Source organism: Silurus meridionalis, chromosome 15 (genome assembly GCF_014805685.1).
Source record: "Silurus meridionalis isolate SWU-2019-XX chromosome 15, ASM1480568v1, whole genome shotgun sequence".
Classification (NCBI taxonomy): domain Eukaryota; kingdom Metazoa; phylum Chordata; class Actinopteri; order Siluriformes; family Siluridae; genus Silurus; species Silurus meridionalis.
The window spans coordinates 2981271-3053359 of NC_060898.1; the positions used below are offsets into that span (position 1 = coordinate 2981271).

General features: G+C 38.1%; 2 protein-coding genes across 4 annotated transcripts; one reads left to right on the top strand and one right to left on the bottom strand.

The window, feature by feature from the left end:
- Window positions 1-16579: 16579 nt before the first annotated feature.
- On the top strand, window positions 16580-30420 carry stom (stomatin). 3 transcript variants are annotated; one of them, XM_046867336.1, is made up of 9 exons: window positions 16580-16737; window positions 18594-18626; window positions 19796-19905; window positions 20490-20562; window positions 23845-23927; window positions 25758-25961; window positions 26462-26596; window positions 28247-28481; window positions 28559-30420. In XM_046867336.1, the coding sequence occupies exons 1-8, from the start codon at window positions 16677-16679 to the stop codon at window positions 28433-28435; spliced, it is 888 nt and encodes a 295-aa protein (XP_046723292.1). In that variant the 5' UTR covers window positions 16580-16676; the 3' UTR covers window positions 28436-28481; window positions 28559-30420. The 3 variants fall into 3 exon arrangements, with proteins under 3 accessions (XP_046723292.1, XP_046723291.1, XP_046723293.1); XM_046867335.1 differs by having other exon boundaries at window positions 28247-30420; XM_046867337.1 differs by lacking the exon at window positions 18594-18626 and having other exon boundaries at window positions 28247-30420.
- Window positions 30421-30466: 46 nt separating this feature from the next.
- Window positions 30467-41782, bottom strand: gsna (gelsolin a). The gene is made up of 15 exons (XM_046867334.1): window positions 41566-41782; window positions 41171-41325; window positions 39627-39788; window positions 39274-39423; window positions 39101-39190; window positions 38893-39025; window positions 38014-38318; window positions 37765-37898; window positions 36832-36922; window positions 34210-34380; window positions 33725-33899; window positions 33372-33493; window positions 32495-32572; window positions 32332-32392; window positions 30467-32013 (listed from the first exon to the last, which is right to left on the bottom strand). The coding sequence occupies exons 1-15, from the start codon at window positions 41780-41782 to the stop codon at window positions 31844-31846; spliced, it is 2214 nt and encodes a 737-aa protein (XP_046723290.1). The 3' UTR covers window positions 30467-31843.
- Between the last annotated feature and the right edge of the window lie 30307 nt (window positions 41783-72089).

Consider the following 72089-nt stretch of genomic DNA (forward strand, 5'->3'; position numbering starts at 1 on the left):
TACTTTATAGTCATACTTTAGATTTAAATTTTTATTAATTTTTATTATATATTCTATTTCTATTATATATTTTCATATACTTTTATATATATATATATATATATATATATATATATATATATATATATATATATATATATTTGTATTATTTTTATTTTATATATATATATATATATATATATATATATATATATATATATATATATATATAGATATAGATATAGATATAGATATAGATATATACATTTTTTTTAAATATATATTCTATTTCTATTTACATGTTGGACTGTCATAAAAAGCATTTCACTACATATCATACTCTCTATGAATGTGTATGCGCCAAATCTTAATTTGATTTGATTTGAATATATACCAGAAATGCTTTAAAAATATAGTCATTAAGTCATATGTAAGAACATTTGACCATAAGTCCAAAATAATATGTTCTGGCTTGGGTTTTCCAGATCTCAACAATAAACCTGAATTCATATATTATCCAATTTGCGTTTGCACAATACTTATAGACTTTAGAGCTTGAAATATTCAGCCACGATATCAGCCTCTTTGTCAAAAAAAAATATGCCAAGTATTTCTCAGGGATTACAAAACCATTCACAAATGGTATGATGAAAGATAAGGTCAAGTTGGATTAATAATGGATGTCCAAGGATGTGTCTGGTTATTCTGACGCTCACTAAGTAATAGTCAGTAAAACATATTACTTAGGAAAGGAAAAGGAGGGTAAAACTAAGAGCTTAATATGCTGCCCTACATGTAGAAAATGTTTTTCCAAATGCCATTTAATTCATAGGGCATGTCTTTCCCATGCCCTAAAATTGACTAGTGGCAGCATTTCTACCTTTTTCAGAGTTTTCCAAAGATAGATTCCAGATTTACCACGATCCATGAGTATATATGGAGTCCGATCAGTCCATCCTCTCTGGTATAACACACTTATACACACAATCTGACAGTTCTAGGCACAACACTGACAAGTGCACAGAAGCATGACCATTAGATAAAACCTGAAGATATCTTCTCACCTACCAAACTAACAAACAAGAACTGCCCTATGCAAAGTATAATTCAGCTTGAGGTTCTGGTTCCACTGCATTTTCCACCAACTTGAGAGACATCTGAAATTCACAGTAATGTGATTATATCATCATTTTGACATCTGTTTCTAGACCTCGACTGCAAGGTTGCATTAGAACCTAAATCCAGCAGACCTGTTTGTAAAGTTCTGATTTACTACAAGTACAGTTTTGCAGAGTTCTGATTCACATTTACAAATAAGCTTAATTCTAGTTGCTCCTATTTACCTGATACACCTGCATGTCTCAAAGTAAAAATAAAAAGTTTTCAAAATGAGTAAAAATTATATTAAATATTGCATTTTTCACAGATAATATATAAAATATTGCCCAACACTACACTATGCATATTTGAATTTTCTCTTACAGATATTTCACAAACTACAAATCTGAAATTTATATGTCTGGTTCTTAGGCACCTCATATGTCGCTTTTTATACGTTTTTATACAAATGAAGTGCATGCATTCGTTTTTTCATGCTATTTGTTCTATGTGAGTGATTTAATTTATGGTTTATTTATTTTCTCATGTTTTTTACATGAATCATTATTTTCAGATTTGAGGTTTGATACATGATTCATATACAGGTAAATGATTTCATATGTGATTTTCAATGAAGAGAAAGGTTTTATGGTAACATTAGATTTTTTTTCTTCTAAAATTATGTATTAATCATTATGTTTTTTTTCCCCAAATGTTAATAGATAGTTTTTAAATTTTTCATGTTGTATTTTTCAACATGATTTTTCCCCAATATATATTTTCAATGTTGTTTTTTCCTTCCACTCAATATCTGACAGGAATATTTCACTTGATTTATTAATTTTCTGTGCAATTTTCGTTGTGTAGGCAAAGTAAAAAAAAAAGTAGCAATAGTATAATGCATGCTATTTTTATTTTTATATAAAATGGACGAATCAGTTTTTTTTTTTTTTTTACAAGTCTGGTATGTTTTTTTGCATGATTTTTTTAATGATTCATTTATATTCACCTGATCATACATTGCTCACAGGATGCCACACGTTCTCCTAACAAATCTTTTTCTATGCAAATCTGGCAGGTTGAAATGCAGGTATACGTGTTTCTTTGCTTGTATAATGTCTATTACGATTATCTGTAAAATCTACAGTATGCCTTGGTATGATCATGTGATCTTCTTGCATCATGTACCCAATCAATCATGTGTAAATGTTCTGTCCTTGGGCATATTTCCTCTTGGCTGTTCTGCAAAAAATTCTGCCTTGGCATGCCTGCACTTCAGCACACCCACCAACAATAACTTCACAATCTGTGTGGATAAACCTACAAATGGCTCCTGGAGATGACAGTGTTCTGTTTATTAATTTTTTTCCCCCTCCTTCCTGAAGAAACTGTTTTTGAAGACTTTGTCATAGTCTAGCCTGCTGCGTCTCAGACAGCTGCAGAGGCCGATGGGTATTAATATGCACAAACCGGAGGGCACGGAACAAAGTGCTGATAATGAAGTGCGGAGGTTTGGAGGCGTGCGGAGCTTAAGAGCAGCCACGGGGGAGTCAGCACATGGTTAGCCATATGCCTCTGAAAAGAGAGCAGCCTCCTTTGGGAGAGTAAGAAAAAGCATGTACACACTCGCTTGTACACTCTGGCAATTCCTATCCTTTAGCTCTCTTGTTCCTTCTTCCCTTTCTCTTGCTTTCCCTCTGTCTGACCCCTGCAGTAGCACCCGTCTCAGAGATGTTCCACCCGCACCTGTCTATGTGCCTTTTTTCCAGGTGAGTGGAGTTGATTCTACGTTAGGGTTGCCTAACATAGCCTCGAGCATTGCAGGGCTATACCCTTATGGTGTGTGCAGAAATGTGGAGGCACAGGCCGTGATCCAGAGAATGTAATCTTACAGATAGAGAAATCTAAGGTTCAGGAAAAAAGAGGGAATGTAAGAGACAGAGAGAGATAGAGAGATAGAGAGAGAGAGGTTTAGACAAGATACGGTGGTAGTCTGTGGTACAGCAGACCGAATTCAGGAGAAAAGATAAGGGAGGGATTGTTCTCTTTTAGATCTCATCCTAGCCCACCAGCCCGCTGAATCCCTGCAGTCCCCTGGAGACAGCGCGTGAGTAATCCAGGCTGCGCCTTCCTCTTACACAAACGCCAGGATCAGCCCTCCTCACACAAGTAATTAGAAGATAATGGGGAGTAATGCGGCCCGATCTGTCCCCATTACCTCCTGGTGCTGCTATCACAGCGCCATCTGATGCCTGATCCAGGCACGGCAGATCTCAATTAATCTAGCTTTCCCCTTTGCTTAATCCATCAGCCTTGTGAGTGTTGGGAAAGAGAGCAAAAGTTAGTACGTGCAGCACTTGTTGTTGCACAGATTTGCATCAATGAGGAAGCACGGCCATGTAGCAGTTCTTTGTGAGTGTGAATTTGCACACGGATGGCTTGATCTCTCCGTGTTCATGTCTAAAAGTCTACCATTATAGCAGATAATGCGCATTCTCCAGCTGTCCTTATCCAGCGCCAGTCTGCCTTTGTGTGCCAAGGATAACTGTGAGTTATAACCGTCTCGGCTTCAGTCTGTGCTTGTTGATGTATAACGAGCCTTTACCATAATCATATTAGCATACCTTGAGGCAACATTCATCGCAAATATCCATACAAAACTGTGTTTGCATGGATGATTTTGAAATAAACTATAAGATGAATTATGGAGAGTCAGATCATATCCATAAAACATCACTAGTTTTGGTTTTTGGTTACCCACCAGGTCATATGACCAATTTCTTGGTGCATAAATAGTAGCTCACATAAATTGCACCACAGAATCCATAAAGCAGCCTGCCTTTTACCTTCTTTCTTTTTTCTTCTTTTCTGGAAAAGTATAGTTAAGCAAGTTAGCAGAAGATATTTATAGTAAGATGTTAGGAAATTCACACCACAAACTACTACAGCTGTAGCTGTAGCTTAGTATTTTTTTTCAGGCTTTACTCAGACTCCACATAAACAAGTTGTTTCTTCTGATCAGATTTTATAGATCCACCAGCACTAAGGTCTAGCAGGTCTACTGGTCTAAGGAGAACTGGTCTGACCCCAACTTTATCTATAAAATTTTTAGCAATGCTGTAGTCTAGAACATCTCAGTAGGGACCCAGATAACTTTTTACCAGTCAAACCCAAGACAGGACCCAGACTTGAGAACAACAAAAGCATTTTATTAGCAGGAAATTAAAACACTGAGAATATCCCTTGCTATATCTATGCTCATTCAGAAGTGGCCATTCATATTCTGTCCACATCCTGCCCTCCTCATTCTCATCACTAGCCATTTACTCACTCCCAATGCACAAGTAAAACAATGTCAACCTCTGTCCAAACACACCGATGCACTACTTCTCCTCCCCGCCTCCTCGCTCTATTGGGCTAATTTACTCTAGCTGTAAACCTGGCTCTTTATTGAGATGCTAACTCCCTTTATGAGCCTCTAATCCTGTAGCACGGGGGATAATTTATAGGGCATTTACATGAGGAACGCTGGCTAATTGGGGCATGTGTCTGAATAAGCTTGCACCACGCCTCTGTACTACTGATGAGCTTTTGCTAGGAGTGACATCACCCCCCTTCCCCATCTTACCTCTTCCTTCCCTACCTATCTTTACAACATTCCATTTAATAGATATTACTTTAAACTGTGTTCACAGCCATCCAGGCTCGATTAATAGGTCTGGTGTTTTCCCACTGACTTTGTGCTGTGATCAAATAAATGCTTGACCTAGTTGTGAGCTCTGCATGCGCCCACTTGGTGTGACCAAAATCGACACCCAAGCTGCTGGAGACACTGGTAAATAAAACAGACAACTCAAAGAGTTTATCCTAAAGCTTAAATATTGTTCACTTTTGCTGTAGCCAGTGACTGTCTGTGATACAGAGACACTCGAGTTGAATGAGGCTCCGAAGGCCCCCTTTAGTTTGATTGAACACATCTCCAGTCCTCATACAGCTGTCATCTTTGGCTAACTGCCACACACTGCGCTGGAAAAGGTTGGACTGAGAGTTGGGTAGATGCACCTCTCAAGCGCTGACCTCTCAACCTGTCGTGGCTTCTGGCTTGTTCTCCAGCGGCTAAGTGGCCCTCCATGTCAGCTGACCTGTAGCTCTTTTCTTTAGGTCTCAATAGGAGAACCCATGAGCTCAGCTCCACTCAGAGGACCCAAAAGCACCCCATTCCTTTTTGCCATCTCTGCTCTCTCCATTTCCATTCGCTCGTTTTTAATGGCTTCACGGTTATAGATTGGGCTTTGTCTGCCTGTGCGTGTACCTGTGCCGATCCCAGCTGCTCCTCATTAATAACCTGGCCTGCTGGAGCCACAAATACATACACCAGCATGCTCCTTTAATGCGCTGAAGTGCACGGCCGAAAAAGGCAAAACATCAGAGAACTCAGAGTCTCACCACCATATTGGGTGTACGTGCTAAACATAGTGCTTTTACTCTGTGCTTAGTGGAGTTAGCATGCTAATAATGCTCGAGTGGCATTATCTGGTGGCTGGAGCGAGTGCAGACGGGCTCTATTGTAAGACACGGTAACCAGAACAGAAGCCCTGAAATCTGCTGCCCTGATCTTCCTTTTAGGAGCCAGAGGGGAATAAAAGCGTGGAAATAGGATTTATTTAGCACGCCTCATCAAAAGGTAATTAGCATGCTTTAGGAATGGAGAGAGGAGAGAAGAACACAATAAGGGGATAATGCAGGGAATGGTGAGATGAGCTGCTGTTGCTCCTCCTCGGATATGGGTTTGTCTAAGCAGGATTGGTGAGGGTTCCTCAAGTGTAGATGAAGACGAACTTTGGTTTTATAGTGGGCAGGATTTTCTGGCAACATCTCAGCTATATAACTAACAAGCAATATAAAAGTAACTCAATTCATAGTTAAAATGGGGCATGCTGTTCTAGTCAAATAACAAACAACAGGTTGTTGTGATACAGCTGTTTTTCAAATGAGAATACGTCTTGCATTGCTTTATTAATAGAAAAAAATTTCATTCATTATTAAAAACGTATGTTTTATCTGTTTATATCTACAAATATCGTTCTGCTTGCCTGTGAAACTGAAAAATAATTGGTGGTTTGTTTCTGTTGTTTTAGAAAACATGAAACCTAAAGGTTACAATTTAATCTCTGACTGTTATAAAGCTCTTATGGAGACTCCCCCGACAAAAGATTCATGTTTCATCAATGTTGAATCAAGAATTCACCATATCAGTGATGATGTTTTCTCACAATCCAATAATCTCTTATCATTTTTCTTCATGTATATTGTTATTACAGAACCAACACTATATTAGTCTAAGCCTAGCAGCTGGATCCTCTATCAGAGCAGTTTTATAAAAGATTTATCAGCACAATCTGACCAATCAGAATCGAGCATTTAGCAACTCTTTGAATGTATCCAAAATCCTACCTATCTGTCTATAAACGGTTAGTGAGCAGTACCTCTTTACGTATGACCTTTCTAATCCAGATGTTTTACACTGCTTTCTTAGTCTCTGTTATATTCTCAAGCCACATCATGTTCAATAAAATGCTCAGTTACTGAATCATGCCTTTCACTTTTTTATCACTTTTTTCTACACAGGGTTGAAATTCTGTTTGTCTTATCTATCTATCTTTTACATTAAAATCCCCTCTGACAAAATCAGTTTCAGCTCAGAATAGGGAACTCAACTCTGCCCTATTATTTCACCTCAAGTTTGCTCTGGTGTTTATTTGATGCAATTCTTTATTAATAAAAGCTGCTGTTTATGTACAACAGCATCCACTTAATCCCCTTACACTCCTTCTTTCACTCTGGGATTTGTCATCCAGGTTTACTTCACCTAGAAGATCATTTTCAACGAGGGATCAGAAATTAGCCAGTAATTCATGACTCATAAATGCTTTTGTTAATGACTAGTTATGGACTTGTGTATGTTGTTACAAACTATTTATAAGACTTTTTTTTTTGGTCTTATAGCGACTTTACACATGTTTCTGTCATAACGATGATCTTGTTAGCTAGGAACAAAAGGTTGTAGTAGCTTGTATGGGGCAAAATACACACTTTATAAGACCACAGTGTGAATGTGTAGTTTATAAGTATGAAATAAATATAAAACGTGTGTTCCCTGTGCATAGTTATTCAAATTTCCTGAAGGAGTACTTTAATTATGAATTAATGTTCAACATTTTTACATTTAAACATATGTAAATTGTTTGCAAATTAACTGTGATTATTCCAGATGTCTGTTGCCTTGTTGAACTATAAAACAATAAAGTTCGAGTGTTTAATGTCTCTTTTCTTATTACATTTGCAGCATTTGTTTATTATTGGAAAACAACAAATCTTTACTTTAGAACAGGTAACATTTATATTTATTTCATACTTATAAACTACACATTCATTCCTAGGAACTTGTGTATTTTGCCGTCTACAAGCTGCTAGTATCTTTTATTCCTATGACAGAAACAAGTGTAAAGGAGCTATAAGACAAAAATAAGAGAATAACCAATAAAGTCCTTATAAATAGTTTGAAATAGCATCCACATCCATAACTAATCATCAACAAAAGCAGTTATTATTCATGAATTACTGGCTAATTTTTGATTCCTAAAATTAGCTAGAAAGGGTTTCTTCTTCTTAAGTCTTCCTTTGCATTGTGATTTTACAATTCTGTTAAATTTTTGGATTATTTGATATTTCTATATGTATATATAGGAAACATCTACAGACTTCAGCAGACCTTCAGCAAACCCTCAACAAGACCTCAGAAAAGGCTATAGTCATGAAGAAAATCCTACAAAAAAACAAAATATCTCATTTCACTGACACTGACAAGAAAATATCTCGGCTACTGTTAATGGATTTGTTTGGTTCTTCTGTGCTATATGTATGTAATGTGTTTTATATGCTAATATTGTGTACTCGTGGGAAGAAGGGCGATGTGAAGTGCCTTGCATAGGTATTTACCCCCTGTGAACACTCTGTAGTGTAACAACCTGAACAGGAAGAAGGCTTAATTGGGATTCGATGTCATAAATCTATACGTAACAGCCCATAATATTGACCTAGGGTAGGGAATGTCAATGTAGGTTTTTTAAAGCTGGTATGTAGGTGATTGCATAAGTATTTATGCCTGTTGCATGGAAACTTCTGTTCACAACCAGTTTCCTGAGAACACTTTTCCCAAGGTGAAGCATGGTGATGGAAGCATCATTATGAGTATTGCATGTTTTTAAATTGTTATTATTGTAAATATACAAATGAAGGATTAATATATGATGCTGTTTCATGAAATGTATCTGTAGAACTTCCATATATTATATTGTATTATTCATATATTATATCTAAGAACAATATGAGAAGATGTAAAGCCAAGTGCTTTCTTTGAAGAAGAATAGAGAGCCTAATTCTATACACCCCCCAAAAAAGTTTTCTCTTGTATTCTTCAGACTATCTGCCAGAATAGGAGAGTGAACTGAAAATACAGAGGACTGAAAGATGTGTAAGATATTTCTGCCTCAGGCAGCTCAACCTGACCTGAAGAGTTACATCTTCTGCAAAACCTTCGATTTCTCCCTCTTTGCTCTTTCACTCATCCACTCTCTTTTGTCTCTCTGTCGAATTCAGTGGAAATGGCTTTGAGGCATCCGACTCAAGTCGTGCAACAAGCAACTGAAAGAGTGCAAACAAAAGTAAACAAAAGCTTTAAGTAGTGTTGAGCTTCCCACCTGCTGGAGCACTTAGACACTGATGAAATGCACTGAAACTGCACCAGACAAACAAGTTTCGATATCACATTATATATCCCAGGGTCAATCCATATAGTTATGCAGCACCTCCGATTCCTCATGGCCAATGGATTGCGTCCAAAAGACATCATAAAATGGACAATAAAGTAACATGAATTTTCAAAAATTCGGAATTGTTTTTCAATTAAATTTTATTATTGATTCTTTTGGTTACCATTTGGTTATTTTTTCCAATTGTACATCGGTTTAAATAAAACACATAGGCTTGTGCTATTATGTGAGAATAACCAACAAAAAATATTATAGTATTTTGTAACATTTCTGCTTGTGATTCTTTCAATTGCTGTAAAACCTTAGTCCTTAGTCCTTCGCTAACCAACTTCTTTCTCTCTTTTAAGCTTAATAAAGACAACACAACTTGTGATCATCCTGAAAAACCTTTCGGGATCTCAATAGAAAACTCTTGACACTGGAGACTCCTTCTTAAAATGTTGGTTTCTTTTTTTTCTGGTACATTTTTAGGTTTTCTACATACATACAGTGTCATGCAATACTCTAATTCTACCTACTACTGTATTAGATGCTATGCTAAGAAACATGTAAAGAAGGCACAGCTGGTTTACTTCCAGCTAACAAAACTGCATCATCAAGACCTCCACATCCAAAAGACCAATTTATATTATTTTTCTGTGTAACTGAAGGCTGAATTAAATCGTTTGCTCGATCAAGCTATTTATTATTGGTTATACTGGACAGTTTTAAACCTCATTTTAAGATAAAGGCAGTCAGCTGACAGGAGATCTACCAACCTACAATTATACTTAGACATTTAAAACACTCAAAGTTAATTAGAGTATCCTTAATGTACTGCACTCAATGTATACATTAGACATAGGCATCATATCAGAAGTAGACTGCAAGCATCCGTGTATTACAGGCGTGTTCTTTCTTCTTTCCATAATAGTATAAAGTCATGATGGTGTCACTGGAGGTATTTCTACCCAAGTAGACTTGCATATGCTGGTGTGGCAAAAGGAAATTTAATGTATATTTCTTCAATTGTATATATATATATATATATATATATATATATATATATATATATATATATATATATATATATATATATATATATATATATATATAGTTAGACAGGAGTGCATGCAGTGTCTTATTAAGTGTGTGAACTAACAAAGTGGGAAAAGGACAGTTTTGATTTCAGGTCAACACCAAATTATTTGTTTTGTCTCCTTATTTCTTTTTATTATGTCTCTCGGAAATATGTTTCTATTAACATCTTTTTTCTCACAGACTTGCTCATGATCACAGAACTAATTTCTTTGCCTTTTAAACTCTTATTTTTACTGTTACCGCTTTCCTTTCTCCACACAGTCTCCTCTGGGGCTAGATTTCGTCTGTTGGAGTAAATTGGAGTCTAATTGCTTAGTCATTAATGCTGTGTTACATATGAATTTTCTTTTTGCTATTTATTCCAAAGTGGCTCTTATTATTCTTTCTCATAGTCATAAATCTTAAACATTCTAAATCATATTCTCGTGCTTTCTAATTCTGACCCGCCTATGTCGCGTCTCCGGACACCTTCTGTAGCACCGGGAGTGTGAACTCGCACCGCGACACACAAACTCCATCAGTAAGCAGCTTGTCGCAGGCGCCCACTCCTACAGATCCATCTCGCCTGCAGTACAGATCATGGTCGGGTGCATTATGGTGATTTATCGCTCCCAGTGCAGCAGAACAGCGATAGATCAGGAGAGCAGCGGGGGACCTGGGGAGCCAGAGCGGGGGACAGGGGACACTCAGGCCCCGCCGAAAAAACCCACCAATGATGAAGTGTCTCTGACACACTGGTGATTTCATTGCCACAGCGGCCATTCCGCACAAACAAATGTTATCATGCCCTCCTACACGTATATATATATATATATATATATATATATATATATATATATATATATATATATATATATATATATATATATATATTTATGTCCATATGCAACTATTTTCTGCTGCCCTACAATGGGTTAATGTATACAGTAGCTGGAGTTTTATGAGGTGATGTGTCTTTCGTTTGCTTTCTACTTCCACCCTCTCCTTTTGCGTGTGTTGTTTTCTGCAATGCAGAAACACAGTGCAACTGGAATACGAGTGTTGCATATAAAAGCTTGCTCGGAGTAGAATGAAGTAAATGAATACCTCCTCCAGGTATCTTCACTGAGAATAGGTTTGGGACGAATGTGTACAGGGCTGTCTCTGGTGTATATATTTTAAAAATACATTTTAAAAGCACTCCGTATTCAGTCACTAGACACGGACACCTGTTCAGTTGTGACCAGTAAAAGGACCTCCACCAAACTCTGATTAGCGATGGGATTATGTCATTAAAAATGCAGTAAGCGCCCGCTATCAAGACGCTTCACGAAAAAACATTCATCCACCTTGCGTTTAGGGGGTCCATACAAAGGGAACCCCTACATCTGTGCCTCCATAAGGGGGACAGACAGGGACAGAAGCAAACAGGGTGAAGACGAAAGACTGTGTCTTCACGTCCCTATTACGCGCACACGCAGACGAGGCCTTTCAGCTAAACTGCTAACAATGGGCATTGGTGAAATCCCTTTTTTCCTACAGGAGGCCAGAGGCATGGACTCTATTATCATAGTCATTTAAATACAGTAATCTCATTTTCTGCATCAGCCACAAGGGCATGCCAAATTTTCGGTGTGTATGTGTGTTGGGGGGTTTTGCAGGATTAGTGTCCTTTTTTTCTTCCCCCATTCTGTCAAGATCGCCAACTTGTGCAATGTGCACATGTGCGTGTTTGTAAGCGTGACAGCCTGGTGTTGATGTGTGAAGGTATAATATCAGATCTGACAACAAAACTAGGGTCGAGGTTTAAAAAAAACAAAAAAAAAAACCCAAGCTGTTTCCATTCTTCTCGTCTTCCGGTCCAGTGGAAGAGTTGATGAGGTTTAAATGAAGCAGAATTAGGAGATCAAGCAGACAGCGAGCGGAGATGCTATCTCCCAGCCTTCTCCCACAGGACACCAGCTGACCTGGATGAAATGGAGAGAATAGTGGAGTGATAGAGAGATAGAGTAAGGAGAGCACAAGGGCTGTGTGGATATCCTCTAAATGTGATAATCTCCAATCACCTCTAACATCAGTTCAAGTCAAGGCCTCGGTTAATGAGCTCATAGTCAACCAGGCGTAATGCTGCGTCTCTGTCTTTCGCTCTTTCTCTCATCATTGTTGTTCTTTTGATTTAATCCTCTCTCTTCAGCTGACGGGGAAAAGCCTATTACCCCGGCCTTGCTGCTCTCGCCTATCTAAATGCTAACGACATGAGGGAGAGATACGATGCTTCCGCGAGGACGGAGCTTAATCTGATGGAGTCTCGAGCCGTGATCTGTTGTGCCTTACCTTTGTTGGATGAACTGCTAGGAAGAGGGGGGGGGTACTAGCTTAGCCAAGATGCCCCTTTCTTGTGTACTGACCCAGCCTGTGTAAGGTCAGCGCCCCTCATCAGCGCTCGCTTCCCTACTCCACAGCCCCTGCTGCCCTTTCACAGTCCAACCTCCATCATGTTTAGCTCGCATTAATTTCAGCCACTCAGATATTGATGGAAAAATTGGAAGTGCCTTTGGAAGTGTCAGTACTCGGTTCCCTGATAATATCGGTTTGATTGGAAATGGATGGCGAATGGGCTGGAAAAGTCTGGGGTAAAAGCCCCGGGTCACCTTGTAAAACAACGCTGCGTCCAGTTAGATCTGGCTCACGGTGATGTCTGTATCACTAAGGTCTCTACGGCTACATTATGGCATTACCTTCCCTCAAACACATGATATAAATTATCACCTTTAATTGCTCCCAAGCCATTTCAGCAATGAGGCCACGGGTTTGCTGAAGACGCCTGTCCTTGCTGTCCTTTACGCTTTATTGCCAGCTTGCCTGTCCCCCCCCCACCCCCCCATGCTTCCCAAGTCCCTCCCTTTTTCAGATTTTCCCGTTTCAAACCTGTGTTTGATTTCGCGCTGGCCAATGAAACAGCAGTAGGTGAGATTGGGAGTGAACAATCAATCTTTGTAATGCGATCGGAAGATGGTGCACTGTGGGTAAATGTTTGCACAGGCGCTCATCCAGGCCTGCCATCAAACCCATTCTAGTGGAAGAGGAAATCAATTCAGGGCAGGTCTCTCTAACTCTCCCTCTCTCTCTTTCTCTGCTTCTCATTCACTCCATCTCTCTCTCTCTCTCTTTTACTCTTTCTCTCTCACTCTCCCCTTCTGTCTTCTCAACAACAGGAGGATATCAAGCGCATTATAATCCACGGCTTTGTGCATTTTTCATATAGACTTGCCTTTTTATGTTTTATGTACGCCTGCTCAGGGAAGAGCAGCTGTGTGGGCCCTCGATCCTCTGCGACAGAGAACTCATTTCACAGAGGAACATGGGGCAGAATGCAAAACATCCTTTCGAGTTTTTCACCGTTTCAGCACAACCAGACGAAGCAAAATCCATCAGCAAAATATCCGTTTAATGCAACTAATACTTTAGTTATCTTTAGTGAATTTTCTTGTAAGCGTCTAAAGTTAAGTTCATCCTACACTAAATGAGATTGCTCAGTGGAATACTTGTTTTTTTTTATATTTAGGATTGATTTCTGTGCTTGTGTGGGATTATAAAGTTTTAAATATTCCTTTAATATTGTTATTTCAAAGTGTCAGTATTTACATGGATTAAGTACGTTCTCAATCCAAGTTCTGAATCCAATATATGCATAAAATAATACAAACTTTTATGCACTAAATGTCTACATACATTAGTTGTTAATGGATACTTTCATTCCTATTTACATTTTATATTTATACATCTTTATAATATTTTAGTTTCAAGGCATCATTTCTAGCAAGTGGCTATTATTTTTTGGTCGGTAATCAAAATCAAATTAAAATCAAATTACGGTAATTCACACTCTTATTTTTCATTGCTCCTGTAAGATATTTGTGTAAAAATGCTTGTGCTTGAAATGATCAACAATTAAAATTAGCATTTAATGGTACAATTTCCAATATGTTTTAAAACGAAAAAGGGTTTGTTTATAGGGGTGCTTCCAGAACTACTGGAGTTAGTGAGATAAAATGAATCCGGACAATGTTTAAATTAATTTGGCCGCCATATTTCAGTATCTGTGCTTTTAGAGGAGGAAACAGATGGCAGGAAGCTTCAGCATCTTTTCCCACGCTGAGGATGGCACCACTGAATGCCATCTATTAATTCTGTGCACATGAGCTGTTTGAAGAGCAATACTGCCGTCTTCTGGCCAAATACTGTTACTGCAGTCTGATTCAGGAGCAGGTTGTGTTGTTTATGCTAGCTTCATAGCTTATGCTGTATTCTACCACACCACTGTTTTGTGTTAGGGATATAGCTTATTGGGGTGGCATTTCATCTTATCATTATATAGCAGTCTATTTATTTATTTTATTATTTTTTTTAAATCTAATTGAATTATTATGCAAATTTGACTATGTTGCACCACCACCAGCATGGACACACAGTGTAATGAATTGTTATTGGTGACTTTTGAGCCTTTTTTTTAATCACTTGTTGCCAAAAAACAGATAATATGAAAGATAAGCATTCAGAGTTTTACTAGACTAAAAAAGATCTATCTATTTATAATGCTTTTTTTATCAACCACTGTTCATTTCTCAGTCACTGCGTGTCGTCTGAGGCTTTCCCCGGGTTTCTGAGATGCAATGATTCAAAGGAAGCTCACAAAAACGATCAATGTTTGGCGTCTTGGTAAAACAAGAGCATATTTTCATGCCTGAGAAGGTGGCATTAGGCCTTAACTGGCTGCTGCCGGACAGCGATATGCACTTGTCCCAGCTTGATGCTTTGTCAATGTGCTGTGACTAAGCCAAGGGGGGGGCCCATATCCCCATCTCCTTAGCCTAATTAAAAGAGGATTATCCAGCATGGAGTCCCAGCCCACTCCAGCATGCAGTACGTACTTTCCCCTTACTTTCTCAGGATAATCACACCTCTAGGAAATGGAAGGGAATGGGCTAAGGGGTGTTCTGGACGGCTGCCCAGAAAACGAAGGAAAAAGAGAGTTGAGCTTCTGAGCTTGAGCATTTTGAGTACCAGCTTACTAGGTCCATGTTCTCACACTTGCCAGTTTTGCTCCTTAAAATGAACGCCTCAGTACAAGAACAGCTTCATACTCAGTATTTAACCAGACAGGATTATTCATATGGAATCATTTTAACAGACGAATTCAAACCTCATATCAGATTATCTTTATTTATGTTTTATTGCTTTTATAAGCTCATATGTGTTCACCTGTAATTTAAAGTCTTGTTTGGTTTTACAATGGAGAAACACTAATAGCAGTATCAGTGTGAGATGTGAATATCCACCAGCCAACAGAAACACCAGTGATCTGTCCTGCTTACTAACTAAAGTTAATGGGGAAGTGAAGAAACATCAGACTCCACACACTCCATAGGTTTGGTTGGAAGAATGATTTAATTCATCCTATTGGATCTGTTGTTCATTTGTTTTGATAGTTATAAATATAACTTGAACTTGATTGCTGTTTAACTTTAACGTTGTTTGATAATGTTGCTGAAATCACAGCTCACTATTTTGCATGTACATTAATATTAATGATCATCTGTCATGATGTCTCCATAAATAGTTTTTTTAGTTTTTATATTTTTACTTTCTACCCCTTAAGGATATTTCTCTAACAGATAGATAGATAGATAGATAGATAGATAGATAGATAGATAGATAGATAGATAGATAGATAGATAGATAGATAGATCTAGTTTTGGAGACAAGGTGAGGGAGGTGAGATTGAGATGGTTTGGAGATGTGCAGAGGAGAGACATGGGGTATATCAGTAGGAGAATGCTGAGGATGGAGCCACCAGGAAGGAGGAAAAGAGGAAGACCAAGGAGGAGGTTTATGGATGTGGTGAGGGAAGACATGCAGGTAGTTGGTTTGAAAGAGGCAGATGTAGAGGACAGAGGGGTATGGAGACGAATGGTCCGCTGTGGCGCCCCCTAACGGGAGAAGCCGAAAGAAGAAAAGAAGAAAACCGTTGGATTCAATGCATTACAAACTAGAAAGTAGATTCTAGCATTTATTATTATTATTATTATTATTATTATTATTATTATTATTATTATTATCATTATTACTTTTATCATTGATTTACTAATAACGATTTAACAATTTTAATTTTTAATTTATATTTAAACTTGCATATGTTAAATGTACTTTATTATTATTATTATTATTATTATTATTATTATTATTATTATTATTATTATTATTATTATTATTATTATTATAACCCTTGAGCTTTTAATATCTGTCGCTAGATGGCAGCAGTGAGATTTAAGATGAAGACCCGCTTATTCTGTCTCATATTAAAAATAATGATATTTAGTCATGAGAAATGATTTATCACATTTATGGATCGTCATGGAGGAGCACAGAGTAACATATTAACGTTGAAAAATCCTATACATTTCTAAAAAAAAATTCCTCAAAAATCCTATTAGGTTTGTTTACAGATCAATCTGGACCTCCAAAACATGGCAGACGCAGTGAGTCATTATAAAAGCAATGGGGTGTGGCGTGAGGTCAGTAGTAGCCAATCAGAACGAGGGGCGGGGTTTTATCCCTGCTGTTGACCACCACTACAGCGGGTTTTAATCCGGGCTCCGTCACTGTTGCGATTTGTTTGTGTGTGTTGCGTCGCGCTAATTTTCCGATATGGAGGACACTAATGATTCGTTTACCGTGAGAGAGAATAAGAAGAAGGAGCGACAGTTAGGTAACGTACACCGACCCCGTTAATAAATCCCAGTCCCGGGCTGTTATTGAATGTCGGTGGTTGCGATGGGCGGAGCCTCGCTGGTTTTAATTTACCGCACAGGGTAGTGTAATGATGGCGAGTTCTGTATTTATTATATTTCTATAAAAACATATGTATGTTTACAATACTTTCATTAGTAACAAATCAAGTTATTTGTGAATTGTGATATAGTAGTGAAACCTCGATGTACGAGATGAATTCGTTTCTGAAACGGATTAAATAGAATGAATGTAAACGCAATTAATCCGCTTCCGAATCGCGATCGCTTATTTCAGCCCTTAAAAAACGTCTTATGCATAATACACACACGCATATACTTTTAACAAGGTATAAACGTATAAAGTAGTAAATTATTAACCAAAGAAATATATAACTTTGTTGTTTATGATTGTACTTGAACTAGACAAGCATTATATTTTGCAAAGATCTTGTTTTCATGATTTTTTTTTTTTTTACAATTTTTTTTTCTTCTTTCACATCCTTCTTTCCAGCATTATTACTACACGTCTTGGGACCCACAATGCTAAGTTTATAGTTAAAACAAAACACTATATTAATAAAATAAAAAAAACCAGACAATATTCACACAGGAGAACGACGAGACTGAGCATGAAGTGTATTTGTATTCCTACAAATATTTATTCTAGTAAAATCTCTCGTATATTGATCTTCTCGTACTACAAGGCCCTCGTGCACCGAGGTTTTACTATGTGTAGTATGTATAGTGTGTGTTTCTGCACAGTCCAGCACATGCTAGTGATTTTCTTTCATTCATGTAATTAAGCGAACCAGACATCCTTCCTGAGGTGAAGTGTGTTTGTGTGTGTGTGTGTGTGTTAGGCCTGGGAAAGCACTTAAATGTGCAGGAACATGTATAAAGCACTGTTATGAAATTGAGGTGTGGCCAAATGGTGACCCAGGAGACCCTGTCGCAGCTAAGATTTTTCCCCAGCCACTCTTAAAAACTTTCCTTACCACCCTTTAAATATCCCCTGCCACCCCTTTAATATCTCCATTGCCACCCCGTACAAATTTCTCTGCCCACTTCTAAAATATTTCCATTGCCACCCCTAAAGGATCTCCCCTGCCACCCCTCAAATATTTCCCCTGCCACCCCTTAAAGATTTCCCCTGCCACCTGTAAAATATCTCTCCTGCCACCCCTTATATTTCCCCCTGCCACCCCTTAAATATCCTCCTTACCACCCCATAAAATTTATTCTCCCACTCCTAAAATATTTCCAATGCCACCCTGTAAAATATTTCCATTGCCACCCCTAAAGGATCTCCCCTGCCACCCCTCAAATATTTCCCTTGCCACCCATAAAAGATCTCCCCTGCCACCCCAGAAAATATTTCTCCTGCCACCCCTCAAATATACACCACTGCCACCCCTTAAATATCCCCCTTACCACCCTGTAAAATATTTCTCCTCTTACTCCCAAAATATTTCCATTGCCACCTCTAAAAGATCTTCCCTGCCACCCCGAAAGCATTTCCCTGCCACCCCAACTCTGGGCTAAGATCACAGTGTTATTAACAAAGTGTATTCTGCAACGTCAGCTTTAAAGGAAAACTGCTTTGAAACTAAACATTTGAACTAAACAACAAAAACATTATTATGATAAATAAACAAATAAAAAGAAAAATACCAGGATTTTCTAATACACTTGTAGATGTATAGTTAGTGTTATTATTATTTGACTGCTTATTAAACATGTATTATTTGTATAGTAGGTTGGACTTGTTTTTGTTTTCAATAAGAACTGTGCGAGTATCGGGTGTAGTAAACACTGCACTGCTTATTGTTTTTAGATGATTGCGGTTACACAGCTGCTGACCTTAAAGGTAAAGAGTGGCTTGGAGGAAAGAAAATTGCTTGACTTGATTGATTTTTGTTTTGTTTTGTTTTTGCATGATTTGTTTCAAGCATTTTGAAATGCTTGATTTTATTCAACTTTTAATCCTGTAAAACATACAATAGACTATATAATAACATCAAAATGATTTTTTTTGTTTATTGTTTGTACGCGTTATGAAAAAGATAACTGAAAGACAATAAAGGATGAACATTGAGGCTGTTTGGAGGTGCTGCTTGATGAGCGAATCTCAGACTTGGTTGTGAAACAGTTTTTTGTTTGCACAAGTTTTGGCACTGATAAGGATGATTCAGTTTCCAGTGACGGGAAAAATATAACGGAATTTCCTCATAAGTCGCTGCAAAATCTCAATATATTAAATAGAGTTGAACGAATCACTAATGTAAGTAATCATTCGAAAGCTTCTTCATCTAGTGTTTGTCTGCAATTGTTTTTTTTTATTAACGCACTTTATTGTTATTACGAATAAATCTTATGGGACGAATAAAGGTTTATTATATCTTAACATTTGTGATCATCACAATTGAAAAATTTACAAACAATGCCTGTTAAATCATATATAAAATAATTTTTTATATATATTTTATTATTAAAAATATTATTAAATATTATAAATAATAATTGATTTAACTAATAATTGATTGAACATTGATTAAATTTGGTAATCAATTAAATTCACAAATTCTTGGTTAGCGGCTAACGCTATGAATTCTTTAGCTTTATTATGCATGCTAAAAACCGAGCGAGTAGCCACAGTGACACTGCGCTAACTCTAGCGTCTTCTTTTTTTTATACCCCTGGCATTGTTGCGATTATTTTGAAGTTGAATCATAATAAAAATGCTCTCAAAGTGCGAAACGGAGTATAAACAAACTTGCGGTCCGTCACTTAAACCGCTCCTCAGGAAACTCGGATTTTTAACTATGTTCCTCATGTATACACGTGCATCCAGTAGTATTGCTATAAATCTGTTATGTGGTAATAAATATATGAATATACAAGCTGACTTGTTGATATGTACAAATGGGTTTGGTTATAAACGTGTCTTGTATGTAGTCCTTAGTGCTTATGAGTTGTTCTATGAAGATGGAATGGTTACTGTCTGTAAAATCTCTCTATATTTTCTCTTTCTTGTAGCTCTTGAGGGCCAAGACAGTAGTATTGGCTTCTGTGGCTGGTTCCTGGTGCTGTTCTCAGTCTTACTTGTCATCCTCACTCTGCCCATCTCCATATGGATGTGCATTAAGGTACATAAATGTTTCAGACTTGCTTATTTCAGAAACGATGAGGTTTAGGACATTGGCGTCGTTTCTGATGAGTGTAAACTAAAGATTCCCATTTAAGTACTACAAAGCATCAGATATTATTTGAACACTTTTCTAGAAGCAAGCTTCCGAATCGACACAAAGTGAAATTCTTTCTTTGCATATCCCGGCTTGTAAGGAAACTCGGCTCAGAATGCAGGATCAGCGTTGTTTTCAGAACCCATGGAGCAGAGAGTGTTACGGTCCACCAAACCTCAGAAAGGGCTGTGGCTTGAACCTTCATCATGCCGATCAGCAACCTAAAGCCTTCACTATTGAGCTACAAACGGAATGAAAATGAAAACCGTCTTTAAAACTCATGGGAATCGAATTTCTGTGAAAGTCGGTTCTTCACAAATATTGACAAAATATTAGATATTCGCAGTAGATGCCCAGGTAGAATTAACATTCGGCATAGTTTTATTCGTATTATTATTATTATTATTTTTTTTTTTATCTATACATTTTGAAGGAGAATGAACATTGGGTTCTCTGATTATAACCCCAAGGATTTCTCATCTTTCTAGATTGTGAAGGAGTATGAACGCGCTATAATCTTTCGCCTGGGGCGTATTTTGCGAGGAGGAGCCAAAGGACCTGGTAAGACTTAGTCCTTCATTATACCTATTTTTTATAATCAAAGCTTCAAAAAAACGTAACAAGTTTTACTAGTAGTACTTTATACTTCACTATATTTCATTGATAAATGACTGAATTCCCACCAGGTAGAAAATTAGGGACATGCATTTAGAGGCTAAAAAAAAACACCACCACTGGTTTATTTTCACCCTAAGTGTTTTAGTTCAATTTATCCAGAGACGTACTTGGCCACTCCATCACCTTCAGCTTCCTCAGCAAGGCAGTTGCACCACTGTTATCACTCAGAGTGTACTCACTAGTGTTGCAAGCTATTTTGACAATAAAGGCTGTATGTTGAGTTGAGGACTGTAAATCTGTACTGCTATACGAGCTGCACATCGACTACTCTCAAATATATCCAGTTTCATTTCTATAGTATTTTCCTTTGAGAATAAAAAGGCTGCTGAAATGATGAGATACTGTATACGTATGTGCGTATGAATGTATTTATGATCACGGGAACAAGAAATGCAGTTCAGAAACGATCACTCGTTCTTCAAAAACTGACGTCGAACAAGTATTCGATTTGATACTATAGTCGGTACAAGACGGAACAAACTCCCCAGAAGCCAAATCGTGCAGCTTGCTTGCTTACAGACCAGTTTACCACTTGATATTTGATGATGTTTGCACCTCTTTCTATCATATTACAAATTGATTTAGGAATTGTATGACAGACGCTCCACATAATTAAAGCTATTGATAAATGTGTGTTTGTATAACGAAGACTGTTGACATGGTAAATTATACGTACATTAATGTAAGTGGGCGGAGTTTCTTGTGCATTTACATACAACAGAGGATTAAAAAAAACAGTCTGGCGATGGAATTATTAGCTATTATATAGATAGATATTATATATTATATAGCTATTACATCTGTAGTGGGCATCCAAGCATAAGTAATCAGACAAGCGTTCCAAATCATAAAAATTGACAATTAATAATTAATAAATTGAAGCATTTCTTTTTTTTAGTGTAGATCTGTGTAGTGTACTGGGATTCGGGGTTGAAGGAAAAGGATCGTCTTCACTCCCGTATATGTTCAGTCGCATCACATCACGTTCGTTATCTTGTATTTTCACTCCCTCCTTGCCTGCCACAATGTCAGCGCAGTACACAGTCTGGTACAAAGAGGAAAAATAAAACAAAGTGCGACTGTTTTTCCATTCCTGTTGGCCGACATTCAACAATCGTCCTTCGCAGGGGCTGTTCCGAAATGCCAGCTAAGATCAAATCTGATTTAAAGAACAAAAGATCTGCAGACTCAGGCTTGCGTAAGCACAAATCTGCACAGGGGATGAGCAGAAACGAACCCGTGGGAAATCCAGGAAGCTTAATTTTTATTATCTTTCGATTTTCTTTAATGCGAGATTTCGAAATTTAGAATCGAAATTTTTTTTGCACATGCAGCAGTGATCAGAGAAGCGTCTTTACCCCGTAAACAAATCGGTCCTGCTTAGAAATGGAAAAAGACATCGGTTAACCTCGTTAGGTAGCTACTCGTTCATCATGTGCACATGCGTCTGCCTGCTCAGGGCCGTTACATTAGATTAGTCCTGGTCCAGCGTTGCCCCCCCGTCTGGACCGTCCAATTCTCTTAATGCATCACGCAGTGTAATTCATTGGCCTGCTTTATGAACTTTGACTCGGTTGCCACAGTGACGTGATGTCGAACGTAGCGCTCATTAAATGCTGAGTCAGATCGATGCGATCATTCCGGAGAGTCGCTTTGAAATATCATCTATTAAATCGCCTCATCTAAAGAGTGCAATATCAAATCACATCATATCGAAGGATTTTTTTGGTCATATTTTGTTTTATTGTCAATCCTATTTATTTTGTACATTTCACTACTGTTTCTAGAATCTGTTTCTACATTTTTATTCTTATCCAAGCCCACACTGAGGTTGGTCACGACGAACTTTCCCCTCTCTCGCTCCTAATCTGTTGTGCGAATTGGCAGCAGCTATTTAAAAGACGTGCGCCGTTTCATTTACAAATCTTAAACTCGCTGTAACTTATCTCTCAGTATTTGGCGTCCTGGTGGTCAGCGTTTAGGAATTTGACCTTGCGGGATTCCTCCCGTCATGGCTTAGAGAAGTAACTAACATTAGAACTAGGCAGCCTCGTAGCCTCGCTCTCTCTGACCTGCTGATGGCCCGAAAGCAGAGGAGGATCTCGTCTTTGCTTATTATTATATCCTCCACTGGAGCCGTAAGCATGGCGAAAGAGCTCCATAACAATGGAGAAACAAAACCTAGCCGAACTTTGGCTCGCTTCCAAGTCACCAGTTTTTTGTTAAGCGTTGGCTTTCACGTACATGTTTGCTTTCAACAGTGCATTCATAGAAGCTTTGTGTTCCATCACTGCTCTGTGCAAAAGTACAATTTAATCAACAGGCACCAGCTTTAATACGCAGTTTATCGCTAAGTTTTGTATTGTTGTTTGCAAAATCTAATACAGGTAAAAAAGGTGAATCCTGGAACCTTTCAGTAGAATCCAAAAGCAAATTATCAGGAATTTTTCCCAAATTAAAGCTGGAGAAAAGGTCTTCGTATCAAGTACAATTAAACACCTTATTGTGGTTCTTTTGTCACTCTGTGCGGCTCGTTGTAAAAAAATAAAATAAGTTTGCTAAACTATAAGGACGAATATTCGCAGACATCTGACCGTTAGGTATATTTTTAACATCTTATTCTCCAATTATTCCCCATTTGCTGTTGATCTCCACTCTTCTGGGAAGATGTTCTACCAGATTTTTCGAGTGTGCATTTGGAGAGTTGTGCTCAACTACAAGGGTGTTAGTAAAAGTAAAAGTGAGGTAAAAATGTAGGTGAGTTGAGGAGGCCTGGGGTTGAGCACAGGTGCATTGTCATGCTGGGAAATGTTTATAAGGGTAATTAAAAGTCAGATGTCCCAATTCCATTGTGTCTGTTACTGTTGGTGCTGAACCTGAGCTTTGAATGAAGTTAAACCGGACAATGTAAGTTAGCATGGGGGTCTGTATAGCCGTGTGCCAAAACTGCCCGGGGTTTCACTTCGAGTCGTCATTTCCTGACGATGTCAATGACAATAATAAACTCGATTTACTTCCAGGATGTTTCCAGTGTAATCTAAGTGGTTTTATAAACAGAAAGCTCTCTGGGGGCTGCTCCTGCAACGTGTTGAGATGACTTAACGTGATTTTTGTTTTCTCCCTGGTTGTGTGTGTCGCTGTGTGGTGTGGTTGTGTATCATGCAGGTCTATTCTTCATACTACCTTGTACGGACAGCTTCATCAACGTCGACATGCGTACCATTACTTTTGACATCCCCCCACAGGAGGTGAGAGATCTATCTATCCATCTATATCTATATCTATATCTATATCTATCTATATCTATCTATATATATCTATATATATATATATATATGTATGTATGTATATTATGGAAAGTTAAGGGCTTCGGGGAAGAGGAAATTGGAGGTGGGCATTGGGATAACAACACAAAAGGCTTGTGTGTGTGTGTGTGTGTGTGTGTGTGTGTGTGTGTGTCTCTCTCTCTCTCTCTCTCTCTCTCTCTCTCTCTCTCTCTCTCTCTCTCTCTGTCTTTCTCTTTTGCTTTCTTTCCTTTTTATCCCTTCTGCTGCTCACTGAATCAGATTTTAATCCATCACAGGTGTGTGATCTTTCCCAGTCACCTTCCTCGTCACCACCCTCCATTCACAACCTGAACATATACATATATACATATATATACACATTAGGGATGGTTTTTCAGTGTTTCGCATTTAAAAAAGTGTGCGCCGATTACAAGTTGGCATTTGTATCATCGATTTCAACACATTAAAAAATGCTTTATTTATATAATTATTAGTATCTACGTTATACTTTTATTATTTAGAAAGTCACCAATATTTTAGATCCACCAGATCGGCTTCTCGTCGCTTCTCAAGCGCTTCTTCTTTCAGCACCACTGATGCTAGGCGAACGGGAAAAGAACGTCCGATTTCATTTCATCTTTTTTTCTTCTTCTCCTTTTTGCACCACAAAGGCCTGTTCGTGATAAAGGCTAGACGTTTAGACGTCAGAAGGCACTTTTAGGAAAATGTGTTATTTGTTATGTGTCTGAAATCGGATCGCACTGCATCGCGGTAGGGGCTCGAGCGCAACGCACCGGTTTCATATCGCTCTTTAATGTCTCGTATTTTTGCCTACACATCGAGATGCCAATCGCATCGGCCTTTATTATGGAGATGCACATCCCTAATACATACAGTACAGACCAAAAGTTTGGACACACCTTCTCATTTAAAGAGTTTTCTTTATTTTCATGATTATGAAAATTGTAGATTCACACTGAAGGCATCAAAACTATGAATTAACGCATGTGGAATTATATATGGAATTATATACATAACAAAAAAGTGTGAAACAACTGAAAAATGTCATATTCTAGGTTCTTCAAAGTAGCCACCTTTTGCTTTGATTACTGCTTTGCACACTCTTGGCATTCTCTTGATGAGCTTCAAGAGGTAGTCACCTGAAATGGTCTTCCAACAGTCTTGAAGGAGTTCCCCGAGAGATGCTTGGCACTTGTTGGCCCTTTTGCCTTCACTCTGTGGTCCAGCTCACCCCTAAACCATCTCGATTGGGTTCAGGTCCGGTGACTGTGGAGGCCAGGTCATCTGGCGCAGCACCCCATCACTCTCCTTCTTGGTCAAATAGCCCTTGATGCCTTCAGTGTGACTCTACAATTTTCATAGTCATGAAAATAAAGAAAACTCTTTGAATGAGAAGGTGTGTCCAAACTTTTGGTCTGTACTGTATACTTGTTCATATACCACACCAGCAGCTACGTGACAGGAATTTCATTACATTGATCGTGGTTTGAAATCGAAAGTTTTAAAATAACTGCGTTCATTAATAATTCAAATGAAAATGTTTATAATAATTATGAATGTTGTTGTGATATGAAGGAAACACACTGCTGTCGCTGATTATTTTCTCATAACAGTTGTCGTGCATCACCTGAATTGTACATCAGTTTAATGTAACTGGACGGACCTGTTGAGTTGGTGAACACTCTCTGTTTGTTGTTATTACTCATGTTGTGTGTTGTGTGTGTGTGTGTGTGTGTGTGTGTGTGTGTGTGTGTGTGTGTGCGCGCTCAGGTGCTCACTAAAGACTCTGTGACTGTGAGCGTGGACGGCGTGGTGTATTACCGCGTGCAGAACGCTACGCTGGCTGTGGCCAACATCACCAACGCCGACGCTGCTACTCGCCTACTGGCACAAACCACCCTCAGGAACGTCCTGGGCACTAAGAACCTGGCTGAGATCCTGTCTGACCGCGAAGAGATCGCCCACAGTATGCAGGTGAAGGAGACGCACACTGGCATTTTAGTCAAGTTTCTTACTGGTATGGTATGGAGGACACCATCATGTCTCAAACCAGCCCAAATTGAGTAGACGTCATCTATCTTTCCTCTTTAAGGTACTGTGGTCCCGTAGCCATAGTATAGGGTTTTGTTTCATTTCATGATTATAGTGAGGTCAGATTGCCCACACTGTTCACTCAATATCCACCAGTACACTTGCACAATCATCCAGTTCTCAAATCTGCCAATCAGATACACGCCAAGAGCATAATTAAATGTACACATCAAACCTCAGAGAGAAATCTGATTTCTCTGGAGGTTACTGGTGCCAGATGAGCTGGTTTAAATATTCTTTTTGACATCAGTTTGAGTTTTCACAGAATGGTGCAGAAAAAACAACAACATTATGGGTGGAAGTGCCTGGGTGGATTGACTCAAGATTCAGGACTACTGACAACAAATGAAATAACAGACGTCTGCTCTTTCTCTCTCCTCCAGTCCACTCTGGATGATGCAACAGATGACTGGGGCATTAAGGTGGAGCGGGTGGAGATTAAAGACGTGAAACTGCCAATGCAGCTCCAGAGAGCCATGGCTGCTGAGGCTGAGGCTACAAGGGAGGCCAGAGCTAAAGTAAGACACACAAGACATGCTAATACCTACATATAATAGGATTTATTCATGCACATGGCACAGGCTTGATTCAGAATATTTGGAGACCAGCTTTCCACATCTGTCAGTATAGAATCATTTTTTATTTTACTGTTTTAAGTCCATTTATTCTTCGTTCCAAATACTAAACTAAATCATATCAGCAACAGTGGAAATGAAAGAAAATTTATGATTTCCTTCTAGGTATTAAAACGGGAACGCGAGTAAAACAGGATGTGGGCCAGCCCGTCTTTCTGTTTAAAACTTATTGTTATATACGGAACATTCTTGGCTTTATCACGCGTCATAAGTGAGGCAGCTGCTCTCAGAACGACCCATTCCCATAACCATCGGAAACTGTTTATTTACGTAGCAAACAAGGAAACCATGTTGATAAATAAATGAAACGTGAGCAAACCAACTCAGGGGTCAGCAAAGACAAGTATGTTCTTACCAGGAAATTTTGAAAAGTGAAAAAAGTGGCTGATAAAACACCCTGAAGACTGTCCTGAGATTCTTACAAACATTTTGAGACTCTTACAAACACCATAAAAAATACCTCAGAAAACCACTTTACTATAAATTGTCCTCTTAAATAACAAAATTCATAAAATGTATATGGAGCAAAAGTCTTTTGATTGAGTTGTTACTATAGAATTGATGTATTAGAACAAGGGTGTTGGAGATCAATTAATAATACAACTACTACTGATAATAATAATCATAATCATAATAATATGCCTCTGATATTGCATCGTTCTGACAAGTTAAGTAACAAAGATACGGAAACAACAAAAAACTCAAAATAGCAATTGGTTAAGGCTCAGTGGCTCAAAGTCCATGGAAACCCGCTCGGGTTTGGACATCTGCCAGACCAACCGACTTCAAAATAAATAAATAAATAAAATAGAAAACAATTATTGAGCATACAAATACACAAAAAAAACTAAAAGAGAACTAAGAGAAAAACGCAAGAAGCCGTAGAAGCCGTTTTTTTTACTTGGCCACTTTTTGCTGCACCTCACAGCTCTGTTTGTTGGTCTCACCCATTGTGATGAATAATTAAGGAAATTTGAGATGTGTTACCTCATGTTTAAACCCCTGTGAATCAGGAAGTCATGGTGAATACAGTTTCCTGTTCCCAGGTACACCCAAAAATAAAATATCATTAAAAATTATACTTCAAATATGCTTTACTCATACAGAGTCAAACAGAGTCATACGGAGTTGCAATAATTGGGCAACAATTTATTTTTTTATTACAAAATTATTTTTGTGAATCAGAACATCAAAACAAAAACTTTACAGCCGTCTTTGCTCATATTCACCAAAGGGGGCGATATTTTTTAGAGGGCACTGTGTATGTAATATGTACTTTGCTCAGAAGTGCAAATAAATCTACAATGAACAAAAGCTTTAATGAATATGATTGTGGTTGTTAAATGTGATGTTGAATAGTGGGTGCAAATATTTATACACAGTTATTTTGCCTGCAAGACGAATCACAGGTTTATATTATGACTCCAAACCATTATTAGGAATTACTGGATAGTTGATCGGAGCTGATTGAAACTGATGATATTCTCTCTCTCTCTCTCTCTCTCTCTCTCTCTCTCTCTATCTATCTCTCAGGTGATTGCTGCTGAGGGAGAGATGAACGCATCCCGAGCCCTGAAGGAAGCCTCCCTGGTGATCGCTGAGTCTCCGTCTGCGCTGCAGCTGCGCTATTTGCAGACCCTCAACACCATCGCTGCCGAGAAGAACTCCACCATTATCTTCCCTCTGCCCATAGACATGATGCAGTCGTTCCTGAAGCACTGAGCTGTGCACATGTCTCACACACACACACACACACACACACACACACAGATCTAACGTAATGCAGGTAAATACAGATTAATTGCACCTAAAGAATCTAACACACACACACACCTGAACACATGTACACACACACACACACACACACACACACACACCTGAACACATGTACACACATTCTCTTGCTGTATTGCAGTGATAACTTCTATCACTTTGAGTCAGTGGTTGTCTGATATTAGCATCACTGATGACAGGATTTCTGTTAGGGCTGGGCGATGTGGCCAAAAATTCATATCACGATACATATCGTGTAGACATTTGGTTCAGTACCAAAAATCTATCTATCATTTAAATTGTAAGAATTTAATTTTTAACCCTTATATTAAAAATTATCAGAAATTAACAGAAATTGCACCGAGATATTTCCTGGTTTTTTTCTCATAATCTTGATATTCTACCAATATCACCCAGCCCTAATTTCTTTGTGCCTATGACTTTCTCTGACAGAGCAGTTATGACAGCTGCTATTAAATCTAATAACTATCCTTATGAAGCCTTAACCATAAATCCTTCTTCATATCTGTATATAAAATTCAGGTGCACCGTTTGATAATTTACTCATACGCTTTTTTTTTAAGGTTTAATATCAACTTTTCTTATTTCTCCTTTTCAACATAAAATAATCCAATATTGTGAGTATGTTGTTGTCTAAATGTTTTCGCTCTGAGTTTGAGAAATAAGCAGTAAGAGCTCAGAGATGGCCATGCTGAGCGAACTTTTATGCCCGGTTGAATTTACGTGAAATACCAGAGCCACCGGATATATACGGATTTCTGTGCATATACGTATGACGAAAAAGCCAGCGGATGCAAGTACGTTATTTAACTCATATCAGAACAAAGAATCCAGAATGCGAATTTGGTGAACAAACAAGACAATAAAAAGTGTAAATGTGAAAAGAAATATATATATATATAATATATATATATATAAAAATATAAAACAGAACACACGGGTTCTTTATTACGGTCCTTAGTTAATTACGGTCCTCAGTTAATTACGGTCCTAAGTGAATTACGGTCCTTAGTTAATAACGGTCCTTAGTTAATAACGGTCCTAAGTGAATTACGGTCCTTAGTTAATAACGGTCCTAAGTTATTAACGGTCCTTAGTTAATAACGGTCCTAAGTTATTAACGGTCCTAAGTTATTAACGGTCCTAAGTTAATAACGGTCCTAAGTCAATTTCGGTCCTAAGTCAATTTCGGTCCTAAGTCCTAAGAGGCCATGCGTTATAAAAATTTCTTCTTTCTTAATTTTCTCGTAATCTAGACGTGACAAACATTGTTCTAGAGGCAGAATCACGACCGTGGCAGCGAGCGTTTGAACAAGAAAACACAAGAAAGAAAAAATATAACGCATGGCCTCTTAGGACTTGTGTAGTTAATGTAGCATGTACAGAATGTGTGTGTGAGCTTGCTCATGGTAAATTTATTTCAACGTGGTTCCTTGTGTGCTACGAATATAAAGTTTCCGAAAGGTTCTTTCTGACAGCAGCCGCAAACATCGTGGGACTTGTGGTTCACGGTGGCGATGTTTGTTTGCCGCAGTTTGCTGGTTAATGGATTTCGGTCGATGCCTGACACACTGTGATGGAGTAATTCAATAAATGAAAATTCAGGAAGCATGTGTTCACTTTTATTCTCCTCAGTTGTTAACTGGCTGCTGGGTAGAAACTGATGAGTAAACTAGGGAGGAAAAACAACACAAAAATGAATTTAACGCTAAAGTTACAAAGCTGTTATTTTTATTCTTTTTATATTTTCTTGTGAACGTCATTTCAATTGTCTTCATGTTTCAAATCGAATATGTGCCATATTAATTGTCATCTTGTATCTTCCTGTTAAGTACGTCTTTATTCGTACTCATTGACTCCAGTTGGTATGATATTGTATTATTAATCATAAATGCATGTAAATCATTTAAAAAGTGTGTGTGTGTTTGTTTGTAATGTAAAGACGTCACACGAAAAGGAAACGATGCACAGAGCTGTTTTTATTGTAACAAATGTAAGGCAGGAAATCTGTTTGGTGTCAGTAACAGGGTTCAGAAAAGCAGCAAAGACGGGAATTTGTGACTATGACACAGTGATGCATACTTGAAATGTTTTTCTCATGCTGTTCCAGGATTATACTATTCTAAACAAATGGTCAGGCCGGTCATTAATAAGCGGACACGCCATGCAGACACAAAGCAAAGATACACAGAGACCACCAGAGGCCTGTTCTTTGTAAGAGGTTTGTTGTTTTGACATGATTATGTATGTATGACACAATTATAAATCAGAAGTGAAACAGTTGCTGAAAGCTGGAGCTGCTACTACTTATGGAAATTGTTTTAAAAGATTGACATTGGGATATGTGACCAAAAGTAAACCAATAGAATGGCATATTTTCATTAGCAGAAATTGAATATATATGGGTGTACAAGGAACAAACTCCTGGTTATATAATGTGTGTGTGGTCTTGATCACTCCCAGAATATTATCTCTATAAGATCTTATGTTCTCATGATTTTCTGCCAAACTGTTCTGTAGCGCCCTCTGGCAGCAGATAGGAATAATGCACGACATCAGCACAGATACCTTTATTACTATAAATAGCTACTGTACATGGTGTGAGGGTAAAAAAGGCATGGACATAAGGCTAATGTTTTGGATATTACTATTTTTGAGGCACTATATATTCAGATAAATGGCTTCATTTCAAATATTCACTCTGAATAAAGTGGCAAAAAAGTGCAAACTAAGAGAAGATACTATTGCTGTTAAACGCCCTTAAAAATCATACATAAAAGCAAACTATATGCAATCCTACAGGAAAAAACAGGCTTTGTTCTTTTTCATTTTTTTTTAAAACGTACATGTTCTGCATCCCTAGAGAATGTTTGTTGTTCTGCCAGGCAACAGCACGCTGAAAACGAAACCAACCTCAGTAAACAGCCATGATATTCCCTTGGTGATTCCTAATTTGAGACTGAACCTCCGTTATAGGAGCGACAATCTGCGATTTACAAACTCCTCGAATTGTCATCCGACGTGTTTTGGTCTTTACGGTGTGATCAAAAGGAGCACTGAAACAGCACTAGCGAATAAAAAGCTTTCAACACCACATGATCTACCTTAAAAAACAACAACCTATTGCTTAGGTATAATTCCTACGTTTAAAATGCAGTAAAAAAAAAGTGCAACTGGAAATAAAAGCTGACTGCAGACAAGGCGTGACGAGTTGCCTTTTTACACTGATCCCTCAAATGCTCCAATGCAAAAAAAAACGTGTTGATCAGTGGTAAGAGGGCAACTACGACTGCTACCATACTAAGGCAGTGGGGTGGAAAAGACAGAGGTGATGGATTAAATCTCAAGCTCAGCCATGGCACGGTCCAGAGGGTCGCTGCTCCAGTAATCGTGGTCCCAGCCCAGGAACCAGCCGGTGAACGTTGGTGGCTCGAAGCCTTGCTTGATCTTTACGATAGGAGTACGGCGGTCTCGGTTGGCCGGGTCTGTCTCAATGTAGCGGGCAGCTAAAAGAGGTGAAGAGATTTGGTCACGTGTGATGCATTTATTTCTCCCTCACTAGCCTCTTTTGACTCCTCCCATAAATGTTTACTTAACATACTTTTCTTATCTATATAATAATACACAGAAAATTCTAGTTACTATATACCTTAAGAATTAGTTGCATTATAGGTGCTAAATAATGACCTGTTCATAGTTACAAACAGAGCTATTATTTACTTGGAATACAAAAAACCAAACACGTATATATAACGAGGTACTTTCCGCACATCTGAGTCTGTTATATTGTGTCGCACACGAGTGAGAAATTTAATGAGCCTCACCTGATGCTATTGCCTCAGTCTTTTCCTCCTCATGTGCCTCATTACCGATCCATACAAACACCTGCAAAACAAACACAGTCAGTAACCTCAGGAGGATTTACATGAGTGCATGATTCACTAAAGCTTAAGGCAAATGGTACAAAATCACGAAATGTAATGTTACCTGGTCCCAGGTATCCAGAAGCATGACATCATCTGTGGCCAGGTCTTCCTGAGTCATCTCCCCAGGTACCTCCTCAATCTACACAGGCAGGTGGTTCAACGGCCGATTATTTCACAAAATAACAAATACGATTCAAATTCGCTTCACTGAAACACTCAGAACTAACAGCCGACTCCAAAGCTAGAAAATCAACTTTTTAAAAAACAATTTTCTTGTACCTGGAAAACAATCGATTCCCAGAACAGTCAGTGTCGTCTAAATACAAGATGTTGATTTGATGACGACACAATATATAGTAAAAATTAGATGTTGACCAATCCATCGGTTTTGCCAATTTATCAGCAGCGATAGTTAATTGCTGTTGATCTGCTATTGGCAAAAATCCATAGCGATAGTTTTTCCAGGTAGGTCCGCTGTCAGAACAAGAGCAGCCCCTAGAGCCGAATCACTGACATCACATGCTGTTTGTTTTGACACGAGAGCATTATACATTATATTTATAGTTAGAATTTATTTTTATATATAATTATATTTATTAATATAATGAATATATTCATATGAATTTCATTTAGCACACTTTCATGATTCAGTACTTTTGTTTTTATAATAAATTCTGTACTATTTTACATGGAGTGTTTTGTTTGTTTTGTATCCAGTATCCATGTTGCACAATCAATCAGCGAGTATGATCCGAGTACTTGTTTATAATTTTTTAACCAATAATTAATTAAAAAAGAGCTTTACTACTTGTGGCTTGCAATAGGGCAATAGGGTGTTCAGACCATAGACCTACCTAATCAATAATGCAATTCATGGCCAACAATTTACAAATTTTATCAATCAGCAGCCATAAATGAAATATTGTGAAAACACTCACGATGAAGCGTCCAGTTTTGTTGGAGCAGGCGAACAGTCTGGGTGGGTGAGTGTCCATTTTATCCTTCAGCCTGGTGGATGTGCGGTAATCCATCTGTCCTCCCAGAGCCGCCCAGAAGTCGCCTGCACACCAAAGAACAACATGAATCCTTATAAGCATAGAACTTTATAGGTAATGTAATAATGTAGATAAATACCTTTTTATATCTATAAAAAAAATTAATAATTTACACAGTGGTGTACTGAAGTGCATCACAGAGCAGTTAGTTTTTATCCATTTATAGTTGCATTTAATGTTGTGGTATATCATTATATCAGCTATAAGCAACTACTATTAATAAGCTCTGCTCTTACCACTCTCTCCACCTTCTGCGATCTCAGAAGCAGCAACCCCGAGGAGGCCACACAGCTGCTGGGCGCCCTGTTTCTCAGGGTCACTGGCACCAACACCGACCCACATGAAGCTGCCCGATGCAGTCACCAGGAGGAAGACATCGTTGGAGTTTAGATTTGAGGAGACAGCATCAACCTGGAGAAGGGCATTTTAATAAATGCAAACACACTTTGCAAGACCCAAGAACCTCTTTAGTACGTTGTTTCACTCTCAACAAGTCCTACCTGTGTATATATATATATATATATATATATATATATATATATATATATATATATATATATATATATATATATATAATCACTGTTAACCACAGTTAAACATGGATCCCCTGCTATGATTCTTTCAGCAGAAACATAAAAGCGACCACTTGAATTAGACTGTTGTTAGACAGCATCATTCGTACTGTCACACTCATCGAAGGACGTTAACGTTACACACTGACCTCTACAGCCCGGGTGCATCCGGTCGAGTTGGAGCGCACTTGGAACAGCCGAGTCTGTGCAGGTGGGGTCTGACCTCCATCTCTGGATGTACCTCCCTGATACACCACCATGGGCTTTCCACCAAACAGGCTCATGAGATGCGCCGGCTCCTTACCCTGAACCACACGCACCTGAAAAGCACACATGCACGGTGAAATTCGACTCGAATGAAGCATATAACCAGAGGTTCAATGACTATGATTATTTCAGCGATCATATTTCAGCATAGTCAGCTGGTGTGGGAGAGCAGTGTTTTATTAATGTCTATTATTTGTTACAATGATATAATGTTAAACTATTTAATATCTGTGAGATACAAATGTACCCATGATACCCAAACATGAAAAACAACAAACAAAACCAGGGGTATATATATTTTTAAAACTCTAAATGGAGCCATTATAGTACAGAAGTCCTAAGAGGCCGTTAAATTCAATTTCTTTATAATTTTCTCGTGATCGCGTATAATTGTATCGTTGGCGTCTAAAATCTTTATTAAAGTTATTAATTTCCAGCATCAAATTTGGACTTAATCTCTGCATTGAGAAGGTGAGAGAGAGAGAGAGAGAGAGAGAGAGAGAGAGAGAGAGACCTTATGTGTCTGATGATGATGCTGCCACAAGAACATGCTCCAAATACACCCCAAAAAAAGTGGTGATCACGAGGCATTTTCTATGCCGTAACCTGTAAATGTTGGCACCCCTGTGAAACGCTAAATAATAAATATCCTGGTTTATTTTTTTCAGTCAAGTTGCTGTCTAGTGTCTTCTCATTAAATTAAATCATGCTTAATCATGTTTTCTCATGATTAAGTCATAATCATGAGAAAACAAGGAAGAAAAATTATTAAGATTTTTAACCAGTTGTGATATAACAGCTCATACGCTTTTACAGCTATCCACCAGGGGGCATCAGTGAGCCAATCAGCTCGAGTGTTCTGTAAAGCCAAGCAGCTTTTTTTCTGGCTGGCAGAGTGACTGTGAAGCTGTTCAACAACTGGAAAAAGCATTGCTTCATCAAGTTTCGGACAAACAGGGCTCTATTACGTCCTCTTCACCGAACACTAGGCCCAACTGTCTTTCCTTCGTCTCCACTCCTCCCTGAATTACACACTTGTTTACTCTTCAGCCTGATTCCAGCCATATTTGGACACAAATGCCATATTAAGTTCCCCAAATGTTCCTCCTGAGGTTTGTGCTGCTGAGGCTGGTATTAGCGTTATCTGGGGGTCCTGCATTTGACATCGCATTCCTGACTGGATTTTTCTTTTTAGTATTTGACATGCGAGACCCTTCTCACAACAAACAATACATTCAGATAAGTGTTTTGTTGGACAGTGAATAACACATGCCATCAGGATTTGTGTAACACAAAACATCACAAAAGGTGTGTACACAAACACAATGCATGGAAACATACAAACACGTGAAGAGATGATCGATGCTGAGAGGAAATATGCGAAATGTGAAAGATAAGCAGGAAAACAGAGGTGCCATCATCGCAAGCAAGAGAAATCTAGCAGGAGGGGATTAGGGGAAAGATTTACCACAAAAAAACTGAATGGAAGTTGGCAGACAAAGCGTCTCCATGCTAATAAACAACAAAACATGTATTGGCTGAACTGATGCTTCTGAAATGATACACCAGAAACGTTTGGATTTGAAAGCAACCAGCTGAAAGTATTAAATTACTTTATACAATCGTTTTTTTTTTCATAGTAAAAAAGTCCATTCTGCGGTCTAGTCCTTCTCCAAATTAAAATAAGCTGAACGGTTCCGCACGCTGTCGCTTTCTCTTACAGTTTGTCTAGTGACTGATATCTCCGGATTCCAAATACATTAAGTTTCATGGTTACCTCATTATAACCATTAAAATGAGTTCTTCAGGAAGCTTTAATCACCAGCACCTGTGACCTACGATATCAGCAGCAGAAATCTGGCATTTTAGCCAAATATGGAGCTGAAACGTTTGAGTTTATTTGAAATCTTTATGAGTATCAAATCATGAACACACTACTGTGAATCGACTCGTGACCAAAGTGTGTCGTTATACCCCTAGAATGCTGTGGTAACTGTTTTTTTTTTCTTTCATGCTTAGTTGTAAACCAATCAAATCGTCTCACACTCTTTTCTGCTCGCTCTTAAAGCCAAGGTTCACAAATTCACACTGGTCAAAAATAAAAAATAAAGTCATGAAGTAAATGTAACTCCTATCAAAAACACTTTTTACACTGAACTGCATTTTCTATGCCGTAACCTGTAAATGTTGGCACCCCTGTGAAACGCTAAATAATAAATATCCTGGTTTATTTTTTCAGTCAAGTTGCTGTCTAGTGTCTTCTCATAGACCTCAGATGATGATCTATGAGATAAGCATTCTCAAAGTCGTGCAGCATCCTTATATATTTTTTTTTAAAGAGAGGCATGCTGGTCTGAGACAGGGCTACCTGAGTAGTGATAGGAGCACCAGCTACCTAAAAACACACAGGCAGCAAATAAAAAAAAGGACAGGAAAGAAGGATGGATGAAGATGAAGTTGACAAAACATAAAAAAAATGAATGAAATTGAGGTAAATGACTTACCTGCACGGGTCCTCCTCCAAGCTCGTCATCTAACTGCATAGCCAAGATGGCGGATGCTCCAATTTCATCCTGTGAGGAGTCTGCTCCTTGCCTGCGGGAAAAGATCGAACTCCATAAACAAGCGATCGGCAAAATGCTCATTCTGCTGATGAAGCAAGCTGGCGCAGAACATTGTTAAGCACCTCGGCGTTGACAGACGGTGCTAACCGATTAGCTCTACTTGTATAAATTTCCGAGTATCTAATGGAAATGAAAGCAATATTTGGTCCTTTAAAACCCTTAAATTAGCTTTTAGAGCTGTAGAAATCGGCCATTTTAGCCGTACTTGGAGCTCTATTTCTATTTCTCATTATATTTCAATAACTTCAAAAAAATGTCCAAAAGTCTGCTTTGTTTTTCATAGCCCACAATCTCGCACTCATGTTTTCTGCTGTTACTTGAAACTAAGGTTTGCTAATTTATAGGTCAAAGACAAAGCTGTAAATCTTGAAGTAAATTTAACCCCTAACAGAAACAAATACGCCTTTGTTAAGCTCCTCAGATTTGATGACAGGAAGTAGCTGCATGGCTATATTTATACAAGCGGCGTTCAAGTCAAACCGGGAATTTGAATGTTACAGGTATAAGAATGAATGCTAGCATGGCGTTACTAAGTGGCGAACGAGTTCTGATAAGTGGTGCACATATCGCAGTCCATTCCAGGGACCGTTAATCTTTCCATGCTTTAGTTAAACGGTGGGAAGAAGTGCATAAATCTAGCAAGGAAGTATGTCAACAAATAAATGCTCTCCTTTCATCCACTCTTTGAACTTTGTTCTTTTAAACTCAAAAGTCCTGGTCTGAATTGAACGCCCCTTGTATAATTCTCTGAGGTCATTCTAGACAAGGAAGATGTTAAAAAAATAAACGTTCATGACTTTTTCTCAGACTTACCAAATGTAGATGATGTGTCCCTGTCTGCCGCCGTGCCTGTAGCTGTATAAGATGATGTAACTGTCACCGCCATAGAACTGGCCATAAGTAGACGGGTCGACGGGAACCTTGTCAGAACCTTCAATACGCCAGATCTTTAAAGCAAGAACATCAGATGCTCTCTCGTTACTTGTTACTAATATTAAATCGGCAAGAACGAATATCTGGTGTCCTTAGTGATCAGAACATATGCGGGTGCCGAGTTCTCACTTGTTTCTCTCCGCTGCCGTCATCAATCATGCCGTGTTGCGCCGCCATGGAAGGCGACTCGTGCAGCGTAGCGGCATCGAATGGCACCTTCTCGATCTTGGCGATGTGGTTGGAAACGTATGCCACGCCCATGCCGTCTGTCTGGTCCACGTCGCGCCAGTTCTTAAAGAACTGCTTGAACAGTGGTGTCTCGCCCATCTCGGGGAGGATCTGGACCTGAGTGTGTTTCTCGTAGCCCATCTTCTTAATGAAGCCATCTGCTGCTTTCATGGCTGCCTTGCGCTCCTCCACATTGGCGTCCTTTCCTGTTCGGAAAAGGGCCGCTGGATGTTAGGAACTTCTAGCATGTAACATTCTTCTAATAGGATTTCGAATGCATTATGAATTGATGCTCAAATATATAAAAAGTATTTATTATTAATTATTATATTTATAGGTGTTGAAATCTTGAAAGTTGTTTTTGGCGATAATGAAGGTTTATAAAAATGCACTTATTTACTTATTAAAAAAAAACTGGCTTGTGTCTGTCCCATCACAACACCGTCTTTGATTAGTTTCCTATACCAACATGCCGGACCATATCATACCCCTAACAGAACTTCAGTAGTTTAATATCCGATTAGAACAGCATTAAGTATGAGCTTACACAACACTCCCAACCTTTTAACCATGACGTTCGGTATGCAAATGATCCAAAAATGTGGTATGCAAAGGCATTAAGTCACTGAGCCTGCATGCTAATGTTAGTGGTCAACAAAATATAAGCCTTTATGTTGTACTTTGACATGTTTAACTCCCAGCTGGCTAGCTTTTGGGATAAAGGAAGGACATGAGGGTGTTTACAGGTACTGGATACTAAACCAGTTGTCATGGACTCACCTTTCCAGATGAAGATTTTACCATCAGAGCCATAGTCCAGGATAAAGCAGTCTGTGGACTCCAGAGCACTCTGGGTAAAAGGGTTCTCATCAGCCACTAAGGCCATAGACATGCTGCCGTTTGCATCGGAAACCTGCGGGATTATTAGAAGACACGTACATCAGACACTGAGTTAAATAAACGTGTGTTACATCAATAGTCACAGCACCTTGTACAGTTTTGCCAGTTTCCTGTTGGACGCATCTGCCTTGAGGTCATCATCGGCTCCTTCAGGCAGGTCTGGTTTTTCTCCTAGAACCTGTCAAGAGAGAGGGAACGTATTTTTACAGCGTCCGGTTGACTAAAGCTGACATAAGTGTGCTTTCCAGTTCAAATCTTTACCTCAAGTATCTTTTCCCGTTCCACACCTTCATCACACACGTACACACGCGCTCTCCCGCTACGCTCGTTGTCACGGATCGCCTTGGCAAGCTGAGTGGCCTTCAGCTTCTCAAATCGATTGCTCTTGGAGCCACACCACTGGTAGATCTCCTGTAATACACAGAAATAAAAGGCGAGCGGGAATTAAATTGAAAGGGACTTCTCTATCTGACTCCTTCCAGAACCGAAAAATAAACATCTACTCAGAGACAACGTCAACATATCAACCGTTCCACGTATGTTTATGGAAAGCCTGTAGAAACGTTACTATAGAAACGTTAGAATGAGCAGATTTTGGTCCCTTGGATACTCACGTTGCCGAGGTCCAGGATGAAGCAGTCGCCTTTGTTGAAGCTGTCCCAACTGACCGGCACCTCTGTTGCCCTCACGACACGACGACCTTTAACCTGGAGCACGCGCTGCACCACCACCTCGTTGGTGACGACGTGCTTAAACCCTGATGCCACTCCTCCTTTCTGAGACGAGGAGAAAAAGGATTAAAGCCAAAAAGCTGATAAAGACTGATATTCTGAAAGCCAAATTGACATCATTCACCCAAAGGGCCGTATTAACGCACAGCTGCTCTCACCACTGTAGAAGTATTTGGACACCAGACTTTTCTAGTCATAGTCATAGTGGAACATCTTCCCAGAAGAGTGGAGGTATACTCAAAAAGCACAATCTTATAGTCAGGTGTCCACAAACCTATGTCTATATAACGTATATATAAAACTTCAAATTAATTTAATAAAGAGAAAACTAAGTACACTGACCAGGCATAACTTTATGGCATCAGCATAATATTATGACCATCTGCCCAATATTGCGTTGGTCCCCTTTTGCTGCTACAACAGTCGTGACCCGTCGAACATTAACAGCATGAACTTCTTCAACAATGTGAGCTACAGGAGCTCGTCTGTTGGATCGGACCACACGGGCCAGACTTCGCTCCCCAAGTGCATCAATGAGCCTCGTCTCCGGTTGACCACTGTTCCTTTCTTGGAGCACTTTTGATACTGACCAGTGCAGACCGAGCTGCAGTTTTGGAGACACTCCGACCCAATCGTTTGTTTGTTTGTTTATCAAGCTTTAACATCATGTTAGCTACAAGGCTATAAACATGACAAAAACGTATATTATTGAAATATCCTAAACATGTTTCTGAGTAAAATCGTTTCTTGCAGTGTCGTAAAAGTTCAACAAGATGTGTTTAAAATTTAACTTGACATGAGAGACATAAGGGAGGAGCTTCACCCATCAGTAGAAACCTATGAGTCAACCTCGAGCGGCACAGAGTGTAGACAACTTGGTCATGCACCTATAAGAAACATTTCTTTTAGTCCTAGGGCTTATTTCATACAATTTGCTCTGACCCAGTCGTCTAGCCAGAACAATATGGCTCTTGTCAGACTCTCTCAAAGCTTGTAGATTTTTCCTGCTTTCAGGACAAAATGTTCTGCCACATAAATAAGAGATAATCAATGTTATTGACTTCACCAGTCATAATGGTATAATGTTATGCTTGGTCAGTGTATATTTACTTGGTTTGTTGGATGCGATTCCAATTTCCATTTGCCTTAGACGTTACGCCTGGGTGCCTGTGTTCATTTGCATGCAGCTTTTTACCAGATCGTCTGATAAACTGGCCACACCCACTAACTTTTCTACAAAGCCTGTATTATTGACCTCTTGGATTCTATTTAGCAAGTTTATAAATTTTAACTAGCTGGAGTAATTCATTCAGTGTTAAGTACTGAATACTGTCAGAAAAACTATTTTATTATGATTAATTACAAGTACGGCGTAACTGTGACCTTTCGATATTAAAACAATTATGTTTCATGTGCATGTCACTTACCATGTACTGCAGCCCTTTCTTAAAGTAGCCCAAGAACGTTTTGGATTCATGTCCTTGGACCTCACGGTATTGTATGGGTTTTCCACCCAGGTGATCATCCATTTGCACAGTAAATATGGCAGCTGATCCACTTTCATCCTGCGTGCAGAAGTCACCTAGAAATAACAATGACTACTTTGTAAAGATCAACTGAATTGCTGTGTAATATGTAAACCAATGGAGTAAAAATTAAGCATGATTAAGTCTGATTTAAAGACAGGGCTCCAATAATATGACCATCTCCTAGTTTATTAGCAATTTCTTCCTATTTTTCGTTTTACTAAAGCTTACCATGGCTAACATGCTAAATGTTTTGTAGCAAATCATACCACAGCTCATATGAACACCAGTCTTACCGAGCCAAAAGTGGAGGTCGTACTGCAGGTTACCAGAGCGCTGTTTGATGGTGTTGAGGACCACATAGGCGTCGCCGGTGTAAAACCCTCCATACAGGTTCTCTGGTACAGCAACAAGGTCAAAATTCTCAACCCTCCACACTTGCAGTCCAGGCTGCTGGCCTGCCTTCTCAAACTCAGCATGGTATACCATAGCGCCTGGAAAAATCATGAGCATAGAACTTACAGATGAGAACATTTACATATTTTACCAATCCAAAATAGAGCATCATGCAAAAACACACATTCACATCTAATGCTAACTGCGTTTCATTGGCTATGTAGTTGTACCTTGCACAATGACAATAAAGTTGAATCTAATCTAGAGGCAAATTGTTATTGCAACCCACATACAAGCATGTTTATTAGAAAAAAGCCAAAAGAAAACCTGCACAAGACATGAAGAAAACTCCACACTGATTGTAACCTGAGCTCAGGAGCAAATTACAACGGAAAATGCTACCCATGCTGCCTCAGTGATTCACCATTCTGGGAAATATTCAACTAAACCAAATCTGCTAGGATGAGAAATTGTTCATGGATGGATGCAGTATAGATTTGAATTCAACTTCATTACACAGAATAAACAGAAGTACGTGTGTCAATTTCTGTTCAGCAATCCAGAGGTGATAGTAGTGAGGAAAAACTATCTTCAGGTATTACTTTTTACTTAGTCCTCAGTTTCCCGTTTATACATGTTTTAATTTATAGTTGCCAACTCTTAACACAAACCCCCAGTCTTTGAATAAAAACGTTTTAGCTTATTCCTTAATGTTAAACTCACTTCTATTCATTACTTTTTGCTTGGTAGCCTCAACATATTTGCTTTATGAATCATTAGGTCCACTGTACATCACCGCACATCACAAGATTTACAAAACTGGAAGTATCTAAAAACCCAGGGACTGGACGTTTTTTTTCCCCCAGTGCTGAAGGACATTTTAGACCAAGCCCACATAAAGAGGAAGAGCTGTGACTCAGGCTAGCACGATGGAAACAGCAGCTGCTGCCTGCAAAAACATTTGTTCCAGCTGCCTGTTCTATCGCCTACATATACATACAAACACATAATACAAGCATACCCACTGAACATTAACATAGTTCTGCATTTAGTTTGACACAACCCTGCAGGGAGGCCCTTGGAATGGGGGCTTGTGTTGGCAGAGGCACTTGTGGTGGGTGTTTAAGGATGTTTGAAATTGTTCAGGTCCACCCCAGGCCGAAGAATTTAAAACAGGCTGAAAATGGGAAGACTATAGAGGCAGAGGTTAACATTCTGAAAGTTCGGTGTATTGTAGTAGTACGTCATATCAGTGCTGAGAACGGTCCACAACCCAAATATGGCCCATCACTGAGGAGGAATAGCGGTAAAATCGGCGGACAAATTTGCGTAGATCAGTTGGGCAACAGACCAACAAGTCAAAGGTCAGACCAAATATGAATACAATTCGCCCAACAGAAAAACCAGTTCACTGAAAAGGAAAGAATGATTGTGAAGAATGACGGCAGTGGGTATTTTTTTACTTTAACCCCTTGCCTTCTGGTAGAAAAAATTGGTTGTGACTGTGACTGAAAAAGAAAAAAAGTCTTGGTCACGCCAACCTCTGGTTGTTGCTTGGCACTGAGCTGAAAAAAAAATTGATCTAGCTAGCTAATGTAATCCCTACATTATCTCTATTTCATTCTCTTTGTCTGTTAGGACATTCATGTTAGAAATAAGGACACCTCTGCATCAGTAATATATGCGAGAAAAAAAATTGAAAAGTAAAGAACAAGGTCCGTAATCTAGTATCCATAATAAGTCCAGTTTATTGAGTATAAGTTGAGAAACATTTGGAACAAATAAAAAAATTTACATGTGGTAATCATGTTATTAATCCCAGTATATATGAACATCTTTAGTCAGTCATTAAACACACCAGGTTGTAAGTGTATTTGCCATCACTGAAGTACTGAATAAATAGATTTTATTTTTATCACATAAAAAAAGTTCTATAAAAAGCCTAAAGTCTTTATTTCTTGCAATTCCAACTTTTTTTTAGCCAATCGTGCAGATTTACCCCTTTGTAGTGATAATCTTTGCACATTAAAATAAGAAACAGGCCACAATCAATAGATCGATCTGTGAAACAATGGATAAAATCATAGAGGACTATTTTAGTCGTGGTTTTACAAATTGCCCTTAAAGAACAGATCCATCTATTGTATCCTTAACTCCAGTTTGGTATGTACAAGTGTTGCATCGTAACATTAGAACAGAAGCAGAAATGATAGCTCAAGCTACCTCGTGGTTGTAAGAAAAGAACTCAGAATGGAAATATTGTCAGAAGTTGCAGAAATAAAGTCAGAATTGCGAGAAATACAGTAGGAATTGCAAGAGAAAAAGTGGAATTGCGAAAACCAAAGTCGCATTTAAACTTTTAATTTTAATGTGGCAGAAATGGACTTCCACAGATGTGTCATCTATCATCTGAGCCAAACGGTTAAAGGTGCTGAATAATATATTGGAACCTAAAATAGGCTTATTCAATTACAGTTGCATATTTAGTAATGTACCACACCCTGCTGGAAAAACACTACTACACACAATACCTCTCTCGAACTTTGCTTTTATTGGATTGACTTGAATCAATACCGAGGCAAACATTCTGGAATTGAAATTCTGCGATCTCATATAAAGAAACTGTGACACAACACAGGAAGAAAACAGGCCCCTGTAGGCACTTTTACTAATTAAATCTTTTACCAAGGGAATCGATGTCTGTGTATGTGCGCATTCTAAACACGAGTGAAGATTTTCTTTGACGCCTATTGTCTTGCACTTCGATTCTTCGTGTCGGAGAAGAAACAGTATCGGTGTCAGTATCAGAATCAGTGCAGCCATCGCTCTTTAGATTTCCATCCTAAACTGTGAGCGAGTGTGTTAACCCAAACAGTGTTAGAAATAGCCCAGGTCACGTGACTGACTTTGCAGGCCTTGCGCTCATGTGGGGGGAAAAAAGCCAGGAGCTTTACAGGGACGAGTCTCAGTCAGTCAGCACTGTTTATGTAGGTTATGACTGCGTAGATACTATAGGGAGTGCTGTTATAGTATTCTTAACAACATAGGGGTGGTGTGATCCAGTGTGAGATAAAGGAACATCCCCAAGACTATTATCTCTTGCTATCTCTTCAGTTATTGCAGTTGTAAACAGGCCACACTTTTTACAAAGCTGGCCTGATTTTTTCCGGGTCGCATTCTTGATAACAGTGTTTCATGCCTAAACATGCTTTTCTTGCTCACTTATGAAACACACACAATACAGAGTTTCCTTATCTGACTCATTCTCACTGTATCGACAGATCCCTTCTTCCTGACCCCTTTCCCCACTTCAGGCGCCGATAAGATTGTTCATAGCAAATATTACAAGAAGCTCACTCTGCACTGTGTTTACCTAACATGAGTACACCTTTACTTCTCTTTCAAACAGCGTGAAAAGCCATATAAGGGTTCAAAGTCTGTAATTGCATGCTACGAGAGTTGTGTTGGGAGTAAGACTGCAATTTAATGTAGGAGTGGAACTGAATAAGGGTTAAGAGAAGCAGGAATGTAGCAGATGAGTGGAAGGAAAAAGTTAGTGAGTGCACCGTGAGAGGATTAGGACCGACTCAATCGACAGACAACGCTTCCTTCTCTGAGGAGGAACCGAATTCAAATATGAAAAACCCACTGATAAACCACAGCTGAATACTCTGCTCTGATTGGTCAATATAAACAATATGCACTAACTATATCTAATATAGGCAGTGTATCAACAGTTTCAGAAGAGTTTCCTCTAAGCATTAATACAAAGTTCGACTTCCTTTTTGTGGTAAAGTTTGAGCACAATGTGTAGTTGCTATGCCACAGTTACCATGGGTACTATGACATCACCCTAGTAATCAAAACAGGAAGTGCCAACAATATGTATTTTTAATACTCATCTCTTTGTAGCTTAGCAAATGTCAAATGCCTGAGTATTACCTCTGTGAAATATCCATTCAATCTTTCCATCATTATTCCACACATAAGAACTAGAAAAGGATTTTTTTCACTCTAGAAAACACAATTCTGATTTGACTCTTGATCAATAAACCATGCCATTCAACAAGCTTTATTTGAGGAACTAGTGGAACCAGTACTCATCAGAAGGATCCAAGATCATCAAGTTAGATTGAAGGTTATGGGCTTTGCTCAAGAACCATGAAATCACAAATCAATCAGCATAAACCTACTGTTATTACGTAGATTCATTTGCTGCAAGCATTACACTAACACACAACAATGAATTAGACTACATGACGTTATTTTAGATATATAATAAACACGTTTTCACTTAATGGAGATGTTTCTAATGTAAAAAAATTATTTTATGCCCTAAGGTGACATCTACCAACCCTATTCAACTAATAATTAGGACAAAGAATATGGATTGAAATATAACAACGGTGAAGCTTTTAAAGATTTATTCTTCATGTTCTTCGCTTTAGTAACTGTATCGCTACCTTTTATTTCAGAAACTGCAAACGTCACCTCGGATTTGGCTGAAATGCGAAAAAATGGTTCATTGCATTCCCACAGTGTACAGTAAGACCTGGATGTGCTGGAAGGGCTTTAAAAATGATGATGGTTGTAAAACGGTAACACATGCCAATCAACAACATTGAGAAAATTGTAGAAAAATAGTCTGATCCAAGCCTGATCCAAGGGTTATGGGCTTTAATCAAGAACCTTAAAATGGCAAATGGGGTTTGATCTTACACCCTTAAAACCGATTAGAAACCCAAAGGAAATAATCAGCGATTTAAATTAAATCTGCAGCTGATGACATGATATGGGAAATCTGACTCTATTCTTCTTCTTTTTTATTTTTTGATGGATGCATCACTGTCTCTTCGCCACATACATTGCTGTAGGATCTCTACTTGATTCTGCTCTCCAACTCACAAAATACAATTAATCCTAAAACAGATTTGCATCATTGTTAAAAAAATGTGCTTGGAAAATACTTTCTATTTTGCTGATCACACATTTTCAGCAAAGCAAACACACTAATTACATAAAAATATCAGGAAAAGGAGTGGTTTGAGAGATCTGGTTTAGATTTAGATTTTGGTTTTGCAATGTGATGTGGATGTTCATTCGGTTATGCAGCATCAATATTAAACATAAGAAGGAAAAATCTTACCTATTGAGGAGTGTATCGTCTGGGTGTGACTGCGGCTGATGTTCTGTCTCGGTGTTGGAAAATAAACACAAGCCCCTTTGACTGTAATCTCAACCGGGAGACGCCTCTCTGACTCGGCAGACGGGAGGAGGAAGAGGAGGAGGAGGAAGAGGAGGAGGAGTTTTCAAATCCACGCAGGAGAATTACACGGGCTTTTAGTCTGCATGTCTGAACCGATAAACCCTACATAGGGCGCATGAAAAAGGGACACGCCCACAGCCGCCATGTTTAATGTCCTTCAAAGTGATTTGAAAACTTTTGTACTTCAAAGGGTTCGGTTTCCACATCCACCGCCAATCAGCCCTTTGATCCTATAAAGGTATTATTATAATACAAAAAAAAAACCATGGCGGCGAAATGACTGTAGGAGTCCAATGATTTGAAATTAATGTGATTAAATATTTTCCCCGTTTTGTTGTGTTTCATGGCACAGTTTGTGTATTTTAAGATGGATGGGGTTTTATTAGTTGTTGAAAATTATATATTTAGTGAATGTAAACTATGACTAATTATTTCAACTTGCATCATCTTCACTTTAAAATTGGTTTTAATCTTTTTTCATCTTTTTTTATTTTAGTGACTTTGTTTTTATTGCATTGGTCGCAAATTCCCCCCAAAAATCCATCATGATATAACCAAAAATAGTCGCAATTAAAAAAAAGACATTCTAAAAGTTTCATGGTTTTATTCAACACCTAGTATGTGAATTTGTGAATTTGTCTAAATATTTTTCTAGTCAAGCCCCGCCCCTTAAGAAGCTTGCTCTTTGATTGGTCCTTACCTTGAGCTAATAATCTTTGTCGTAAACAATTTTATAAACTACAATATTATACTGCTTAATCTGTTAGATTTACAAAGCAATGGCAATTTGCTGCTTTACTGTGTATAAACTGCTTTAATGTATATAATTTGTTTTTATCGATCACTTCTGCACATATTTGCTGTACATATATTTACATATTTATCTGGACTTGTTCAGTTTGCACAATTGCTATTATTACTATCTAGAAGCAATGTAATTATCCTGTAACAATGTCAAAAATGTCTCTTTGTCCACTTTGAGTGTAACAAATGCGTTTATAATTACTACATACACTTTATAGACAAAAGTAGTGGACGCTTGTGTATTTTAGTTCAAGTAAAATTTTTAAGGGAAAATGTAAAACCACTACATCCTAAACAACTGTGTGCCCTCAAGTTTTTAGTAACAGTTTGTGAAAGAACCTCATTCAAGTGAAAAAGTTGTGTGTCCTAATACTTTGTGTGTATTTGATGGGACTGTTGATGAACAAGCAGGACGATGAACAATGCAAAAGATCAGGATAAATGACATCAGTGCATAAAGGGCTTTTTCGTTACAATAGTGATTGCTGTTTTGGTTGAGAACGATCACACATAATAAGAACACCACACCTAGACATTAATGCTGAGAGCTTCAAGGTCTCTGGTTTGATCCTGATCTCAGGTTACTCAGGTTTGTGTGGAGCTTCACATGTCCTTCCTAAGTCTTTGTGGCTTTTCTCTGGGTTCTCAGATTTAATTTGTGCCCAGTATTCCTGGGAAATATGAAGACTCTCAATCCACAGTGACTCACAAGATGAATGAAAGATAGACTTTGCATCTTCGCTGATACCGAATCCTGAAGTCAGGTTTAAAACCCCGTGCTGTATGTTGCACTGCATAGGATTTTGAAAAAGGGTCCATCTAATACCCTTTGTTTTGTTGCCAATTGACAAAAGGATAAAGATCTGATACTCCTACAGCAGAAGGTTTTCCTACTGTAAAATGTTCTCCCTGAAGCACAGCAACTTCTGAAAACCTTTTATTCTCAGCAGTGTCCACTAGATGGCACCTTCAGCATGTAAAATATAAAGAGGTTGGAAAAGAAATTGGTATTGCATATAAAAACATGAACAAGTAAAGATTAATCATAGTTTTGACACAGGAATAGTGTCCTTCAAACACATGAAGATAAATGAATTTACAAAAAAATTATTTACTATATTTGCAAAAGTATTGGTCACCTGGTCATACACGTAGTAATGTTTGAGCATTGCATTTCATTTAGTCCCAATTTTCTCTTATAATTCCCTTCACTCTTCTGGGAAGATGTTCCACTAGATTTTGGAGTGTGCTTGGATATTTGTGTTCATCAGCTACTTAATGAAAGGCAGGTACTGATGTAGGTGAGTAGGCCTGGGGTGCAGTCAGCGTTCCAAAGGTGTAGGGATGAAATCAGAGCTCTATAGCAGGCCACTCCAGATCTTCCTCTCCAAAGCATGTAAACCAGATCTTCTAGGAGCTCAAGGGGCATCGCCATGCAGGAACAGGTTTGGGTTTCCAAGTTTAAGTGAATGCAAATTTTTATTATACTACATCTAAAGACGTCCTGTAAAACTGAGTGCCTTCAGCTTTGTGGTAACAGTTTGTAAAAGAACCACATATAGCATGTAAGGTCAGGTGACCAAATACTTTTGGCAATATATTTGCATTCAATCCACTTCAGATAAAAAGATATCTCTTTATTAACATCATTATTTTTAGTTCTAATACACAAAAAAACTCTAGAAGCAAATCTGATTGATCTTTTAGGTCATGGATTTCTATCATTGTGTTATTTTCTTATGTCCACCAGATGGAGATGTTTATTATCATCTGTTTGGTGCCTGAAATGTTCTTGAACTTTTGCTCTTTGGCTCGGTCGTAACCCCAGCTGGGATTAGCTTTAAAACAGACTGGCTCACAGGAGCCGTCTAGGGATGAAAGCAGCATATAAGATCATAATCCTCAGGTGTGACTGTTACTAATCACAACTATGTTTCACTTGCTGAGCAGTTCAATCCAAATCACACCTCAGCTGCAGTCTGTGAAAACGTGAGGCACAAGAAATAAAATGAAAGCATAAAATTTGTTAGTGGATGCTATGGAGGAAAAAGTAGACCATTTTGCCAGCAGGAAGAGACTCCTTGGAGACGTGTGGCCATCATATAAAAGGCCTGGACATGTGGGAAAAGGATCAGTGTGAGTGGTTGTAAAAATTATGGGAACATATTATCATAAACCGTTTATGCCTAGTGTTTCTGAGGGACTTATAATGCAGCGTCCTGAGTACTGAATATTCAAACGTGTGGCTTTTTTTTCTTTCTTCCCCATTTCCCTTTATTGGAGCCGGACCCGCGGGCCATGGCGCCACAGTCGACACTGACTGCTTAATACCACATCAAAACTGCTTTTGTGGAGTGCAAGGAAGAAAATAAAACAGGATCTGAAAGAGCACTCTTTGTTAAATCAGCCGCTTTTGCTGCAATCCACATGTCGAGTGTCAGACTCGGTTCCTGAGGATTAGAAAATATGATTTCGGGGAAAGCTGACTTCAGTTAAAGAATGGGTGTGGATGTGTGTTTGGGGTTGGGGGTTTGAGGAGTGGCATTGGGGTTTAAATAATTGTCCAATTTGTCTTACTCAACAGTCTACCACTAATAATGTATATTGTTTGTGTTCGGAGATCAGTGTTAAAGTGTCGGTATTAAAACAAGCCAACTGGCTACACTGCAATGTTGAATTCACTTGTCCATATTTTCTCTGCTGAAAAAGTTGACACATCATAACCCAATGAAAGACGGTTATTTTGGAGACATATACATGGTTGGTTCACTTCATTGCTGGTGCTCAAGTGCATTTACATTGATTTCATTTTGGCAGATTTATCCAGAGCGACCTACAAAGTGCTTTGAAGTCTCCATCAATAAATACATTCTGATGCTACTTCCTTTGGGACACAGACTAAGAACACTGTCAGTCTAAAACTATGTTGGGTGAGAGGATAGTTTTGAAAGCATTCTTTTTTTTAATAATGAAGAAGTGCTCATTTAAGAACCTTTTAAATAGACCTTGAGACATCTTTGAAGACTGCAAGAGACTCGTTTGTTCTCGAGTTGTTGAACCTCATTCCACCACATCGGTGCCGGAACAGAGAAGAGTCAGAAAACATGCCTTCCTTGTACCCTGAGAGATGGTGGGACCAGTTGAGCAGTGGTTCGGATCAGAGGGAGTGTGATGCAGTGTGGAGTGAGATAAGTATGAGGATAAGTTGTGCTGGGCCATTTTTGGCTTTGTAGGTGATCATCACCGGTTTTTATTTTTAATGATGTAAATCTGTGGTATCTTTACTTTTCATTTTGGGGGAAACGCTTTACTTGATTTTTACTTTGACTCAAGTAGAAATTAAAAGGAGCACTTTTAATTATGGGAGTAATATATAAACATAGGTATTTGTACTTTTACGCAAGTACAGAAAAGGATGACTTTAACCACCACTGAGCAAAATTCAGGAGTGGGCAGTTTCACTTTAGCTTTATGTTGAGCCAAGCAACAACCATACCTGAGATAAATTGACTGTATTACACACCATTGACTTAATAAAATTTAGTATAAATTTTTTTTTTGTTCAGAGCAGTGATAGTCATCTGTTAACAGAAAGCTTTGGTTGCTAAGCAACATAACAAACGAAGATTAGGCCTTTCTTTGAACATGATGGCTTAGATAGGATTGAGGATTTATTGGTTTTAAACTCCTACAGAATTCAGTCATTGTGATGCGGCAATGGCGGGTATGTATTTCAAGGATTATTACAGAGGATTGGAATGCAGCTCAGCCAATCAAATTTTAAGATTTTTATAAACATTAGATAGAGAATAATGTAAGGTATGCCTGTGCAATAGTCTCTTTTGACTAAAAAAAGGTTTGATATTTGTTATTGTAATTCGTTTTTTTTTGGCAAACATTTTTTATCTTCATCCAGGGACCATATATGAACATTCAATACTGCATGTATGGGTTTTTTCATCAGTTTAGCTTCAGTATTCTAAGTGATGTGATCTCCAGCTATATATTTTTTTGGGCACCTATGTTAAGAAATTGGTTGGATAACAGTTTTGAGGTTCTCAGAGCTTCTAATCTGTGGCATTTACAAAGCCATGAAATTCGAGACTATCTGTAGTCTCTGTTCGTAAAAACGTGCTTCTTGCTGTTTCACCCTGGACTAGTCTTATCTTGTTTGCATGAGTCTTATATAAGACAGGAAGTCAGTAGACAGGTATGGTTTCCACATGAAAATATTGCTTTTGGCACCTGAGTTTCCACAGAAAGCTCTTTGTTTTAGTCAGAAATACTTCATCCAGGCGGCGTTTCTGTTGAGGCTTGGAGAGCTTGTAATTTGCTTCAAGCATGGCCCGTCAGAGTAAATGACAGACATTTCGAGTGCTTTATTGAATGATGTGGTTTGCTACAAATGAACAAAAAAAAATCTATCCTTCTGTGATCACTTCCAAGGGTTTATTTTTACTTTGCTCTACTCTGCAGATGAACATATAAGCAATGGAACGTGGTCTTTATTGTGTCTCTTTCTATGCTGTGAGCATACACACTCTACCAATAAATGATTGTCGAAACCAAACTATGAGATTGGTATGTGCTTTTCTAAAACATTCAATTTCACATTGAGCCCCCATTTACTGTTATAATACCCTCCACTTTTCTGAGAAGATTTTGTGAGAGTGCTTCTGGAGATTTGTGCCCATTCAGCTACAAGGGCATTTGTAAAGTCAGGTACTGATGTAGGTGAGCTGAAGAGGCCTGTGGTGCAGTCAGCATTCCAATTCTTTCCAAAGAGCTCTATAGCAGGCCAATCAAGGTCTTCCACTACAACCAACGTAAATCATATATTCATGGAGCTGGCTTTGTGCAGAGGCACATTGTTGGGCTGGAACAGTTTTGGGTCTCCTAGTTCAAGTGAAGGGAAAATTTAATGCTACTGCATCCTAAGATGTTTTACTGAATTCCAAAATTTGGCTGGAAAAGACAGGTGTCCCAAAAAATTCGTCTGTTGTGTGTATGTGCGCTTTTTTGTAATGTAACAATGACAGACATAAATGTACATTTGATGTTTATTCACTAGTAGGAATATATACAAAAATTTACAAAAAGCCACAATTATTATGCTGCCATTTTTTTTATTGCACTAAGAAAACGATGGACCACCATTGAACAGTATTTTTAAATGTGATACTAAATCAATTAATTTATTATAACATTATAGTCCTTGTAAACAGGTAATTGAGGAAACTGAATTAGACACATTGCTTCAACAAAAGAGTTGAGTGTTTGGTCAACTTATCTTTCAAACCATTGGCTATTTTTATAGGCTCTTCATCCATTAATATAAGTATTTCAACCAATTAAATGGTATAATAAAACTATGGATTTGGGTATATGTACACAATATTAGAATATAACAATAGATACATCGTTTTTCACACTTGTTTAAACTTTTTACCAATGTACTTCTAAATCCTCTTGTAAAATATTCAAATCAATTGCTGGATCAAGTGCTATTTTATTTTAGATTATTCTAAGATCCAGAATAAGGATGGTGACAGTCATATTGTTGAATAAGCATAATTAAATATCATGATGTTTTCTCAGTTATATATCATTTTGCTTGCTTATTGATCTTATGCCATCCTGCAGTTGACAGAAAAGACATTTCTTCAGTCTCTTTTCTTATACAATGTACAGACCTATTTATTTTCTTATAAGAAAAACTTGTCAGTCTCAGAGCTAATTTTGATATTTTAATAGGTAACCTACTCATGACCTGATCACCAGCATAACCCAAGTCTGAAAAATTTCCCACTGTAAAAATATTGATGTATCTTTTGACCCTAAATCATAAATCTATGCATTTACCAACTTTATCATTACCACTCTTTTATATACACCATTATTTCCGATGACCTTAAATTACCTGATGTGAAAGTAAAATAAAGGATTTGGTTTCTCTCAAGGTCACATCCTGCTTTGTTTCATCTCGGGAGTTTTTCTTTGCTACGACTTGTTCTCTGATGCCTGTAAGGCTGCTTTGAAACAATCGGCACTGTAAAAAGCACATTTAAAAATAAAATACTTTTTTAACTGCTCTGATCACAGACTTGCCTTTGGTTTTCAAGGAAAGTGAATGTCAGTTGTGAACTTAACTTTCCGCAGATGTTACTTGTTCAACTTTTGCAGCTGTTAGGAAGAAGCGTTTGGCATCCGAGTAAACATATATTCTTATTCCCCTACGATCATCTTCGTCATTCTCTATCCTCGTCGTGGTCTCATTAACGCTGAGGTCCTGAACACGTTCAAACAAATATACACACTGATGGATCAAAAGGCTTTGCCCCCACATTAAAGCTTTTTACTTACTGCAAGGAATCTCTCAATAGCCACCCTGACTTTTTTTTATCTCAAAAAGAAAAGAATAGAAGAAAGTTGGCAAACTGCAGAACTCCTTGTAGGAGGATATTTTCCTGGTCATGTTGCTACTCCTATTTGCAACTAGCTTGACTTGTAGCCAGAATAAGCTTTACTGTACCCTGTTGCAGAACAGCCTGTTCGATTTTTTCATAAAGAGAACGAGGCTATAACTGTAGGCCATCAACCGCCCTGCCAAAGCATGCTGGAACAGCAGTTTTTCTGAAAAAAAAGTAGAAAAAAGAATTCCAGTAAGAATGAATGAACGAATAAATGTGTGACTATGTATGTGGTCCGCCAAGTCAGTGAGCTCTACAGGATCAAGTCATCCATCATCTCTGCTCTCTGCAGGGATGTCACATCGATGTGTATTAACGTGTGTACAATAGTGATAAGTGCAGCTGCTCTGCTGTTTGTTCATGCTGGAGAATGCTTTGAATGCACTACTCAATTTTTTTGTCCTTCTATTACTTATAGAACAATTTGGGACAATCTAAAACAATTATTAGGAGACGCTGCAATGTTACAAAAATCATATTAATTATCTGTGTGTCTTACAATGCATAAAATGACCTGATACCGGCAATATATTGTTTTCTAAGGTAAATGTTTTAAAGATAAATATAATGTGACGCTCGCTTCTAATATACATCTAACTGCTTAACAATTTGTGTGCTTTTATTTCGAATTTCAAAAATGTACAGGAAAATGTACAGCTCTGACAGCAGTGCTACAAAATGTATACAGTAGATTCGCTCTCTAAAAATCCTGAATAAATGTATCATAAATACAACATTTTCCCTATAAATAATGACACATACAACCCCGATTTAAAAAAAGTTGAGACATTGTGCAAAATGTAAATAAAAACAGAATGCGACAATTTGCAAATCTCATAAATCCATATTTTATTCACAATAAATCAAAAATCATATCAAATGATTAAACTAAGAATAAATACCATTTTAAGAAAACGTTTTTTAATTGGATGATCTAAAAAAAAGTTGTGACAGGGCTATGTTTACCACTGTGTAGCATCAGGTCTTCTGTCTGTATACGTCTGGGAACTGAGGAGACCAGTTGCTGAAGTTAAGGAATGTGTCTGATACAAGATTCTAGCTGCTCAACAGTTCTGGGTGTTCTTTGTTGTATTTTTCGCTTCATGAAGTGCTAAATGTTTTCATATGGTGAAAGGTCTAGACTGCAGGCAGGCCAGTTTAGCAAGGGGACTTTTCTACTACAAAGTAATGCTATGAAGTTATGCTATGCTCTAAAATGTATAAAATACCTATAAAATAAAAAAATAAACTGTTTAGTTTTAATAAAACTTACTTTTAATGGACTTTTGTTGCCTGTTCCAATTTTTTGAGACGTGTTGCATCCATCAAATAAATAATGACACTTTTTCCTTAAAATAGTACATTTTCTATTCAAATTTAAACTATGTGCAGGATTCTAGATTAAACAACCTGTCTGAAAATAACTAAGGAAAATGAATTGTTAAATCTATGTATTCTTTTGCTTGTCTAAAGAATTCATGAAAGCATTCATAAACCAACTGCCCTTTGACTTCATTAAAAAAGTGTGTTTTGAGTAAACTGGGTTTTTTTTATTGCATGAAAAATAAAATTGTATTTTTATTTACTAATCCAGACTCCATTTATGACCATCTTGAGGCCATTATACTGACTATATTGTGCAGGACAAAAAAGAAAACACACACACAAAAAGCCCCTCATGCTATTTAAATGAGTGTATAAAGGTGAAGAATTATCACATTCATCTTGGCAGAGTTCTCATCCCCTTGTCTTGACACAGCAGTCGTAATGATTTAGCAACACGCATTAACAGGAAAAATTGCATTAAGCAATTGTGCGCTTTAGTGCAGGACAGTCCGAGTTCACGTGGACTGGCAGCAGAAAGCAGAATATAATTGAGTTGTTATTTTTTTAAAGGTCTAGAAAATATGCTTTTGTGCTTGGGGGGGAGAAAAGGAATGTTCTTCCAGACATTTTTTGTTTCACATTTTAAGGAACAATAGGTTCTTTTGATGTCTGTCTGCCGTCCGTTGTTCAAATGAACTATCTACCAGGGTTTGATGGTTGGTCTGGCTCTTATCCCAGTGTGGTTTTTGTGGTGGAGCTTAAAAGTCATACACTCTCACAAGTTCTTTCCATAATGTCCTTTCCGGCTGAAATCACATCCCTCATAATTTTGCAATCCATAAAAAGCCTCTACCTCATAATCGGGATAAAATCTGGGCATCATTTGCTACAGAGATTTTGAAATATGAAGAATATGTGTGGTTTGCAAAACGAGATGGATTTACTCCTGTTTATGTTGGGGTCGAAGCACTAATTGCACAACTGGTTTCTCAATTCGACAAGAGTTGTGTTCACCTCCTGAGCTCCACCAGCAGTCCTGCTCTCACAATGTTTCCTTTATAAGCATTCAATTTATGGTTTCATAAATGGGCCTAGTCTGGTTGCATTACTTCATTTGGTAATACAAAGAAGGGATTATGTCGAACTGCAGACCCAGTAAGGACCAAGCTCTCCTCAGAGACAAACTCGATGCACACAGACTGCTTAATTGTCGTGAAGTGAATGAATTTTCCTCTAAAAGTTCCATTCGGTGTACAAGGCGGTTAAACATGTTTACGTGAGAGCTTTTAACAGGAACACCGCTCTGATATTGCTTGAAAGAAGCAGTGTTTGCTGGCAAGGATTTGCTCGAATCTTTAGTGCTGTTTTAGCGCTAAAAACAAAACTCAGGATTACCCGTGGGTCATCATTATATGATTAGAAGTTGTCAGTTTGTTTATAGAGTATTAATAGAGATTTAGAAGGCAATGCTTGTGTTGGGGGGAAAAAAAACCAAAGAGTTGCCTAAGAGTACGGCCACTTTGGAGCCAAATTTCATTAGAATTGTAGCTGAGATCCATCTCCATTCTCTTTTCTCCAGAGAAGGTGTGAGAAGTCAGACAGAACTCACCATGGGAATAGAGACTCTTTTGTGATAGCGCAGCACTGGCGGGCAGATCGAAGAGAGATTAGTAATGTCTGACAGGAGCCACAGATCTGCTCTGAAGATGATGAAATCCAGTAAGCATTGCTAATTCCAGAGCACTTGATTGAAGTCAGACATCTTGACCACTGCCATGACAAGGACTGTTTGGTCATGTAAAAAAAGGGGGAAAAAGGGACATTTTGGAACTGAATGTTAGACATGGGTGATATTAATACAGATCGGGGGTTGCCAGATCTCTACGTATTTGTAAAATTTTTGGTTCAACATCCTGAAAAGATTTTCCGTACAGTGAAGTATAGGGATGGTAGCATCATGTTAAAGATGACCTGTGGTGCCTCATTTGGTGATTCTTTATTATGTATAAATCAAGGATACCTTTACATATAAATGAACTTAAATGTAAACAATAAATAGTTTAAGGATTTTAATGGGGAAAAAAGCTGCTTAGGAAAACCCTAGTTTGAATATTGCTTCATCAAGCAAGAAGAAACAGAGGAACTGCAGTGAATATGCATTCACACAAACACGAATGCACTAACATCTAACATCAGCCAATACTTAAAAGGCAGGATTATCGACTTTGCTCTAACCTCCCTAAACAGTTGTGCTTCTTTTTATCTCCCCCTTTATTAAAGCCTTCAGTTGTAGTCAATCACCCTCTCAGTAAAGGGATGGTGTGTGCTTGTGCAGAATAAAAGATGCAAAGGCTTTGTTTCAGGCCTGAGGGATGGAAACGCAACATTTTCTAAAAGTTATAATATAAAAGTTTATTGAACAATGTAAATATATGGTGTTGGAGAGAATAAGCTGGTTGTTGTGCTTATGATGAGGATCATATGTCTGTGAATGGGGAAAATAGAATGGACTATTGTCTTCCTTGTATTGAACCTAAATTACAACCATCTGAGGAATTTGTTTTCTTGTGTGGGAAATAAAAAACAGAGATAATGTTTATAAAAGGACAATTCAAGTAGCATATTCAGCAAATGACCCTGAATTGAGGCTTGATTTTAAAGGAGAAATCCATCATGAATGTCTTACATGTCAATATTGTATAATATGGTAGTCTATGTATCAGCACTTCTTTCTTACCACCTCATCTTTTGACTGCACTCAAGCAGCTTAGAAAACTTTCAAGTATATTGGATTTTCATTGGATTTTCTGGAAAAATAGGATATTAAACACTGGAAAATGAAAATTCTCCAGCTAACAATAAAATATGACCATTATTACCTTAAGGATGAGATTATAAAAATTTTGTATTGCTAAAAATATTGTTATAACTGTGCAAAAAATGTCCCATTGTGACAGCATAATTGCAGGACAATACTAAAAAAGTAAAAAAAAAAAAAGCACAAATATAATTTAATATTAACATATTCAATACATTTCAGGCTGGAGATTACTATATATACATTATATATTATAGTATATTTTACAATAAACTTCATACATATATACACACTGTATGTTTATATATATATATATTAGCCTGTTCACATTCACACATTTTCTGAGAAATTGTGGTTATGTTTTGCCAACCAAATGTGTTTTGTTGGTTCGATCAATTTTGTGGCATTGCAGAGCTTCTGAAGGTTCTTAACAAATCTGTTTGTGTTCTTAAATTGCTCAAACATTTCCCCAGTGGAGGTCTATAAATCACATCAGACTCTCTCAAGAGACTTTGATTGTGCCACAGAGTCCAGGGCAGCCTGTTCCTCCTTTTCTTTTTTTTTTTTTTTTTTTTTTTGGGTGGGGCGGGGTGGGGTGGTCGAGTCGGAGTTGTTAGGGGGAGTCTTCAAAACCTGGAGAGGGGCTGAAATGTTGGAATTTTTTTTTTTAAGTATTAGAAAACATTTCTCAAGCCCATAATCATAATTGAGCTAATTAGCTAAGCTTCATTTCCTGTATAAGGTAGATTCTGATATGAAGCAATATAGAAAACACTCTTATAAAAGCACCTCTGCTTTTATCCGAGCTGAAAAATGGGTTTCTAGCCGTCTGTCTCCTACAGCTGCACATGGTTTACCGTTGTTTTCGTCTCTCAGGTTCAATGACCAGGAGTTGGGTTTAAGCAGAAATGGCAGCTAGCTGAACAAAGTAGAAGGAAGTGGTTCAAGTTTAGGCTCTGTGACCCCACAATGTTAAGGTGAGAGTTCGGGGAGAAGTCAGGAAGCTATTGTTTTTCAAAATTCTGATTATTTGGTTATTTTAGCTGGATGGGGTTGTACAGGGCCTCCCTTGGCCACATCGAGAGGCCCTGCACAGAGTTGGTTATTAACCACATGTGTGCTGGCTAGAGCCCTGTGTGCAACTGAGACGAAGAGAATCAGGGAATGTTTAAAACCTTACTCTGAAACTGTATCTTTCATTACGAGCCTGGCTTCAGGAAACCAAAGCCTTCCAAAGGCCACGAAGGGCAGAGTGCGCTGATGTCATGCTCATGTGTGTTTGTCTGAGACTATGTGTGTGTGTGTGTGTGTGTGTGTGTGTGTGTGTGTGTGTCTGAGTGTCTGCAGACATGTACGTTGTACATGCATATAAACAGGCTCGGGGTTTTTACCTTTGAGAAGAGTTATTACTGTTTAGTCTTTTTGTTGGTTGTGTTTTGAGTGAACATATAGAAAAAATACACACACTTTACTAGATGTATGTTTTATAATATATTCCGCTAAGATGCATTATAAAAGTAAATAAAAAATACACAAAAATATGTTTAGGAATTTATTGGTATACCATTCGGGTTGTGTAATACAACACAATTGATTATGAAGTGCAAGTATTTAGTTTTTACTCAAAATTGATCACCAAACAACACTGGTTGTTTAGTGTAGATGAACTATGTAGAGAACGATGAATATTGTTATTTATTTTCTAATTTAGAAACATTTTCCCTTGTACCAGCACATACCAGCTGACCACGATAATCTACCAGGTGCACCAGCTTAGCCTCTGCTTTTTAGAGTAAATAATAGTAAAAAGTTTTCTTTCCAAATACATCTCACACCTTGTGTCTAAAAAATAATCAGCTCAATTTTCATTTCCATGTGCAACATGTCGGAATTTATCCTAGCACTGTATTGAGGCAGGGTGTGCAATAGCCAGGGTGTCAGCTAAATTGTGTAACCTTACAGCTGTCGATTGCTACAATTCACTGATTTGGTGGAGGCCTTTCCTAACTGTCTGAGACACATTTCCCATTCTGTTTACTTTACACCAAAATGATTTAATCTGTTTCCATCAGACCAGTTGGTGGAGACAGACAAGACGTGAGTTAAACACTATGTTCTCTGCCTCTCTGGTGCCCAATATAGCCAAACAAATCATGTCCTCAATGTGGCTGGTTCCTATTGCAAAATTCCTGGTGGATCTCTACCCCGAGGTTTAAGTAGAAGACTGGAGGCCATGATTTCCCCCTTTTCTGCTTGTCAAGATCTGAGGAAATCCTAGCTCTTATTAGTGAAACTATAAGGACATCTCTTTTCTTTGTCTCTTTGTATGAGCTACCTGTCAGCTTGCCTTTGTTTGTTTGCTTGCTCATTAGTACTACAAAGTAAAGATAGTGCTTGATGAAAAGCATGTAGTAGAGAAGATAAAAACACCACTGACGAACAGTCCACCAAAGCTATATCAAAGGCAACCACACTCCCTGTGGCTTCTACTTTTGTCAAGGCTTGGAGCAAAAGCCCACCTCGGTCTCTAATGTCCTGGCGTAAATGCTGTAGTGTGTGGTGGCAAAACCAGTTCCGTGTGTGCAAGCTAAACTGATTGTTCTCTAAAGGTCACATAAAGGTTCCTTTACCAAGTTGCATTTTTATACATAAGCTAAAGACTTCCAAATGTCTTTACAACACAGTGCTATTGTATCAACATATGCTAGAATGCACATTATAACCCAGAAAGGGGTGGGTTTCCTTTTCCTCTCAAGTTTTTCTTTCTTATGTCATCTCAAGGGGGATTTTCCTCAACACCATTGACTCTGGATTGGTCATTATGGATCTAGTTCAGCATTCAGATAGCTGCTCCTATTGACGCCTTCTATTGTTGAAAGTGCTAGACAAATAAATGTGTATTGAACACCTTGTTATCATCAGGCTTGGTGGTGATGAGGGAGATATGGATTCTTGGTTTAAGCACTTATGTGAAGGCAGACACTCATCTGCGATTCAATAAAATACACAAAGAGAATGCACAGCAGTGCAAAGCGCAAAGAACAGAGTTCATTAATTAGATATGACCTGGGGTCAAAATCTGTAACTACTGTTTGGCAGGACTTAAAGCAGGAAGCACAGCAAACTAAACACATCAACACTTCTCACACAATAATCTGCACTCCTTTATTCATGCAGCTTTCGATTAGAGGTCATAACTCACACTTCCCAACCTTAGACCAAAAAAAAACACCCCGTCAACTCTATTGTAGAACGTGGGATGGTCTCCTTAACCAAAGGTTTCTCCAAATGAAGCAAGTCACATGGCTCAAATCAACATAGCTGTGCAAAACATTATTTATTATATACATCCAAGTATTTTCTTAAGATCAATCAGCATACAGGCAAACAGTATATTCAGTTATTAGATCTTTATTGTAGAGTATATGGATTACATTTTTATATACAATAAAACAAATATACAAACATGGTGTCTATTTTTTTGCTTCCCCAGAGTCTGAAAATGACCACATTCTGACTTCCCAGTTGAACGTTCAATGCAGGGTCATACTCCTAAAACGTAGAGCCCCTTAACCAATAATCTAATAATCCAATAATAAACCAATAAGCAGGGAAAGAAGACCAGACTCTGGGATATTAGTTGTTTTATTCATATTTTATTTTAGTTGTTTTATTCATTGCTTGCTTTATTCTCAGGTATGTTAAGGTATACAGGTGGTAATCAAAAAGTTGCTACTGAGTTTAGCAATAGATATGTTTTTTTATTTTATGTTTTTATAAAAAACTGTTTTACATAGTGGTGCATTGTGAAAATAGCACTGGGTATTTGTTTAAAGACAAGACCTGCTATTTGTTTTGAATAGAAACAAAATACAGATTCATGTAAGAATTATTCACTATTTAAAAAAAATTTGACCTGAATTTCATACCTTTAAACTGGGTTGTAATCCTACAAGTAGTGCACATCCTTAGATATTCACACAAACGAATGATAACGAAGATTTATATATCTTCATAAGAAAGATTAAAAATTGCCACAATTCTTCGAGATGATCATTTTAGATCATTATAAGCAAAATACTGAATCAGTGGCACACTGAGATTCCTGTTCACATGCACTCTATCTTCTCTCTTTTTTTTAACGCATGGCCTGACTCGTCAAAGTCAGAGCACTATTGCACAGCGATATCCAGCCAGACATGTTTATGGCGCCTGGAAGAAAAACTGCAGCACAACACAAACCCTTCCTTTAATGCTAGTCATACATGTACTGTATTTAATGCTTGAGCAGCAATGTATCATTGAAACTACAAGCAGATGTTACTTTAAACTGTCCTGCCAATCACCTCCCCCCAAGAACAACACCGTCTTGAACTTTAAAAGGATCTGATCAATCTATGTTCTGGTTGTATGTCTTGTCCCAGGTCTGAAAGATCCAAGATATGTCCTGCTACACAAAGGACTGCATGCTGAGATGCAATGATGATGTTTAGTATATCATTGTTTTGAGCACCTTTATATAGGTTGTCAGTCTTTTTTTCCAAGGATACATAATTGATTAAGTGTCTGTGTATGTGTTTTGGAAGTTCAGCAGCACTCCAGGGCGCAGATCCTGGCTAGCAAACTCTGCTTTGCTGCAGAGACAATGCACATTCAGTGCAGTACCTATAAATGTCTACAAATATGTGCTGCTTTACAATATTTCTACTTACTTGGTCCATGAGTGATCTTGTACCCAGTGAGCTTGGAGTGATCTCCTGCGGGTTTCTAATTGTAAAGAAGATCCACATACTCAAACAATCATCCAAAATTTCAATCAGGTTTCTAGATCTAATCTAAAAAGGTAAAGAGAAGAGTAATCCTTCCCACCTCACTAGACATTAACCATACCTAAGTGATGAGTAATTATTTTGTTATACTTAATTGATTATTTTCAAGGAAATGACACGTCTAAGGGTGTCATAGATAACTGTAAGACAGGAATGCAAATTACAAACCGAGACATACCTGCAAGTCAATCAAATCCATTGTTGGTATTGCAGAAGAATGAACTTGCATCATTCCTATTCCCTTATTGAATCTATGATACACATTGCATCATTGAAAATTGCTATTTAATTACAATACCTTTCTAAAATGAATGCTTTATTAGGTTGCCAGACAGGAAACCAACCCACTCATTGGGTGTTGCACAAGAAGGCATGCTTTCATTGTGGCACCAAAACTCATATCATATGGGAGTGTTGTATCAGGAAGAGCAGAAAAACGGTGCCAATTCAAAATGCGTATCATACGAAAACAACAACAGACAATGTGGTGGATGAAGTGTGCCATTCCTGTAGTTAAATTCAAGTACAAATCCTCTGCTCTGGTGAAAGTAAACACACTCCTTTTACAATTCAGATCTTTGGAAATACAGAAGTACTCACTTTCAAATAAAAGTACAGATCTATGTAAACTTTTTCATCATTCTTTGAGATCATTCTTCACTGTTATTTATTTTTGAACGATATACTCACCGATGTGATTCAATGTTTCATTAATCCTTCTGTGCACCATCAGACATTTTATAAGGAGAGAGTTTTCTATTGTTCCAGAGACTCACTCCACACACATTCTCGTCAGAACCATGGGGTTCCGCTTGTGGCCTATTGTTTAAAGCAATTTATGTAGTCACTTCAAAACCTCAAAGTAGCAATGAATGGCATATTTGTCTGAAACATAGTGAAGGGAAGTGGCAGGACTGTGGATAAGATGTTGGAATTCTGATTGGAAGGTCATTGGTTCACATCCCACGACCACCAAGCTGGGTCCTTGAGCAAGGCCTTTAACCCTCAATAGCTCAGCTGTTTGCTTTGGCGTCTGCTAAAATGCCATAAATGTAAATGAGTAAAAAATAAGATTTAAAGGTATTGAAACAAAAGTTTCCCCACAATGATAAAACCCAGATAAAGTCCAGACATATATAACAAAAAAAATAGCATAACATAGAATAACATAGGGATAACTTACTTTGAGTGCATTGAGATAAACTATTGGATTATGTATGGAATTTTTTTAAACTAACAATGATATTTGTTTTTTTTCGACCTAGAATTTTGAAAGTAAAATGAAAAAGAAAGAGTCTGCCATTGAAAACGCAAAGCAATTGAGGTAAAAATTGATGTAATTTCAAGGCCTGCCTTCTAAAATGACACAATCATCAGTGCGCTGAAAATACTCACAGAGCCAAAACAAAGACATTGTCTACAACAAAGAAAACACACACAGCTTAGTTGTGTTACAGCTCAATATTGACTTCTGCAGGTTGGTGGTACACGGGAGCGCCGGGATTTTTTTCCCTGCAGCCTTTTGACACGTTGATGAGTTGCTCTGTATTTCTGTTGACTCAGAATTGCACTCTCTTGCCGATTTTTGTTTCTCGAGAGGCCCCAAGGAGCCAAAGTCACACGCCTTTTGGTGCCGATTGAATAAAAATCAAGCGTATAAAGACAAGCACGATTTTTATTTTTGTGGGTTGTTCTGCCACTGGGGGAAACTGCATGGCAAAGTAACTTCTTCAAAAAAAGAAGAGGTGAGGCGTTGATTCAGAAGGCAGACATGTGCTCTCGGAAGACCGTGCTGTGCTGAAGACCTTGGGGAATTGCTCTGTCTCTGCTCTTTTTTTCTAACATCTTTCATTCTCTCTCTCTCTCTCTCTCTCTCTCTCTCTCTCTCTCTCTCTCTTTCTCTATCGCTCTTTTTCTTCCTATCTATCTATCTATCTATCTCTCTCTCTCTCTCTCTCTCTCTCTCTCTCTCTCTCTCTCTCTCCTTGTGCACTTTACTCTATCTCACTTGCTTTTTCATGTTTCCTTGCGTCTGCTTAGTGTGTCTGACATGATACTTAGTATGAAGATTGGTTTGTTTGTGTTGTTCCTGCTGAAAATAAAAAATGCAGACATGAAAAATGGAGGAAAATGAAAACAGGTTTGTAGGATCTTTTCTCCGTCTCTATTTTGGATAGCAAGTTACATTTTTAGTAACAGATCTGAGTTTTATATATATATTAGGACTGTTAAAATGAATGTTTTAATAAAATAAATAACATTCAAACTTGTTTTAAGGGCACTAATTTTATTAACGCATGATTAATGCAGCATGCATTTCTGTGACCATTTGTTTTTACAAAAAATAAATATAAGAGGCGGAATTAAATCCTTCAACGCAACACACGTTTATTCACAACGTCACAACTTACTTTACCCAGATATATACCCTAAGTGAACATGTCAAAACTGTGTCCAAGTGTCAAAATCTTGTGTGAGCATTGTTTTGTAGCACTGCCTCAATCCTCCTAAACATGGAATTCACCAGAGCTGCACAGGTTGTTTCTGGGATCCTGTTCCACTTCTCTTTAATGACATCAGGGAGATACTTGGTGTTAGACACAATGCACGTCTCCACCTTCCGCTTGAGGATCCCCACAGGTGCTCAATAGGGTTCAGGTCTGGAGACATACAGTACTTATTCACTCATCACCTTCTCCTTCAGCTTCCTCAGCAAGGCAGTTGTCATCTTGGCAGGTCTTTGGGGTCGATATTATGTTGGGCCCAGTTTCTGAAGGGAGGGCATCATGTTCTGCTTCAGAGTGTCACAGTACATGTTGGAATTCATGTTTCTCTTAATGAACCACAGCTCCCCAGTACCAGCAGCACTCATGCAGCCCCAGACCATGATACTACCACCACCATGCTTGACTGTAGAAAAGACACAATTTTCTTGGTACTCCTCACCAGGGCACCACCACAGGACATGGTTCCAGTAAGTCATGCTCTTTAACAGGTTGTCTTCAGCAAACTGTTTGCGGGCTTTCTTGTGAGCAAGCTTCAGATAAAGCCTTCTTTTGGGATAACAGCCACGTAAACCGACTTGTTGCAGCGTGTGGCGTACGGTCTAAGCACTGACGAGTGGACCTTTCGCTTCTGCAGCACTCATGCCTCTGTTTTTTAAAGCACCTTCTGCACCTGACCCACAGCACAAGGACTCAACTTTTTTGGTGGATTCTTGCTAGGTCTGTTTTTTCTGGACCCCGTCTTGGAAAACCTCTGTATGACCCTGACCACTGTACTGTTACTCAGTTTCAGGGTGTCACTGATGTAATATATATAATATATAATATAGTCATTTTTTTTTGTTGCCCAAACTCAGCCATACTACCAGTTTTCCCAATTCTCCACACAAATATAGGGAGCATTTAGAGTACTTCTTATAGCATTTCTATAGGATTTAGTGTCATCATTGCAAATGCATGTACATACTGCAACAGTACAAACTGGGACTAAGTCTCTGATGTATATAGGATGAAGTCAAAGACAGAGAGAGAAGAATGCTAACACTGCCCAGGTGAAGGTTGACTCCACAGGCATTTCTCTCTCTCTCTCTCTCTCTCTCTCTCTCTCTCTCACTTTCTCTAATTCTTCATTCTGTTTTCTTCTGCCGTCTCTGTTGCCGAGTGCTCAATACCTCTCTTACCAGCTGTATGACAGAAAAAGAGGTTATTCTTGGCTGACTCTCTCCTCTCTGTCAGCGAAAAAAAAAAAAAAAAACAGCTTTTCCTGTGCTGCTCCAGCCTGTCTGGGGCCCCATGCTTTCCACTTCTTTTTTTCTCTCCCCCTTTCACTGCTTTCCCCCCTTTTTTCTTTCTTTTTATCCTTTCATACTGACTCATATCTCTCATTGCTCCCACATCTTGCCATTTATCTACTGTTGCTTTGGAGACACCCATTTATCTGAGATAGTCGACCGATTTTTTTCAAAACACCACTTTTTTTTAAATATTAAAAAATATTAATATAAAAGACAAACACACACACATTCTCACACATTTTGTTCCCAGCAGCTAGAAATAGCGCAGGCATAACACCAGTCACAGTGAGTTTTTAGGACTTTGTTTTCGAAAAAAACTGCTGACTGTAAGTGGATTAAGCGATCCGGGAGATAATCTTGTTGAAGCGCCTCTACTCGAGTAGGTCTTTTCTTCGCTGTTATTAATAAAGATACAACGGATTACAAAAGCAACTGAGAAAAATTTCAGGCATTAGTTGTAGTTTCGGCCACATGTCTTGACTTGAATGCTATATTATACTGCATGTGAGAGACTGATTTTAGCCTTCTTTGTTTTCTTAACTTTGGAATGAGGTCTGTCCATTAGGAGTTGACTAAAAAATGTGTACCAGAAGTGTCAAATATCAAAAACCTGTGGAAAATAAATCTAGAGGTGAAAATGGTCAGCTCCTTAACCTCAGCTATACATCAATATCAACTAGAGATTTGTGTAGTATTGTATTGTTATCTTCAAGCCATTTTTTTTTAAATGTTGTTTGCACATTCCTACAATGGATTTTGGCTTCCCAGCATTTAAACAAACCAGCAGACTAAATTATGTCATTGTAACACCGACCCGGTGGTTCCATTAATGGATACAGTAGAGCCGTGTTAATGAACATGGTCTTTGTTTGTCCTGCAAACTTCATATCCAATCACTTGCTCAGTTAAAGTAAAAACCCAGTCCTGATGAACACTTCTAATAGGGCTGTTACACTTTTAAGGAGCCATTAAAAAAGGAACAGCAATTGTCAGTACAAGTCATGGTTCAACTTATGATCTTTCGATCTTATAATGATGATAGCGATACGACAAAATTGTAAAAATATTTAAATTTTTGCATGGCAGGAAATCGTAGCTGCGTGTATGTTAAGGTACAAAATTTTGGGATGCTGCCAGGTTGTACGCATCGTTGGCCTTGTGAGGTGTCTTACTCTTGCCAGCGTACTGATTAATCACATCAGCTACATTGGTGCTTCTTACCGCTAGTTTCATCCGGCTCTGCTCTCCATTCGCAAACCATTGCTTGCCACTGCCACATACATATATACTGTAAAGTTTATACATTACAGTACTGTAAATTGCTGTTTTTTTAATTTATGTACTGTAATTTGTTAAACTATTAACAAATTACAGTATACTACCCCATACTGATCACCATTCTCTAAGACTCCTGGGTAGGCTGGGCCATGTCTTGACTTGATATTTTCAATTTGGGGAACTACCTGTACTTAATTTAGACATCAGTAATAACATTCTCTTGGAATAGAAATATCAGTGCCTAAATATTTGGTGCATTTATTCAGTTGTTTTAATAATTACGGGACTGACCTTTAAACGCTGCAAATGTTAAAAGCATAACGCGGCTTTGGAAATGATGAATGCGAACACGTGCCGGAATGCACAGAAGCTAATGCAATCCAAAATAACATCACACTGCGTGCATTTACAAATGCTAAAAGGTCATCAGATCACAATGTAAGCAATTAGACAAAAACCTTACCTTTCTTTCTGTATTTTAACGGTATTTATCAGCCATTTTAAGTCTTCTGTTCAGCTGCTAGAAATGAATGGCAATTCCACTTCTTTTCCTGCCACACTTGCCAATTAAGTTATAAAAACCTCTGTCTTTTTCATTTCCTGTCTTTTGGGACCGTCTCTCACAAAAACCTTATTGGTAGGAGTGAATAAATGTTGCGGTTAACTGAGAACTGAAGGCACCTACCTTTCACTTTGTGTGATGAGTGATGATTATGTACAGTAATTCCCTTCCTTTCCAATTTGTTCAATGATAAATGACGTACTCTTGTGTTTCTAGACTGGCCCAGACCATTACTTATACGTCGAGTGCCAAACTGTTTATTAGTCAAACCCAATTCCTATTCCTCACAGTGTGATTTTGATCAGTCAGGGTGTGTCTTGCCTTACGTTCAGCGCTGTCATTAGTGCCATGTCCTTGGGTTTGAGACATTCGTCTCACTGGCATGACCAAGAGAGGATGCTGTAATGGATGAGACGTCATGGCATAGCAAGGTAACACTATCCGTCTAAGGAAGAATGCTTACTACATTGCATGATGCCATTACTTTTGATGACAGGTTGATGTGTTTGGGGTCTAATAAGACAGCCATTTTGTACATTACGAATACTTATGGATGTAAATTTGGCTGGAATTGATGTTCAGTAAGGTCAGCTCAGTCAGGGGGCGTCAAATAGTGGACCTACAAAGTAACTGTTGGTTTCTGGGTCCACCATGACCCTGATCAGGATAAAGCATTTACCTGTCAGGGCCTGTTCAGTCAGAGTCAGCTTTTATGGAAAAGGATAGGGATAGGTGTGTGCTATTAAATTTTAGCGCATGATGCTGGATGTGAAGCAGCCAGTGGTGGACGAGGTACACAAACTGTATAGATAGTAAATATACACTAGTTGGAATGTAAAATGTTATTTCATTAATAGTAAAAGTGCTCCAATGAAACTATTGAGTTAAAGTACAAAACTTTTTACCTTCAAATGAACTTGTGTCCAAAGTATTATGATTTATTATGGCTATTCTTTCGGCTTCTCCCATTAGGGGTTGCCACAGCGGATCATCCGTATTCATGATCCGCATGTTTGTTTTGGCACATGTTTTTACTTTGGATGCCCTTCCTAATGCAACCCTCCCCATTTATCCGGGCTTGGGACCGGCATTAAGAGTACACTGGCTTGTGCAACTCTAATGGCGGGGTTTGGTTCCCTGACCGGGGATCGATCCCGGGCCGCAGCGGTGAGAGTGCCGAATCCTAACCACTAGAACCACAAGACTCTTCCTTAATCAACTCAGTTTATGTAAAAAAAAGACTCTAATGTTACTCTTAGCACAATCTATTAATCAAAGGATATTTATTAGTCATTAACCATGTTGATTAACACAGATTGATTAAGAGCTTAAAACCTTTTAAAATAGTACAAATAAGGCCACGGGTGTTGTGGGAAGTTAAAGACCATTATTTATTACTTGAAAAAGTTTCTGCTTCGTGTTAAACTGATGCTAAAATGTATATTGGTGCTAAGTAGATACCACCAAGTGGCAGACAAAACAATTTAAAAACAGAGCATATGCTCGACTCTGATTGGTGCATTGCTGCGTGACTGACCAGTTAGGTTTTTATCCGCTCATAAATAAAAAGGAACGACTGATTTCACAAAATGTAGTTGAGTAAAAAGTAAGATATTTGAAATGTATTGAACTTAATGAAAGGTCTCGCCAAATGAAAAAGCTACATGAGTACAGTAACTAATTATATTTGCTTTAATATTGTCCACCACTAGAAGCAGGTTATCTCACTTAAAGCATGCCAATTGATAGCATTGTTAAAGCTGTTGTAGATGTTTGAAGGGATACACATATTTTTTTAGATACATTCTATATTAATCTAGAATTCTGCCTGCCAGAAATCATTGAATGGAATAAAGTAGTGAAATAAGATTACATTTATTTTCAACAATTTTGCATAGTTAATGAGACTATTAATAACTAGGCTGTTGGTGTTGATTCCTTATGCTGTTTCTCATTATATTTATCATTTTAACATTTTCTTCTCCAGTTTGTGAAAAAGTATTTTGTGCCTCGGCCTCAGTTACAGAACATTCATTATCTATAGGGAAAATTTGTCTCACTCTGTATGCAACTGCGACTAAATGTTACTATGGTTACCATTGAATATAACTGAAAATGATCTATTTGTATATTTAGCAGTTTAAATGCACCCCATTAGCCAATCAAAATAATGCATAATCAGCCCATGAATTGAAGCTTAAATAGAGATTGAAGTAAAAAGATTAAAGGCTAATTTGAACAATGATTGGTTTACGTTTTTTATTTTATTATTTTTTTTTTTGCGTAAGTAAAATCATAACATGAGTAAATTTCTTTCATTCTGTGTAAGAATTTATATGTAAAAAATATACATATAAATGATATCTTTTATACAGCCTCCTGTGGCAGACCCTTGTCCACTTCCAAATTTAAACCACTTCTCCTCAGGCACTTCATGCAGTCTTTTCTTCTCCATGTCAGAAGAGTGAAATCAGCTCCTGATGGAAAATTGGAATCCCATTTTTTTTTCACAAATGCCCTATAGTAATGTAGAATTGATCCTTCCACATGCTGTGCCTTTGATGTCCGGTGTCTGTATATTTGGACGTCTGTGTTGCTAGGAGTGTTTTGAGGAACCGATGCACGGGATAAAGTGAACTCAGAAGGGACTATAACTATAGCCCCTTTATCTCAGACACATATACCACCATTTTCATTTGTATTACATTAGTTTTGCTATTAGTTTGTTGCAAGAGGTTCAAATACCACTTCAGGGAGCATAAAAAGCATCAAGGAGTTAAACATTCCAGTGATGTTTTGCTTTAACTTTCCTCAAGCAGGTTTTAATGCAAAATCTGGACACGGCTTTTTTGTTCTTCTGTAGCAGCCAGGTGTGCCGACACCAGACCTGTCAGTGTGGATATATAAATAATGTAAAGCATTTTTCATTAATTATAGGGAATTCAAGACAACCAGTTATGAAGCACATTATGTACAACACAATTTATTATAGTTCATACACACATGCTATATTTACTGTAGTATTTGGCTTGTTGAGTGACTGAAATGAAGCCTCATTAGAAATCATTGCAGATACTTGGTATCAGCACGTCTCAGTACATCCGGAATCAGCAGAAGGTGCTGCTATTCACTTTGCAGGACCACTGGCTGAACATGTGCAGGAGGCACCTAAGGTTCAACCTCTGCATAAGAGCAACAGCCACAATACACACTAAGTAGAGAAGGATGGATTATGGATATACACACCTGATCTTTCCTGCTATTTGTAGCTC

Excerpts from the sequence above, each read along its gene's own strand:
- stom (XM_046867335.1), top strand. The coding sequence starts at position 16,677 with ATGGAGGACACTAATGATTCGTTTACCGTGAGAGAGAATAAGAAGAAG. Across the intron at positions 23,928-25,757 it reads TTGACATCCCCCCACAGGAG|GTGCTCACTAAAGACTCTGT; the intron begins GTGAGAGATCTA and ends GTGCGCGCTCAG. Across the intron at positions 25,962-26,461 it reads AGATCGCCCACAGTATGCAG|TCCACTCTGGATGATGCAAC; the intron begins GTGAAGGAGACG and ends TCTCTCCTCCAG.
- gsna (XM_046867334.1), bottom strand. The coding sequence starts at position 41,782 with ATGCTCATGATTTTTCCAGGCGCTATGGTATACCATGCTGAGTTTGAG. Across the intron at positions 38,319-38,892 it reads TAAAATCTTCATCTGGAAAG|GAAAGGACGCCAATGTGGAG; the intron begins GTGAGTCCATGA and ends TTTTCCGAACAG. Across the intron at positions 36,923-37,764 it reads GGACACATCATCTACATTTG|GCAAGGAGCAGACTCCTCAC; the intron begins GTAAGTCTGAGA and ends CTTTTCCCGCAG.